Source organism: Panthera uncia, chromosome F2 (assembly GCF_023721935.1).
Source record: "Panthera uncia isolate 11264 chromosome F2, Puncia_PCG_1.0, whole genome shotgun sequence".
Lineage (NCBI taxonomy): Eukaryota > Metazoa > Chordata > Mammalia > Carnivora > Felidae > Panthera > Panthera uncia.
In genome coordinates this window covers 16504290-16575837 of record NC_064812.1, presented here as the reverse complement: position 1 = coordinate 16575837, position 71548 = coordinate 16504290, and the positions used below count along the sequence as shown (strand labels likewise).

Here is a 71548-nt window from a genome sequence, read left to right as displayed (position 1 = left end):
ATGTATTTCTGCCCTTCCTCTGCTGGGAGTTTGGAGAGGCATAAAGGACGTGAGATGCTTTCCATGTCCTCAAGGACCCATGTGTGCTATTTCTTACCATGGCCCCAGAGACCCTTTGTGCCCTCCGTTCTTTGCTAAGGGCTAATACCTGATGAGATGGACACTTCATAGCTTAGAGAATGAAAGGGATGAGGCCTTAAAGACTGAGGGTTATGTCTGGTACCTGAAGGAGTCAGTGTTCCCTCTGAAGCTGCTCTCTGTAGGACTGTTCCTCAGTGCCTCCCCAAGGGCATTCCACTTTGGTTGAAACCAAAGGTTTTGTCCTTTCAGTAACCTGAGTGCTCCATTCAAGAAGCACAGAAAATAGGGTATAAAGAGATACTGTTTTTGCAAGCCACTGAGATATTCAATAGCACCTTCATTTGGGCTGAACAATGGCGATTGTGTAGGAGTGCAGGTAATGCTTTGTTTTGCTATGACTTGCCTGGGTGTTTTACTTCTGCCTGATGGAGTGGGCACACATGTGTGACTGGAGTATCTTTTGCATTGACTGTTCTCTCAGTACTTTCCCAGCTCTGTTTGAAGGCTTTTTAATTATCATTGGCAAGGCTTATCGAATTTGTATAAGAATCCCAGCTTGTAATATTTATTGTTGTAAACAAATTATTTATGCTTACTCAACTGTTCCTTGACCTGCATATAGTTCTCACTTCATGATGTAGGTCTAATCATTTTTTAAAATAAACTTTTTCCTTTTGTGATATTTTGGATTTGCAGAATAGTTGTAGAGTTCCCATATATCTCTTACCCACTTTCAATTTCCCTTGCTGTTAACATCTTATATCATCACATATTTGACTTTTGTCAAAACCAAGAAACCAACATTGGTACATTACCATTAACTAGGTGCCCCTGAAGAGGATTTTAATGAAGGGCCTATAGATCCAGGTGGGACAGTGTTTTAGATTGAGCTACTCTAAAAAAATACCACAGATGGTGGTCTGGGTGGCTCAGTTGGTTAAGCGGCCGACACTTGATTTCAGCTCAGATCATGATCCCAGCGTTGTGGGTTCTAGCCTTGCATTGAGCTCTGTGCTGACAGTATGGAGCCTGCTTGGGATTCATATTCTCTCTCTCTCTCTCTCTCTCTCTCTGTCTCTCTCTGTCTCTCTCTATCTCTCTCTCCGTCCCTCCCTCCCTCCCTCCCTCTCTCTCTCTCTCTTTTTCTCTGTTCCTCCCCTGCTTGTGCTGTCTCTCTTTCTCAAAATAAATAAAAAAAGATTTAAAAAAATTTTTTAAATGAAAAAATACCACAGATTCAGTGGTATAAACAATAGACATTTATTTCTCACAGTTCTGGAGGCTGGTAAGTCCAAGATCAAGGTGTTGGCCAACTGGTTCTTGATGAGGGCTTTCTTCCTGGCTTGTAGATGGCTGTCTTCTCTCTTTGTCCTCAAATGGAGAGAGATAACTCTAGTCTCTCTTCTTTTTTTAACGATTAAAAAAATGTTTATTTATTTTTGAGAGCGAGAGAGCGAGCACAAGTGGGAAAGGAGCAAAGAGAGAGGGGAGACACAGAATCAGAAGCAGGCTCTAGGCTCCGAGCTGTCAGCACAGCCCGATGCGGGGCTTGAACTCATGGACCACGAGATCATGATGTGAGTTGAAGTTGGATGATCAAACGACTGAGTCACCCAGGTTTTCCTAGTCTCTCTTTTTCTTAAATGGGCACTCATTCCATCATGAGGACCTCACCCTCATGACCTTATCTACATCTGTTTACCTCCCAAGTGCTCCACCTCCAAATACCGTCACATTGTGAGTTAGAGCTTCAAAATATGAATTTTGGGGCGATAAAAACATGTATTCCATAGTACGCAGGGATAGGGGGAACCAAAAGGGATGTTGAGGCTCTCAGGGACTGGCAGCAGAGGGAAATTCTTTTACCCCAAGGAATGAAGGAACAAGGGGAAGAAGTTGTGTCATGGAGCTCAGAGAGAGCTAAAGATATGAGGTGACGGTGGGCAGGGGTGCCCAATGGGAGCTGTAGTAGTAGAGAGATGGAGACATTGCCAGAACACCGAGACAGGGAGAGAGCAAGAAATCTCCAACTTTATGCCTTCTATACTGAAATTCCCAGTTGTTGTCTCTCACCGGCCAAACCCAACCAGAAGCTAAGGACAAGGGAGCCTGGATACTGCAGTCCTTGGGAATCAGCCCTGCAGGCCACAGAGAAGGTAGAAAATGGAGGAGGGTATGTGTAAATAGAGAACAGCCATGGGGGACACTTACAGGTCTACTTACGCTGACTGTATCCACTTATATCGTAATGCAAACTTTTGGAGGACAGGGACACCACCTCTTAAAACTTAGCCTTACTAAAGCAATTATATATATTTCCTCGGGCTGCAAAACAAAGTCCACAAACTGGGTCAAAACAACAAAATGTATTCTCATGGTTATGGAACTACAAGTCTGAAATCAAGGTCTCATCAGGGCCATGCTCCCTCTGGTACTGGTGGGAGAGAATCTTCTTGTGTCTTTTCTAGCTTCTGGTGGTTACATTCCTTGGCTTCTAGATATATCACTCCAGTCTCTGTCTCCATGGTCATGTCATTGTCGTCGCCTTGTGTTCTGCCTCTTCTTCGTATAAGGACACCTGCCATTGGGTTAAGGGCCCACCCTACTTCACCATGATCCTGTCTTAAATTAACCATATCTTCAGTGACCCTATTTCCAAATAAGGTCACATTCTGAAGTACCTTCAACCTATTAGGACTTCAGCCTATCTTTAAGGGACTCATGCCCAGAGAACATTTTTAGCTGATGATAGAAGGATCAATTCAAATCTGTATTTACTACTCAGTAGTGTTATTATTTGATAGGGGTCTTTTCCCACTCTCACTCCTGAAATGGATAACAGGGGCTGTTTTCCAGAATTTTAGAGTTCCCGGTAGTTGGGCAGTGACTCAGAGCACTTGTGGGTAGGGACAAGGCAGGAAGTGTGCCAACTAGGGCTAAAATATCCAAAGCTAAGAAACAGTGTAATCAAGCCTGACCTTCCTTCTCCTTCCTCTCGACTAAAGCAGAGCCATGATGTGGCTGAAAGATGATTAATTGCCCTCTGCTAGTCCCTTTACATACATTGTCTCCTGTATTGTTTACTCTGAGTTTCCTAGAGCTGCCAAAATAAATGATCACAAACTCGGTGGCTTAAAACAACAGAAAGTTATTCTCTCACAGTTCTGGAAGCTACAAGTCTGAAATCAAGGTGTCAGCAAGGCCATACTTCCTCTGAAGGCTCTAGGGAAAAATCCTTCTTTGCCTCTTCCTAGCTTTTGGTGACTTCTGGTGGTGCTGTTTGTCTGTCTGTCCTCTCCTCCCCCTCTCCCCCTCCCCCTCCTCCTCCCCCTCCTTTTTCTTTTTTTAAGTTTATTTATTTATTTTGAGAGAGAGAGAGCACAAGCTCAGAGAGGGTCAGAGAAAAGGTGAGACAGAATGCCAAGCAGGATCTGCACCATCAGCAGAGAGCCCAATGTGGGGCTTGAACTCAGTAACTGTGAGATCATGACCTGAGATGAAGAATTGGAGCCTTAACCGACCATGTCACCCAGGTGCCCCTGTCCTCTCTTCTTATAAGGACACCAGTCATAGGAGTTAGGGCCCAGTATAATCCAGTCTGACCTTATCATAATTTATTTACATCTGCAAAAACCCTATTTCCAAAAAAGGTTACATTCTGAAGTTGTGGGTGGACATGACTTTGGGGGTACACTATTCATTTCCACTACACTTATTTAAACTCATTTTGTTCAGTTGAGGAGAACAAGTCAGAGAAAATAAGCCGCCCAGCTCAGTTAGAAATGTGCAGAGCTGAGGGTACGTGCATATTCTTAATTATTAATTAGCCAGATGTCTTTCTTCCCATCTGCCTGCCCCCTTGCTGTCACCGTTACTTTCATTACTTATTTGTGTTTTCATTACTTATTTGCTCATTCAGGGATACTTTGGGTATTGGTTTATCTTTTTTTTTTTTAATTTATTTCTTTATTTTTGAGAGAGAGAGAGAGTGCAACTTGTGTGCAAGTGGCTGGGGAGGGGCAGAGAGAGAGGGGGAGAGAGGGAGAGAGAGAATCCTAAGCAGGCTCCACACTTAGCACAGAGCCTGATGTGGGGCTCGATCTCACGAACTGTGAGATCGTGACCTGACCTGAAATCAAGAGTCGGATGCTCAACTGACTGAGCCACCCAGGCACCCCTGGTATTTTAGTGGAAAAAATGATTGGGATTGTTAGCTGCTGGGCGTGGGGGATGGGAAGACATTACTGTGACGTTTGCTTATTGGGGATTTTCTCTATCCATAATGCCTTCTGCATTTATTAATTATAATTTCTCTGTAAGGAAGAGTTGTTCCTCCTCACTCATTTATATTTTATATTAGGATAGGCTTATGCATATTTATTTTATTTTGTAGGTTACAGTCTCATACTATTATTATTTATTTTGTTGCTCAAGTTGTCCCAGCTTTGCCATTAGGAGCTTAATTAGTTTGGTCCTGTATCCTTTCAACATGCTCCATCCTTTGTTAGTACCTTATTACTTTTTGGCACTTCCTTTTTGTTTTTTCTAGGCTCACCTTGTATTTTCCTTGTCCCAACCCTGGTATCAAACTTTTTCCAAAAAGTATTAGTTACTTTTATCAGAGTATTGGTTTTTAAAAAATTTTTTTTCTTTAATGTTTATTTATTATTTTTTATTTAAAAAAATTTTTTTTAATGTTTATTTATTTTTGAGACAGAGAGAGATCATGAATGGGGGAGGGTCAGAGAGAGAGGGAGACACAGAATCTGAAGCAGGCTCCAGGCTCCGAGCTGTCAGCACAGAGCCCGACGCGGGGCTCGAACCCATGAACCGCGAGATTATGACCTGAGCCGAAGTCGGACGCTTAACCGACTGAGCCACCCAGGCGCCCCAATGTTTATTTATTTTTGAGAGAGATAGAGACAGACTGAGTTCAAGCAAGGGAGGGGCAGAGAGAGAGGGAGACAAAGAATCTGAAGCAGGCTCCAGGCTCCGAGCTGTCAGCACAGAGCCTGACATGGGGCTCGAACTCATGAACTGTGAGATCATGACCTGAGTCGAAGACAGACGCTCAACCGACTGAGCCACCCAGGTGCTCCCAGAGTATAGGTTTTTGTTGTTGTTGTTGTTATTGTTGTTTTGTTTTAGTTTATTAATCTTGAGAGAGCGAGCAAGCAGGGGAGGGGAGAGAGAGAGAGAGAAAAAGAGCGAGAGAGAGAAGAGAATCCCAAGCAGGCTCTGCACTGTCAGCAAGGAGCCCAATGCAGGGCTTGAACTCATGACTGTGAGATCATGACCTGAGCTGAAATCAAGAGTCGGACAGTCAGCCGACTGAGCCACTCAGGTACCCCATTACAGGAGTTAAAAAAATGTGTTTTCCAGAAAAATTATATGTTCAAAACAAAATATTTGTCAGACAACTTTATGGAAGGGGAAGATATAAGAAGAAAAAGTAAACATGTCAAATCCATATGGATTTTCTTTTTTTAAAAAAAAATTTTTTTTTTAACGTTTATTTATTTTTGAGACAGAGACAGAGCATGAACAGGGGAGGGTCAGCGAGAGGGAGACACAGAATCTGAAACAGGCTCCAGGCTCTGAGCTGTCAGCACAGAGCCCGATGCGGGGCTCGAACTCACGGACCGCGAGATCATGACCTGAGCCGAAGTCCGACGCTTAACCGACTGAGCCACCCAGGCGCCCCTCCATATGGATTTTCTATTGCACGAATTTATTTGGGGGTAAATGTCGGTCTGTGCAATAACCTGAAAACTTAAAAAGAATTTTTTTAATGTTTATTTATTTTTGAGAGAGAGAGAGAGAGAGAGACTGAGCGCAAGCAAGGGAGGGGCAGAGAGAGAGGGAGACACAGAATCTGAAGCAGGCTCCAGGCTCCGAGCTGTCAGCATAGAGCCCGATGTGGGGCTCAAACTCACAAACCGTGAAATCATGACCTGAGCTGAAGTCAGATACTTAACTGAGCCACCCAGCGCCCCTAACCTGAAAACTTTTAAGTAAGTGTGACCACATTCCTCATTAAGAGAAACTGCCATAAGTTAGCCTTCAAATGGCTTTTAAAACCTACAGGGAAAAATTGTATTCGCTTTATTGAGGGGCAAGTATATTCTTTAGGGAAAAAAAGGTGTTCTCTACTCCTGCCATTGAAATGCAGCTTTACAGGATTTAGGGAAAAGCTAACAACAAAGACAGAGTCCTGTTCCAAAGTAGTCATTTTGTGGATGAAGGTAAAACCTACAATCTTTCCTCCACCACAGGATTTCATATTTAAACCTTCTATTTTTAACATGATGGTGGGATTCATGGCTAATGCTTATGAGATCTGTGTCTAGACAGTTGAGAAAAACAGGAAATGAGTTACATTGTCATAGCTTAAGAGAATTTAACCTTTTGTCTTCTAGCTCCAAGCTGTCCCTGCTTTAAAAAAACATCCCTTCTGTCCTGAGAATTTCAGGCCATTCAAGGGACTATAATCATCCAGGGCCTCTTCAGGGAGCAGAGGTAGCTATTTTGGTGGAAAAGGAAATGAGAATATGGGTTTACTGTGCTCACACCGTAAAACGAATACAGCCATTTAGAGGAACATGCTTACTGTCTGCTTTTGAATTCTAAGTATGTGCTCACAGCTGTCTCTGACTGTGTGCTCCCGAAGGGCAGGAGCTCAGCCCGGATCACTCATTCTCTCACTGTGCATGCTGCATAGTTAGATGCTGCTAGCCATAACATGTCCTGCAGAAGAGCAAGTTAAGAAGAAGCATCTGGCATTTATGGAACGCTTTCAATGTGCCAGGCACTGAGCTAAGCACATCACACACACTGTATCTCATTTAATCCTCTCAACAACCCTAAGATGTGACTACTATTATCCCCATTTCACCCATGAAGAAATGGAAGCAGAGATGTTAAGGAAATTTGCAAGGTAGCAGAACTGTCATTTGAACCCACATCAATGTGATTCTAGAACCTATGTTCTTTGTTGGTATGCTATACCATTGTGGGGCTGTTGTGAGGATTAATGAGATGATGTGTGTAACAGACTTATCACAATTCCTGGCCCCAAATAAGCATCATAATGAATTCCTGATAGTATTTACATGTATAAGTAACATAATGCTGTATTAGGCAGGTGATGTACTTATCTCTGCTACGTAAGACCCACCATGCCTAGTGTTCTAGGTAGCTATTGAATTGAAATGAATAGTGGTGGCAAGGATTTCTACTCAATGTATATAATGCGAGTGGTGTTGTAGTGAGAGGGTTTGTAATCAAGTAAAGGGAACTCTGCAGCAAAGTCTGCAATCTTGGCCTGATTAGCCATTGCCTCTTAGTCTAAAAAATGACCGTATACCACATACAACAGATATGATATTAAGAGCCTGCTTTGTGAGACTCAACAGCTCTAGGGATACATTTGACAACACATAATCCTTGTGCTCAGGGAATTTGTAATCTAGTAGGGAATATATTAAAACCCAAAGAAACAAATGAAATCGTTACAAATTGTAATAATAAGTGCCACCAAGAAACTAATCAAAGGATTGAGACAGAGGAGAATGGAATTGGGACAAGGTAGGGGAGGTCAGATCTGACTTTGCATGGGGTAGGAAAGAAAAGCTTCCTTGAGTGGGTGGCATTTAAGACCCAATGATACGAAGAGCCTAGGAAGGGGGAACAATCCAGACAAAGGCTTTGAGGTAGGAAAGAGCTTGAAAAGGTAAAGGGGCTCAAAGAGGATGGGGTATAGTGGGGTGAGATGGAACCAGAAGGATGGGCAGGAGCAGACTCTGATGGCCTCATCCATTCTCAGTAAGAAATTGGGTTTTATTTGAAGTATAATGGAAACCCACCAACAGGTCCTAAATAGATGAGTGACGTGATCGGATTTGCTGCTGTGGACCAGACAGGATCAAAATTCTGCTGGGGTGGGCTGGACCAAAGTCCATGGCGGCTGAGACCAAGCAGCCCTATTAAGAGGGAGGGCGGATGGTCAGAGACAGAAAAGGAGATAGGGTGATGGAAGCAGAAGTCAGAGCAGTGTGGGGTCAAGAGCCAAGGAACACAGGCAACCTCTAGACACTGGAAAAGGCAAAGAAATGGATTCCCACCTAAGGCCTCCAGAAGGAATGTACCCCTGCCAACCCATTTTTAACTCCTGACCTGCAAAACTATACTGTAATAAATTTGTTGCTTTAAGCCACTAGGTTGGTGGTAGTTAGTTAAAGCAGCAATAGGAAAACTTGATTCCTAAGCCTAAAGGAATAAGGGGGGGGGGGGGAGGCGTGACCAGATGTAGGGAGAAAGCTACTGGAGAGGGTCACCTGACAGCCCTGTGGCCTTCAGGAAGGGGAGGCAGCTAGCCCATGGCCTGGCGGGGAGGGGCCAGAGAGAATAAGTACTCTGCTTTCACCCTGCCCCACCCCCCAGATCTTTCTGTCTTTCTTTCACTGGGCTTATCTAACCAGAGCTGCAGGCAGGGGACCCACAGATGCAGTTCACATGGGTCAGCCTCTCAGGTGACAAAGAGGATGGAGAAGGGTAGATCTGGAGCAGCAAATGGAAAATACCCAGACTGGTGTGGTTTGAGTGGTTTGCCCCTTATCTGGAGCTTATAACAAAGTGGGAAGTTTGGAGTGGTTCCCTCGCTTACCTGGGCCTCCGCTTTCACGAGCTCTCTCTAACATAGCCTTCTAACTTCTATGGGTTTTCCTCATATTTTTATAGTGCAGATAAGTGATGTCAGTGCACCTGTTTCTAATAATCTAATTCACCCCTCAGTGTCATGCAGCAAGTTCTCGAAGTAAATTATACATTAAAGTTAGTCCATCATTTACTGTAAATACAAGAGCAAAACACAGTACTGATATCACAGTATCATGAATGAATTGACCTAAACTTTTTTGTATTTTTCCCTAAAATAGAGGTCCCCCAACTTCTCTCCTGGGACTGATTACATCAGCATTCCCAGGGATGTTTTAAGATTTTATGGATTTGGGGATTCTATCCTTGGAAATTCTCATTTAGTATGCCTGGGTGAGAACACTGATCTGTTTTCTTTAAAAAAAATTTTTAACGTTTATTTATTATTGAGAGACAGAGACAGAGCATGAGCATGGGAGTGACAGAGAGAGGGGGAGACACAGAATCTGAAGCAGACTCCAGGCTCTGAGCTGTCAGCACAGAGCCTGACGTGGGGTTGAACTCACAAACCACAAGATCATGACCTGATCCAAAGTTGGCCGCTTAACTAGCTGAGCCACCCAGGTGCCCCATCTGTTTTCTTTTTAAAATGTGCTCCCAGGAGCACAAGGTACCTTCGAGTTAGAATATTTTTTAGGGCAAGATGACTAAAGACTTAGTTATAAATTGTGTAAAAGCAAATTTTTTTTAGTTTAACTTGTTTCATTTTTAATTTTTAAAAAGTTACATCCAAATTAGTTAGCATATAAGTGCAACAATGATTTCAAGAGTAGATTCCTTAGTGCCCCTTACCCATTTAGCCCATTCCCCCTCTCACGATCCCTCCCGTGACCCTCAGTTTGTTCTCCATATTTATGAGTCTCTTCTAAACTTTTTCTAGTTTCAAATTACCTTCTTCAAATCTTGCTCAGTTCTACTTCCAGTCATCTGGATTGTGACTGGAATTAAATTCACCAAGCGGTTTTGTGACTAGGAAGTCCGTTTCATTAATTTTAGTCACACTGTATGTATATAAAATGAACCACCAAGATGTGGCAGCCACTGAATTAGACACTATGGATACAAAAACAAATGAATTATAATATGGATTTTCAAGGCTTTAATCTGTTTGGAGGGATAGCTCTGCGGACAAATAATTATAATACAGCAAGATCAGTGTTATGATGGAACCATGAGCATAGTGTCTCAGGAATTGTGTGTATGGGGGGGTGGTGATGCTCAACGAAATCTTTACAGAAGAGGTAGCATTTGAGCTGGGCTTTGTAGGGAGAGTAGGAGTTTACAAGGCAGGGAATGGCATTCTAGAGAGCAGGAACAGTGCATGCAACAGAGGCATGCGGCTGGTGGCTAGTTCCAGGAACCGCATGAGGTTTGGAGGAACTGGAGCAAAGGATGGTTGCCTAAGGCTGTTGATGAGGCTTTGGGGAGGCTTTGTGCTGGCCATGACAGTGAGCTTGAGTGTTAGGCCAGTATTAAAGAGATGCCTTGGGGCACCTGCGTGGCTCCGTCAGTTAAGCATCCGACTCTTTGTTTTGGCTCACGTCATGATCTCACAATTCATGAGTTTGAGCCCCTCATCAGGCTCTGCACTGACAGCGTGGAGCCTCCTTGGGATTCTCTTTATCTCCGTCTGTCTCTGCCCCTTCCCTGCTCATTCTCTCTCTCTCTCTCTCTCTCTCTCTCTCTCTCTCTCTCAAAATAAAGAAACTTAAAAAAAAAAAGAGATGCCTTGAAGTGATTTGAAAAATTGTTATAAAAATGACAAAAGTAACTCTTGCCAAACTTACAAACAACCCAGATTATTTTACAGTTGAAGGGTGAGAGTCCCCAGAGAAAGACAACTATCCTATGATTTCACTCATATGTGGAATTTAAGAAACAAAACAGATGAACATAAGGGAAAGGAAAGAAAAATAAGATCAAACAGAGAGAGAGGCAAACCATAAGAGACTCTTAAATACAGAGAAAAAACTGAGGGTTGCTGGAGGGGAGGTGGGTGGGGGATGGGCTAAATGGGGGATGGGCATTAAGGAGGGCACTTGCTGGGATGAGCACTGGGTGTTACATGTAAGGGATGAATCACTAAATTCTACTCCTGAAACCATTATTATACTACATGTTAACTGATTTGGATTTAAATAAAATTTAAAAAAATAAAATAAAATAAAAATAAATAAATAAATAAAAATAAAAAATAGAATTTATTTTCAAAAATAAAATTTTAACTAATGAATGAAAGGAACCAAAACCAGACAAACAAAACGGATGAAAGTCCCCTTTCATGGCTCTCTTCTATGTCCATCCAAATCAGCCTCCCCACGCTCCCAACACAGAGTTTGCTTTTGTTAATAGCCTGGGGCATCCTCACTGTCGTGTTACAAGTTTTATTATGTATATTTTCAAACCTACTGCTGTGGACTGAATTGTGTCCCGCTGCAGTTTGTATGTCGAAGCCTTAACCCCTCCAGTGCAACCGTATTTGGAGACAGGAGGAAATTCAGATTAAATGAGGTCAGGTGTCTGCCACGTGAGGCCGTGGTGAGAAGACCGCTGTCTGCAAGTCCGGAAGAGAGCTCTCACCAGAAACCAGACACTGCCAGACCTTGATCTTGGACTTTCCAGCCGCCAGACCTGTGGAAAAACGAATTTCTATTGTTTAAGGTCTCTGTCTAGGGTATCGTGTTATGGCAGCCCGAGACCAAGACACCTGCCCAAAATAGAAGAAATAGTGAAAAGGGTCTTCATTTATCTATCACCCAGATCCAACAATTAAGTAGGATTAGATATGCGTTCTAGAAGCAGCAAGATAAATGTGTTGAAGGGGTTCAGGCTGGAGATGGGGAGACAGGTTAAGTACCTCTTACAGACTTCCAGGCAAGCGATGCTGACAGCTCTAGTGAGGGGAGGCAGTGGAGAAGGAGGGGGGCCATCAGGGAGAGATTGAAGAGTAGAATTGATGGGGTACCTGAGGTCCAATCATGAGTCTGTGCTTCATTGACTCTAAGATGCCATGGGTTATATGATGTAGCTTGAATTCAAAGATACTAAGAATGAAAAGGGCGTTCATCTTAGAATTGATGAAATGCCGTAGAATTAAAAGCTGAGACCACCAACTCCACACGGGAACACCGAACAGCAGCTCACAATTTATTAGTGTGTAAAAGAGAAGCAAGATTTTGATATCTGGAATCTTCATACATGGTATGGATTAATGAGCATGTCTTATGCTTCTCAAGTTGAACTCTTGCTGTTCTCGATTAAGGAACAGGTTTAGGGGGAATTTATGGGATTGGGAACTTAAAGGAGCTTTCAGTTTAACAAAATACTACCCAGATGTGATGATGTCATTTGCAAGGCCACAGTCACGCTCAGTTTAGAAGCAGCCAGATTCTGTTTATTTAATAAAAATGGATGTTTTGAATGGCGGTGCTAGGGGATCTGGCCTCCTGTGTCCTTTTCCAGGAGCTTTCTTGGGCTTCTAGAGAGAATTTAGATTCCACAGGCAGATGGAGCTATTATCCCTGTTTTTCTCTCCCCAGCGACAGGATACCCGCCTGTAATTATAGAGTATCAGCATCCCTTGTTTTGGAGCTGGGATGGTTAGATAAACACAAAGAGCAGGCATTGCTTGCCCAGCCTATACTTCGAGGGCCTGAAATTCCCCTTTGGAGGGCCTGGCATCCACATCAATCAGGGCACCCGGCAGAGGGGCAGGATGTAGCTTTCTGCAGGGTTGAAGGATCAACATGCCAGGGTGGGCCCAGTCATACTGGCTGGGGAGCTTGTACCTGCATGCCCGGGACCCCAGAATGAATTATTGCCTTTTGTAACTTGAAACAGGATTGAAGAATCCGTGCAAATGGTGTTCTGTTTTTTTTTTTTGTTTGTTTTTTTTGTTTTTTTTAAGTTCAGGCAGAGCCACAGACTTCTTTGTTGCAAGTTATTTTAGGACTGTGTTTTATCCGTCACTGTTTTGGAAAAACTACTTTAGCCTTTCCGTTCCCGGAAGTACCCAACAAAACTGGCCACCCTAAACCCCTGAGCTACATGGTGAGTGCAGGCCCTGGATGTGGACAGCCTAAGTTTGAATCCCAGCTCTACTGTGTGTCCTCGGGCAACCTGCTTATCCTTCCTGTACCTCAGTTCTGTCTTCTGTAAAATGGGAATAATAAATAGCACCTATTTCATAAGAATTGTTGGGATTATCAAGCATTTAGGGGGCTTGGAACCCTGCCTCGCCTTTCAACATAAAATAACAGTAATAACTACGATATTGGACACTAACGTGTTCGGTTTACTGTGCCAGCTGCTGTTCTACCTATAATGGCTCATTTAATCCACAATCCAACCAACCATCCTATGAGGTGGGTGCTATTGTTATTCCCATTTTATGGATGAGGACATTGAGACATGGAAAAGTCTATTTGATATAAGTATTATTGTGTGTCTGCTGAACCCCATGTATACCTGATCGTAGAATACTAAAATTATTGGTTCATACATTTCAGTCTCCCCCATAAACACGTGGGCTCCTGAAACAGGATGACTCCAGCTGTCTTTTCTGACTTGATAGACCTAGGACCAGGCACACAGTAGGTAAATAATATTGAGTAAATTGGAACTGGCTTCACGGAGGTCTCATTTGAGGGTATCACCATGAAAAGATTTTTTTTTTTTTCAATATTGGCTCCCAACCTCTTCCTGAGGCTTCATGGGAATGTCTCCCTTGGTGACCTTCAAGCCAAGTCCTGCAGCTTTCCAGCTCCTGCTGGTTATTAGCAGTCTCATGCCAGTGTGTGAGCCTCAGTCTGGTTAACTGTATAGTGTCTCTCCCAGATGTGAGTTCTCTTGTCTACCCCGCTAGGGCAGAAGGAGGTGGTGGCTGCCATGGCCGCTGGTTTCCTCGTGGCTGTCCCTCTTCCTGGAGCTTAGGTGTGGTGGGGGGGGGGGGGGGCGTGGGAGGGTGGGAATGGGGAGGGGGCAGAGGCTCTTCCTTACAGAGTCCAAGAAGAGGTATCCACCCTGTCACCATGGGTTGCTGCTTTTCTAGCTAACCAGTTTGTGGTCAGTTCCCTCGGGGACAGGTTCTCAAGCCAGCTCTCCTGTGGGCTGTGGGAGCAAGTCTTTCCAAGGCTCCCTTGGAGACTCTCCCCACACACTTCCCTGCATGGAGACCTGGCTGCAGCAAAACCTCTTTCCCCGACTTTGCTTTGGTCCTCACCCCCTTCAGTGGCTACTGGGGCCACTTGCCTGAGGGGCATGCTCTTAATGAGATGCAGGAAAAGTGGCTCGAGCCTAGTTACCTTCTTAGAGTCCAGTCCACCCAAAGAAAACTTGTACACCCTGGCATGCCCCTGGGTATAGTGCAAGCTGCCTTGATGCCCCTCTGTCTCACAGACCAGTGTCCTCTCCTGGGCCCCTTTCCTTAGCCCCAGGCAACATTTGCAAGCCTGTTGCCCAAGCAGCATCCATAGGGAATGAAATGCCAGTATTCCACATGGCTGGAACTCCTGGGCTTTATGAGTGATTCTCTTAGAGTCCCTGCTATGACTCCCAGGAGGAGACAGGCTCTTTCCATGAACAGTCCTCTCTTCCTGCCTGAACTCCTCCCTCTTACTCCTTGTTTTATATTGATTCAGGGGATGGAGGGTAGATTCTGGCCTTTCCATAAGCCGTGCAGGGAGGTAGCTGGCTCCCACTGTTGGACTTAGAATGTCAGGATACTCAGTGCCACTTCTCCTCTGCATTGGGTTTTATCCAAAGTTCTGGGACGTCATTGCAGCATTGTTCACAGTAGTCAAGACGTGGAAGTAAACTGAACATGCACTGTGGATGAATGGATACAGTAGATGTGTGTGTGTGTGTGTGTGTGTGTGTGTGTGTGTGTGTATGTACATATATATAATGTGGTGTATATATACATGTGATTGAATGTTATTCAGACATGAAAAAGGAGGTCCTGTCATTGGTGACAACATGGTTGAAACTTGAGGGCATTATGCCGAATGAAATACGTCAGGCAGAGAAAGGCAAATACTGTATGATTTCACCTAGATGTGGAATCTGAAAAAGCTGAACTCATATAAACAGAGGCTAGAATGCTGGTTGCCAGAGCCGTGGGGCAAGGGAAATGGGGAGTTATTAGTCAAAGGTACAAATGTCCAGTTATAAGATGAATACGTATGTATGAGACCTAATGTATAGCATGCTGACTGTAGTTAACAATAGTATATTATATATTTGAAAATTGCTAAGAGAATCCTAAAGAGTATCTTAGAATCTTAGAGAATCTTAGAGATCCTAAATATTCTCAACACACACACATACACAGTAATTATGTGAGTTGATAGAAATGTTAAGTAGCCTTAACATTGTGGTACTCATTTTACAGTATATGTGTATATCCAGTCATCAAGTTGTATACCTTAAACTTACACGTTATATGTCCCATTACATCTCAATAAAGCTGGAACAAAACCGAAAACAAAACTAGGGGCATTTCCAAACTTAAAAAATCTTCCAGAGATAACTTAAGAGATGTAACACTTTATTTCGTAAGTGGTTCTATGAAACAGACCATAAAGTCAATGTATGTCATTCTCTTTTCTCTTCATGCCTAAAGCTAAGACTTTGTGAATTATATGTCTTCAGAAATGAAAGAGTAATTGGAAGTTCTTCCAAATTATATACGCAGGCAATTTTTGAGCTTAGGAATGTGGCACGTTAAAAGTATTTCAAAGACACAGATGTCCCCAGAACTAGGAAATGAGGTGATCTATGTTAGTGGAACTAGTTAAAATCAACACATAATGGGAAAAAACAAAAGCAACATTCTGGGGCAAGGGAAACCCCACTCAATATCCTGTTATAGTAATTATCAAATCACAAATTGTTGTTCTGGGGGCAGATACTGAACATTCCTAGGTCTCAGTTGTCTCAGTGAAATGGGGAGTGCTTATAGGAAAATTGATAGAAGCTGGATCAGATCACCTCTTGAGGTCTCTGTCAGGGTTAATGTCTTTAAATCTGTGAAGTTCATGGCTTTAGCTTGCCTGAATTCAAGGTTTCTCCTCTCTGTCCTTTGTTTTGACTCAAGTTAAAATCTCAGTCATGTCAATGCATTTCCTGGTTGTGAAGCCCGACCTAGAAAGGGGGACCGTCCTAAGTAGGAGAGAAGAGAGTATTGTGCTCACACATATGAGGGAATGGAAACAAAGCCGTGCTCTGTGTATAATCTACTCCCATCTACCGGAGTCAGGGCTATTAGCACAAGCCAAAAATTCTTTCAGAGTTATTTGTCGGCAAGTCTTCATCTAATAGAAAGCCCATTTGAGTGGCAAGGCTAATGAAAATTTATTCTGGAGACCTCTGGGTAATCTGGTACAGGAAACATCTGTTTCTTAATGACTTTTCCCAAGTCACTGTATTAGGTGCTGCTCAGGGAAGACAGCTGTAGTGTCGTAAAAAGCACCCTGGGTTTAGGATGAGACAGATTTGAGTTTAAACTGTAGCTCTGTGGTTTCTTAAGCATTTACCATCATACTATGGTCACACAGTACCATAGTATAATGGTAAATGTTTAAGAATCAGCTCTGTAGAAGGAGGAGGGGGAGGTCGAGGAGGAGGAGGGGAGAGGAAGCAGCAGCAGCAGCTCTGATTCGTAGCTCTTTCTGATTTCTGTGGTGTCACTAGGCCGATTTTAAGTTACTAACATGCCAATGAATGTGGAGTTGGAAAGAGACAAACACGTGCAGCTCAGCTCTCATGAGCCAGCACTAGCACACCGCACCGTGTGATCTTGGACAGATCATTTAATTTGTCCGAGCCTCCTCAGTTTCCACATTTATGAAGTGGGAGGATACTAGCATATACCTTACAGGGGTGCCATGACAATGAAAAAAGAATAATGTATTTGAAAACATAGGATTCAATTTATTATTATTAGAAAAATTAAAAAAAAATTTTTTTAATGTTTTGTCTATCTTTGAGAGTAAGAGACAGAGTGTGAGCCGGGGAGGGGCAGAGAGAGAGGGAGACACAGAATCCGAAGCAGGCTCCAGGTTCCAGGCTCCAGGCTCCGAGCTGTCAGCACAGAGTCTGATGCAGGGCTCAAATCCATGAACTGTGAGATCATGACCTGAGCCAAAGTCCGACACTTAACCGACGAGCCACCTAAAAATTTTTTCTTCATGTTTACTTATTTTTGAGAGAGACAGACAGTGCGTGAATGGGGAAGGGACAGAGTGAGAGGGAGACACAGAATCCGAAGCAGGCTCTAGGCTCTGCGCTGTCAGCATAGAGCCCGAGGTAGGGCTCGAACCACAAACTGTGAGATCGTGACCTGAGCTGAAGTGAGATGCTTGACTGACTGAGCCACCCAGGCACCCTGGATTTAATTTATTATTGATAATATGTCTGGGCTTTCTTATTTCTTGTCACTTAGGAGTTTATAAAATTTAAAGGATTTTCACCCAAGAAACACTTTAACCAAAGGAGGGTGTATGTGTGCTGTGGGGATGGTGTTGAAGAAGAAAAACAAAAAAGAAAACAAAAATACCAAATAACATAGTTTCATCTGAACTTCTGTATGACTTCCTAAAATCACAAAAGGACATTTGAGCTAAAAAGGACCTAGAGAGTGGCTGATCCAACATACCTTCATGTTACAGATGAGGAAACTGAGTCAGAGAGCTGGAATGGCTTCCCGCAGTTTCAGCCTGGTAGGACAGCACCCTGAGTAGAAACCAGCAAGGTCTGCAGGGTGGCTATCTATCCAGGGGTCAGTCTGTGAGCCCAGCCCTTTTTGGCAGGCCTTCAGTGGCTCGAGCAAGAACTTTTCCCCAAAGAGCAATGGGAGAAATGGGAAATCTAAGGTTTATACTCACACTGGTCAGGAAAATTATTTGGCTTAATCTTCAGAATAGCTGTTTAAACTGGTGGTCTCTGAAGTGAGGTGCTGGAAGGAAAAAATGAAAAGTTCTGTTGATTTCTTTATTAAAGAGGAAGAAATAAAGCAGTCATCAGTGGTTTTGGACGGGAAATGATCTCCTTATGTAGTTCCAATAAAGGGACATTAGCGAAGGGACTGCTTGGAGAGGTGTGGGTCGGGCTAAAGGAGCACAAAGGTGCTGAGGCCCCCAGAGGTGAGCAACAAGAATTACTTCTCCCAGGCTTGGAGAGGAGGCCCTCAAGAGCCAGAGCCATGGGGAGGCTTTATGTGGAGGAAGGATATCGCCCTTGTGAGAGACTAGTGGGCCAGCCAGGAGGGAGGTGGTAAGAAAGACCCTAAACTCTCCCTCTCTGTGTTCTCTGGCCTCTGTCAGCAGCTCTCATTGGGCAAACCCAAACACACACCAGTCCAACCAGGCAGTAGAATCTGGGGGATGCAGCCCTTTTGTTTAAAAAATTTTTTTTAATGTTTATTTTTGACAGAGAGAGAGAGAGAGAGAGAGAGAGAGAGAGAGAGAGAGAGAGAGAATGAGCGGGGGAGGGGCAGAGAGAGAGAGAGAGAGGGAGACACAGAATCCGAAACAGGCTCCAGGCTCTGAGCTGTCAGCACAGAGCCCGACGCGGGGCTCGAACTCACAGACCGCGAGATCGTGACCTGAGTCGAAGTCGGACGCTCAACTTACTGAGCCGCCCAGGCGCGCAGATGCAACCCTTTTCGTTCAGCCCCCCGGGGCACAGAGCTGGGCATGGATCTCTGGGGACACACAGAGCAACCAGCGTAAAAGCTTTACAAATATTTAATATCCAGATTGATACTGGTTCTCTCTGCCCACCGATCAGACATCAGGTGTCGTGTCCGTACCCAAGGTGCCTTGGCCCCAGTGCAAAGTGGAGGCCAGTCATTCCTTTGTTTTCAGTGTATTGTGACATACTACAACTTCTGACTGCCTGGCTAACTGGATTCGTGGATTATAGTTTCTAGTTTTAAATCAAACCTCACAAAATGGGCACATGCTTTAAGGTGGTTCTTGCAAAGAAACAGCAGAGTGAAGATACTGTGATTACATACATAAAGGAACAAGAAAATGTCAGCATTAACATGGCCCTTCCTAGGAGGGCCTCTTCACTGGCTGCAATATCAGGTGTAAACAATGATAATCGAATGAAATCTGACCAAAAATTGACTAGAACGTTCGAAGTGGTCACAACTATTTGAAATGTGGATTTATATCCATCATTACTAATGATGACTGTCCTCCTAAGAGTTCATTATGCTTGAAATGTTAATGATAACAATGCCTGCCTATAATAAGTACACATATATTGGGTTTGTTTTGGAAATGCTTACTGATGGGAGCCGCTTGAGTGGCTCAGTCAGTAACGTCGGAGCGTCCGACTTTCGCTCGAGTCATGATCTTATGGTTCGTGAGACTGACCCCTGTGTTGGGCTCTGTGCAGACAGCATGGAGCCTGCTTAGGATCTTCTCTCCCCCTCTCTCTCTGCCTCTCCCCTGCTTGCACTCTCACGCACTCTCTTTCTCTCTCTCTCTCAAAATTAATTAATTACTTAACTAAAAAAAACCCTATCACCTCACACCTGTCACAGGAATGGCAAAAATCAACAACACAAGAAACAATAGGTGTTGGTGAGGGTGTGGAGAAAGGGGAACCCTTATGCACTGTTGGTGGGAATGTAGTTGGTGCAGCTACTGTGGAAAACAGTATGAAGCTTTCTCAAAATGTTAAAAATAGAACTACCCTATGATCTAGCAACTGTACTATTAAGTATTTACCTAAAGAACAGAAAAACACTAATTCAGAGGGATATATGCACCCCAATGTTTATAGTAGCATTATCTACAATAGCCAAATTATGGAAACAGCCCAAGTGTCTCCATCAATTGATGAATGGATAAAGAAGATGTGTGTGTGCGTGTGCGTTTTGGGAATATTACCCACCCATGTAAAAGATGAAATCTTGCCATTTGCAACGACATAGAGAGCATTTTATGCTAAGTGCAAAAAGTCAGAAAAAAGACAAATACCATATGACTTCGCTCATGTGGAATTTAAGAAACAAAAACAAACAAGCAAAGGGAAAAAAAGAAATAGGGGAGGCAAACCAAGAAACACACTCTTAATGATAGAGAACAAACTGATGGTTACCAGAGAGGGGTGGGTGGGGGTATTAAATAGGCGATGGGGATTAAGGAGTGCACTTGTGATGAGCACCGGGTGATGTATGGAAGTGTTGAATCACTATATTGTACATCTGAAATTAGTCTTATGCTATATATTAACCAACTGGAATTTAAATAAAAGCTTGAAAAAAAATAAAGTTAGCTGACAGGTCAACTGGGTGCTAGCTGATATGGAAAGGGTCACATTTCTTTCATAAAAAAAATAAAATATAATTAAAACAATTGAACGTTTAAAAAGTACAAAGAAAGGGGAGCCATCCCTTTTATGTAGGGTAAGAGGGACTATTTTGCTGCCCTCTTTGGCATCTGCCAAATAGGATTTCTCAGGATGTGGTAATTGGCTGACAGCCTCTTCAGCCACTAGATTCCGATCTCTGGTTTTTCTCCCTTTCCCTCCTGCCCTCTGAAGCCTTCCTGTAGACTTTCCTCACCCTTGTTCTCTTTCTAGGAGCTTGTATTAGTCAGGGCTCTCCAGAGAAACAGAACCAATAGGATGCATCTCTGTCTCTCTCTGTCTCTCTCTGTCTCTCTAGCTCTATATAGATATACATATATTTTATTCTTTTATTCTATATATTTTATTCTTTAAAATCTATCTATCTATCTATCTATCTATCTATCTATCATTTAGCTAGCTAGCTAGCTAGCTAGCTATCTTTACTTAAAGGAATTGGCTCACACAATTGTGGAGCCGACAAGGTTGTAATTGGTGAGGAAAGCCGACAGACTTTCAGAGAAGAGAAGAGCCTACGTTGCAGTCTTGTGCCTGAAGGCAGTCTGGAGAGAGAATTCCTTCTTTCGGGGATGGGGGACATGAGCCTTTTTCTCTTACGACCTTCACCAACTGGCTAAGGCCCACCTACATCAAGGAGGTTAATCTGTTTTATTCAAGGTCTGCTGATTTAAATGTTAATCATACCCAGAAACTCCCTTCACAGCAACGTCTACATTGGTGTTTGACCTAACAAGTGAGTGCCATGGGTTAGTCAAGTGGACTCAGAGTTGATCATCACTGAGTTCTTTGAAGCAACCTGGAGTTCACTGCGCTCTTGTTAATTTCTGAGAACAACAAGGCTCAGGCGCTGGGACCCTGGGGAACACCAAGAGCTTCTTCAGTTCCCCTCAAAAGGGAAATCTGCCCCCCCTTCAGTGTTTTCTTCAAAAAACCGATTGGCACCACCAAACAGACTGGGGTGGTAAGTCTTGGTCTCTGGCTTTTAAGCCACAGCGTCTGGCTTCCAGATTCAGGAGGAGTGTGTTCTGGGCTTTTGTCTTCTCCCACATTGTTCCTTTTCAGAAGCATGAACTCACTTCCTCCCCTCTGAATTCCTCTGGTGCTTTGTACCTCACTCGGGGCACCTGCAACTTTGGATCTTGCGTTGTAGTCGATGTACATTCTCTTGCCCCACCTAGGCCCCCGACCAGATCTGTAACAGTTCTTGAAGGCAAGGGTGGGGCTCATACTTATGAATGACTGCTCTAGTGCCGGGACACTGCTGCTTCATAAACATTGCTTATTGGAGAGACTTTGAAAGGCTGATCGTCTGTGATGTTTCTTGGGCAGGAATGTGATTGGTGTTAACCTCAATTAAGCCTGTTTAAGAAGGGCAGGAGACAACTTTACGCCTACTACACTGACAGGCAGAACTCTCCTGTTTGGCTTTGAAGGTCATATACCTGGGCAGTCAACATAACTCTTGTTGCTGAATTAGGCTATAAAGACAGCTGTGCCTTTCATTTGCAGAAAGACCTTCACTCAGCTTGGGATGGGGGACATGCCACAGAAGGGTCAGAACTGATAGCTTTTTTTTATTTTATAAAGTTAAAAAAAATTTTTTTTAATGTTTATTTTTTTATTTATTTATTTTTTTTAATTTTTTTTTTTAACATTTATTTATTTTTGAGACAGAGAGAGACAGAGCATGAACGGGGGAGGGGCAGAGAGAGAGGGAGACACAGAATTGGAAGCAGGCTCCAGGCTCTGAGCTGTCAGCCCAGAGCCCGACGCGGGGCTCGAACTCACGGACCGCGAGATCGTGACCTGAGCTGAAGTCGGACGCTTAACCGACTGAGCCACCCAGGCGCCCCTTTAATGTTTATTTTTGAGAGAGAGAGAGAGAGAGAGAGTGCGCACAGAGGATGGGCAGAGAGAGGGAGACAGAGAATCAGAAGCAAGGTCCACGCTTTTAGTGCAAAGCACGACGGGGTGGGGTGGGGGGTGGCTCAAACCCACAAACCATGAAATCATGACCTGAGCCGAAGTTGGATGCTTAACTGACTGAGCCTCCCAGGCGCCCTGTAACCGATAGCTTTGTAGGGCGGGCTGCTGGACGTGCTGGCAAATCTGTCAGATTAACTATGTTAGTTCCTGTTAGTGCTGTCACAAATCACCAGTGGTTAAAACAATGCAGATCCATCAGAATTTTAGAAGTGTGACACAGATCTCACTGGGCTAAGTTCAAGGTGTTGGTAAGGCTGTGTTCCTTTCTGCAAGCTCTGGGGGAGAATAATTTCCTTGCCTTTCCTTGATGATATACAGTGCTCTCATTCCTTGGCTCATGGCCCCCATTCTCCATCTTCAAAGCCAGTAATGGTGGGAGGGCCCTTTGTACATCACATCACTCTGTCCTCTAGTGCTCTTCTCTTTTTTCCACTTTTAAGGACCCTTGTGACTGGGCCCACCCAGGTAGTCCTGGAGAATCTCCATCTCAAAGCACTTACCTTAATCACACCTGCAAATTCTCCCTTGCCATGTAACATAGTCACAGGTTCTGGGGATTAGGATGTGGACATCTTTGGGGATCCATTATTCTGCCTACCTTAGTAGTCCTATGATTTCCATTTAAAATAAGTAACTAGTGGGGCGCCTGGATGGCGCAGTCGGTTAAGCGTCCGACTTCAGCCAGGTCACGATCTCGCGGTCCGTGAGTTCGAGCCCCGCATCAGGCTCTGGGCTGATGGCTCGGAGCCTGGAGCCTGTTTCCGATTCTGTGTCTCCCTCTCTCTCTGCCCCTCCCCCGTTCATGCTCTGTCTCTCTCTGTCCCAAAAATAAAAAAAACAAAACAAAAAAAAAAAAAACGATGAAAATAAAATAAGTAACTAGTATAAGATATGATTTTAAATGGAAAGGTATAATGATTTCACTAGTTTTAACAATGCTAGGGTTTTTGAGATATATTTATGCTTAATTTATTAAATGTAATAACTTATTAATTTACCTGGGAGTGTTTTACTTATTAGGGCTGATGCCTACCTGAGCAAAAATGTGAAGTGCATATATATATATACATATATATCACATGTGCTAGATTTACAATTGTAGCTTTAACATGTTTAAAGGAATTTTCATTAAGTGTATGAAAGGAACTGGTTTTTTAAAAAAATTTTTTTAATGTTTATTTTTTGAGAGACAGAGAGAGACAGAGCATGAGTTGGGGAGGGGCAGAGAGAGAGGGAGACACAGAATCTGAAGCAGGCTCCAGGCTCTGAGTGCTCAGCACAGAGCCCGATGCAGGGCTCGAACTCATGAACCGCGAAATCATGACCTGAGCTGAAGTCAGCCACTCAGCCAACTGAGCCACCCAGGCACCCTGGGACTTGTTTTGTAAAAGGACTTTGGTCTGTTCAACTTGAGTTTATCAAACAGTAATAAAAGCCCCTCTTCTTTTGTATGAAAATTTACTAGACTTGTAAAGATTTAGTTGAACTTAAAAAAAAACCTTAATGAAAACTAGGACTCTACATTTGTTATTTTTTCAACTACCATTATTTGTAACTGAGAAGCTGTAAATAGTTCTATGTCCATCAACTCACACTGATTCTTATTCGAGTGGAGGGTAAGTATGTGGTCAGTGAGACTTCCAAAAGCATTTTGTGAATGTATGTGTGTGTTAATTCATTCAGCCCCTGCACTGTGCTGGGGACTAGGATATAGCCCCCACGTTAGACTACAGTGTAGCAAAGTCTAGATGCAGGGAAGGGTTATGGGAGGTGAGATTTACGCAGTTGGGGAGGCTTTAGGGAGGAGGTGGCCCTAAGGGGTAATAGATGCTTATCTGTCAGAGGCAGGGGAAGAGTATTCCAGGTGGATGGAATAGTCTGAGCAAAGAGTGCATGGGATATTTTGCGAATGGTGAGCTTTTGTGATCCTGGTGGAAATTAGGAAAAAAAAAAATCTCTTGGGGCGCGCCTGGGTGGCTCAGTCTGTTGAGCCTCCGACTTGGGCTCAGGTCACGATCTCCCGGTTGGTTCATGAGTTTGAGCCCCACATCCGGCTCTCTGCTGTCAGCGTGGAGCCCGCTTTGGATCCTCTGTCTCCCTGTGTCTCTGCCCCTCCCCTACTCGCTCTCTCTCAAAAATAAATACACATTAAAAAAAAATCTCTGATTACTCTCATGCGCCTTTTACGTCGTTTTCCGATGGAGAGTTAGTGGCAGGCAGGATCAGTGTGTGTTCCAGAGTAAACGTGTTATTCAGTCAGTCGCCATGTCGGTCACCCGAGCATATCACACCTGACTAGAGAGAGACGCAGAGCAATTCCCAACCTAATTCTCAGACCCTTGTCGCTCAGGGACTGTTAACTGTTAACATTTAATGAGCATTTATTGAATGTATGTGTGGCTCCACACATTTTACTTGTAGTGGTTCACATAACCCTCCCAACCCCAGTCATAGATTTATTTTCACCATTTTGGAGTCTAGGACGTTGGGACCTAGAGGAGTCGAGGTGGCCAAGGTCACACTGCAGGTAAGTGGCAGGACCATGATCTGAACGCTGCACAAGCCATTCCCTCTTTCTGAAGTGCTCATGACCTCACTCTTCTGGAGGAGGCTCTTTCTCACATTCTGGGCCTCAGCTTCAGTATCTCTTGTTGGAGAGACCCCCCCCCCCCCCGCACAGCTGGTCCAAAGCAGGTCCCCTTGACATTCTGCATCTCAGCCCCTTGTTTATTCTCTTTATAGCACTTATTATGAATTGAATATTTTCCCACTTGCTTTGTGTGTGTCTGTCTTTGTTTTTCCTGCTAGAATCTAAATTCCATGAAGGCAGGGACTGTATCTGTCTTGTTCACCATGCTATTCCCAGTGCCTCGCACAGGGTCCAGCGTATTGTAGCTGTTCGATAAATGTTGATGAAAAAGTTGATACTGATTTCACATCTCACTAGTCCCCCATCATTCTATTATACACAAGTAAGTGGAGATATCCCATTTAAGCACAGTTCTGTGTTATTGACTGAGGCTGGTACTCAGCAGCGCGGTCATTTTTCTACATATCCCTAGACATTTTACAACAACAGTAACAAGTTCCTGGGACAAGGCATATAAGCCTTACGAGGCAAAAGGTAAATGCAGTCCGTGTGCTCAGAAAGCCAACTTGAATTGGCACGCACCAAAATGCACCAGCGTGTTGTTGGAAAAACATTTATTGCAATTCAGTGTCAAAAAAATCTTTACAAAAATATGCCACCGTCTGGTACAAACAACTATAAAAAAATCAATTCATCATGCAAGAAAAGTGTGCAAATAATTTATACAGGAGGGCTTAGCTCACACAATATTAAATAAACATTTTTTGTATGTAATTAGTCTAACCTCATACTTTTAGTTACAACGTTCAACCCCTTATAGCATTTTTTTATTGAAAGGAGTAAAGCTTCTCGACTTAGGACGTGGACTTGAATATACACCCCCTTTAGCCAGGGTTATTGGCACTTGGTAGAATAAAGATAGTGCCAAGAGTTCGCAAGCATAGACTAGTAGTTGGAGCCTTCTGTTTAACAGACTTGTACATCGTTAATTAAACAAACATTGCTATACTCAAAGACAGAAAAAGTCATGTTCAGACTCCAGAAGTAGTGTTGTAGCAGATTGAGTTTTAAGAAGTTCAGAGATTTGGAGCAGCTATCCATTTTTGGACAAATGGAGCAGGACCTGAGTTTTGAGAGATTTCTCAGGAGGCTTTGTTTGCTGAGTTCAGAGACACTTTGAAAAATGTCCAGCAGACAAAGTCAGAAGTATCTGTGGTCCCTCGCTCTTTGCTGCCTCTTGGAATAGTCCCTCTTTGCTTAGCGAAGATGAGGTTTAGCAGAGAGTGGGAGGGTCTGCACTGGGACAGAAGCTCACTGGATCTCATGCCAGGTGCCGGAAGATGGGGAGATGAGGGAATGGATTAAATGTACCTCTTAGTCTAAGAGAGGAAATATCTGCTTGGTTCCCAAGCTTGGTTTCAGAACCTCAGTTTCTAGAAAGCAAGCTGGCCGCTCAGCCGTTTTCTGTCTTAAGGGCCACTTTTGGAATTAAAATGCAAGTACCCAGGGAAAAGTAAATTTGTCAAAACATGCTGCTTGCTTTATGGCGAGCAGGTTGTACTCACTAGAATGCTGTCCTCACAGTAGAGTCAGAGGTTTGTAAAAATGTTAAGTGGCTCCAGGGAGAAATGTGAATTTCTCCATAGAGAACCAGGGGCTTAAAATATTTGGAAAAGATAATGGCCACATGCCTAACACTGGACTCTCATGCTTGCCTTCCATGGCGAAGGTGTTGAGAAGATTCAGGTCAGGTATCACATGTCTCCAGACATAGCAAAAGATGCTGGGTAGGGGGCACAATGTCAAGAGCTCAGAAAGTCCCAGGTTTATACTCGGGTCTACCACTGAGTACCACATGGGCTCAGACTTGTCCCCTGAATATTGTGGACCCACTACCTCATGCTGAAAGGCAGAAGGAATGCCAGACTCCACCATCTTTCACTTCCCTTCTAGCATTAAAGTCTGGGATAGGAGTTTCCTTCCTTTGGAAAATCACAGAGGGTTTACTCTTCTTAAAAATAAAAAAACAAAAAAATAAAATTAAAAAAAAGAGAAGAAAACCTCTAGAGAAAACGTGGAGTTTAAAGGAGTTACGATCTTGTTTACTGAAGACATCAAGAGCCCAAGATACATCAAAGAGCCACGGCTTTGCGTTTGTCTAGAGGTTCAGGGTGTTTCTGAGGTCTGTTTAAACACTAATAGGATTTTAGGCCAGCATCCAGTCAGAAGGATGGTTCGCAGACTCAGATAGTTGGAAACAGATAAAAACAAAAAACAAAAAAAAACCCCAGATGTCCACATAGAATATGTTTGATATAGTTTAGTTAAAAAAAATTCACACATAAAATTACAGTTTAAAAAAATTCACACAAAATAGAGTGCATAGCAAAACATTATTGCCCTATAGCCTGGCAGAAAAATATAAACTCAGGTGCATATTTTATGATAAACATTGTATTGAGTGCTACAAATGATACATTGTTGAACATGTCTTGAAATGATTGACCTTGTGAATCACTCCACTTGCTTAGACAAATGATACTCTAAGCCCCCTCCCTTCTCCCACATAGAAAACAACAGAAAAACAGAGCCTCTGTTAATCGTGGGCTCCTTATGAGCAAAGTTTTTGAATCCACGGAGAGTCATGGTGGTAACACAGTACACAACTTGTTACCAAGTCATGTCCCCAAGGAAGGCCCACTGTTGCTGAGTGTTCTGCAATGTCAACCCAGCGCATCTCAAGTATCTCCTCCCAGCCACTTCAATATAAAATTGATCATTACTGAACAAATGTCATCTCATACCCGATGCCCTGGGGATGTTTTTCACTTTGTATTTTATGCCACTTACCCTCCCACGCCACTGATCTGTCTCCTCAGAGTAATAGCATTAATAATGCAACCTGGCTTAAGATGTCATTGGACCTTCTTCTGGATCTTGCTATGAAGTGAGCACTCACATATTCTTTCCCCAAACGTTGTGCCTTACTCTTAAGAGACTCTAGGCTCACTGCTCATACACCTTTATGTTGGACCAGCTCATCATACAGAACATCCCTGTGGACTTCCTCACACTGCCCTGGACACACTCCTTCTTTCTCTGGAAGTCCGCATTACTTCATAGTCGACATCAATTTCAAATTCTACATCACAGGGTTGGGGTCGGGGGTAGTAGGTAGGTACAGCAAAGAGAGGAGAGCTTTCTATTTCTTCCAGCAATTTCCATCGTCCTGTCCCTCTGGCTTTTAGACCAGTAGTTTGGAAGACAGGGATTCTTTGTGTGTTTTGTTTTGTTTTGTTTTGAGGTTAGGTTGTCCCGAGAGGGTTTGCCAATAGAAATTCTATAGATGATTGGTACCCAGGGAACAAGTATTTTCTTTTTCACTCACTCTACTTACATGGGAGGCTCTGACCATGCTTAACAGCTGCCATGTGGTGCCAACACAGATGCCCTGCACCTACTATGTTCTTCTCCAATGCCTTCATACAAACCACAGCATCAAAGATAGGCCATTTCTATTCCTTCCCCCGTCCCTCTCCACCTGCCATTTCCTTTCTTATTCTCCTCTCCCAATGAAAGAGAACCAAGAGCGTTGGTTTCTTCTCTTTTCTTCCTTAAAATTTTTCCTTGACTCTGCTTCACACCACCTCCAAAAATGCCAACAGAGATGGGGAGAGCCCAGAGGCACCATCAAGGTAAACATCTCAGAAAACCATAACCCCACCGCTGGGTAGTAGGAGTCATCCTGCACAGATGTGCCTTGCTGCCTGGCATATGATGTGCAATCGTGGGCATTGCACAAAGTCCAGATGAGACTGGTTTGGCAGTTTTGTGCTGACAGTCAAAAGCAGGCAACATTTCCGGGACTGTAAACCTGAGGGTACCCAGGAGTTTCCACCTCCCCGATCAGCACGAAGGGGCAGAGGTCATGAGTTGATGGGCAGATGTGGAAGGCCATGGATGCCTAAACCTAAAAATGTCAGAGCTAAAGGTTCCAGCATCTAGAGCAACAATTAACCCAGCTCTGCCCCACATCTTTAAGGAAGCTGAGACATTTGAGGGCACGTCTCTGAATTATAGAAGTGCCAGCTTTTTATTCCCCACTTAGGCCTTGCATCCTCAATGTGACTCTGACTCAGGGGGGAAGGGGAAGCAAAAATCCCATCAGGTCATACAGGGTTTCCTAAAGCTCAACCTTACCCAACAAAATCTTATTCTTTAATATTTGTCACAGTGGGGAGAATTTAAATTCAATTTAATTTTTTCTTCTGTCAGGGGTGATGAGGAAAAGAAATGTGGAGACACCCTGGGGTGTAGACACAGGCATTGCAAAGTGAGGGGACTAATGGTTGACTTCTCTTTGGGATGCTGAGTCGTGGACTGTGCACTGGCGGATGGGCATGAAGGGACTTCGCATCACTGGCCGGTCCCTTGCCTCATTTCTGTACGTGCTTAACCATCTCTCCCCTCATCTGGTCACCCCAAGGTTCAACCCCTAAGGATACCCTGTTCTTCAGCGTGAACGTGAGCAAGTTTCCTATCTCTGCTTCACCTATGTGCCAAGGCCATGCAGAGTGGCAACTTTATTTGCGTGAGAGAAAAAAAAAAAAAAAGCATGAAGCAGATACAACTGCCAAGATATGTACATTGTTGTAGAAAAGCAAAGTTCTATAAAAAGTAAAAAAAACACCAAACATCCCCTACCCCATCCCAGGAATATTTGACAATGAACTCATTAAGTCCTGAGATTCCCTTTCCTCTACACAGCTACCTGTTGATAATTTGCCTCGCAAGATCCCCAGGGGTATGTAGCAAGTGTAGGATGAACTCACAGTACTTCTGTTCCCTGTGATTGGAACTCCAGGCTTTCTCTTGTCATCCTTGCAAGAAGTGCTAGCTTAGGTTGACTGAATTTTGATGTTGGGCAAAAAGAAAACAAAGCCCCTCAACTCCTCCCCTGTCATGAGGAACAGCAGCTGGAAACACGTTTAACTGATATGTAAAACCTGTTTTACAAGCTTTTATCGGCACTCTGGCTCCGACCAGTCCACAGATATGCTTATCCGTGAAGATATTCCAGGAAGCCCAGACAAACCAAGAAGTTAAACAGGAATAGAAAGTCTTCACAGCTATTGGGTGACTGATTCTATCTTTTCTGCGGCAGGACTTCCTCTGGGACTGTTTTGAATTGGCCTTATGTTGCCCTGAATGAGCTACAGCACGAAAGGGAAAGAGGCATACGCGCTGTGGGGCCGTTCTAGAAAAGAGGCAACTCTGAAGAAGTGCTTATTCGCCTAAAAGGGAAGTCTCAAGCATGATGAGGATTGCCTCCAGTATCCCTTTCCTATTTAAACCACTTTCGGGTGATGAAAAACCAAGAAAAACAGACACTGCCTACTGGACAATGCGCTTTGTCAGAGAGGGCATTGCATACTTTCCGAGGTAGACTATTGTGTGATATATTTGCAAGATAAGGCCTTGTGCCCACACGGGTTAAGATGGGTGGTGCTTCCTTTGCCTTTTTAAAACAAACCCCCCAAAATCGAAACCAAAGTGCGGGGACTTCTCATATATAATGAAGTTTTCTTCTTCTCTTCCTTTCTTTAAGCAAATTTTCACATTGTAAACAGAGAGTGTTCTATCTTGTATTCGAGTTCTGCCCTTTTCTTCCACATCCCTAGGGAACTACAAAGGCGTTTCAGTGAACGTCAAGGAAATTCCATTTTCACCGATGAAACTGAATTCCTGCCCTTATAGTCTTGCCGGCAAATAGTTAGGGAAAAAATTTATTTACAGTATTTCTGATTTTCCATACCAATTCTAATGAGAAGTCCATAGTCTTAAATTCCCAGCCAGCAACTGCATCTCTCCCCTTCCAACATCCTCTCAGGGACTTATCTCAGAAGTTTTGAGCCAGCATTTCAAATGTACACTATTTACAAATGAAGTGTCCAAACTCTGTATTCCCAAGAATCCAATCAGCCGGGGAACCCGTCTGAAGTGTCGTCATGTGCTGGCATTCAGAACTTGAACAAGTTGATAAAGTCCTGGGGTGAAAGGGAAACGGAGCAGCTCTCTGGGTTATTGGCTGTGCACGGGTGGTCAGTGCCCTGGAAAGGAACATCATGGGTAGGTTTAGGTTCTCAGAAGCATCCTGCTGGCTTGTTAGCACCGTGAGTCATTTCCCAACCTCAAAGCAACATTCCTCTGTCAAGAATGCCGTGAGTTATGCAAAACTAGAGAGCTGTGTGTATGTGTATGCCTATGCCCAAAGAGATGGGAGAATTTGCAGGTGGGTGGGATGCATAAAAAATATATATATACACATAAAATATACATACATAAATATAAAAAAAATATATATGTAAGGGGGTGGAGGAAATGAATGTCTTTGAAAGGTTTTTTTCCCCAGGCACTGACTCAGTTTCCCTACACCTTCAGCTGGGGGCTGCAGAGGGGAAGAGCAGGAAAGGAGTAGGAAAGGCTTTGGCAGTGCTGCTGGCTCCCAGGGGCTGGGCTGGGGGTCTGTGGCAGCCACTGGAGACACATACCTTCCAGGAGAGAATGTGACAGTGTCTGCAAAGCTGAAGGGTGTCTCCATACTGCTCTTTCCGTGGGTAACATCGCACAAGTTTAAAATACATCTTCTTCCAATCCAGCTGTCCTTTGTCTGACAAAATTAATCGCTTGCGGATCTAAATTGCAAACAAATACAGATAGTTGCAGAAGAGTTCATCAAGAACATGGCTTGTGGTTTTCTGGTTCTGAAAAGTTCTGTTCCCACCCTCCTTCCCCCTTTTTCATCTGTGTCCTGCAATTTCCAGGGAAAAAAATAGCCAAGATATAAAGACAGACCTTCTGAGCTCTACCCAGTTAAACGGTAGCTTTTACCAGTCTTTAAAAGAAACAGGTGGATGGTGACATCTTACTAGTGACCTCTACTAAATTATATTTGGATGGTCCTTTAAAGTTTAGGTAATCTCCATAAACACCTTCAATCTTTTCTTAGCCGTAGACTTGAGTGATTATTTCCCGGGAGATGCGGTGACTCCTTGGCATAGTGCCTCTAATCTAGATCTAAATATTAGTGGCTTCATGAACAGAACTTGTTGAACTCACACGTCTATATAAAGAAGTTGGGAAAAAAAATCTGAGGCAGCACGAGGAGGGGAAACAGGACTCCTCGGGTGTCAGAAGGCCCCACTTCAAATTCAGATTCAAGGCCGGTTTCTTCACCTCGAGAGCCACTCCCCTAGTTTGGACAGTCACTTAGCCACCTGTGGTCTGAGCCCCCTCATCTGTTTAAAGTGAGTATAATGATACCTACTCCACCCTGGGTCATTAGACTAAAATGAAATAATATCTGTAAAAGTACATCAGCTGTAAAATATCATGAAAATAAGTGACTTTTGTAAGTTACTTTGTTATAGAAAAGGAGGATTGATGCCACTTTAGGAACTTTTAAAAAATGTTTCTTTTTGAGAGAGAGAGAGAGAGAGACAGAGAGAGAGAGAATGAATGCAGGGGAGGGGCAGAGAGAGAGGGAGAGAGAGAATCCTAAGCAATACAGAGCCTGAAGCCGGGCTCTATCCCACGAACTGTGACATCAGGACACGAGCCCAAATCAAGAGTCAGATGCTTAACTGACTGAGCCACCCAGGCGCCCCCTTTATGAACTTTTTAAAGCAAATTGCAAAGTGTGCATATAGGTTAAAAATGTAAGTTGGTGGGGGAGCCTGAGTGGCTCAGTCGGTTCAGCATCGGTCTTTGGTTCAGGTCATGATCTCGCGGTTCGTGGGTTCGAGCCCTGCATTGGGCTCTGTGCTGACAGCCCAGAGCCTAGAGCCTGCTTCAGATTCTGTGTCTCTCTCTCACTCTGCCCCTCCTCTGCTCGCATGTTGTCTCCGTCTCAAAAATAAACATTAAAAAAAAAGGTAAGTTTTTTTTTTTTTTTTTCTCATCAAAATCACCTTAAGGGAAACCCTCACGTACATTATTTAGAAACTCCCTGTACTGTTGCTTTCCAGTCGGCCAGGAAGCCCTGGAGGGTGGGCACCCATGCCTAAAGTGCGAGAAGAATGCCAAGGACATCTGAGGGTGGGGGACAGAGAAGGGAGAGAAGGAAGGACTGCCCGCTGGGCCCCCTGACCTGCCGCTCAGAGAAGTGGTATTGGCAGAGCTTTTTCCACAGCAGACGGTCCTCACTGAGCACGTGCAGGTCAGGAGCCACCTGGCCCAGGCTGACCAGGTCCCGCCCATCACTCAGCCTGTGCATGATGTTCAGTTGTAAGCATAAAGGCAGGTCGGTGAAGGTGAGGCCCTTGAAGGCAGGCTGTGGGGAGAAGGATGATGTTAAGTTGTGGGTTGCAGGGCGGAAGGGCAGCGGATCACCAGGTGACACCCTCCAGGGATGCAGCTGTCCCCTCGTCCTCTACCCTCAAGTTGGTTTTTTGACCAGAGATTAGAAGCAGCAATTCTCCCCACTTTAAATGCAGAAATGCCCTAAATGCAGGACCCGTGGCCGAGACCCAGAGGAACAGCCCTGAACAGCTCGAGCTGAATGGTGCCAGAGGGATTTTCCTGAGATTGACAAAGCTTTATACTTTTAACGATCCTCTGAACGGCACAGCACATGTTCGATTCTGGTGCTCCACTCAATTCACTCCGCGACGAGATTCGCTACCTTCTTAAAGGGCGGGGTGCCTGGGACAGGGCGCCACCCGCCCCTGCCGCCTCAGTTGGCTCTGTCACTGCCCCTCCTGACAACCCATCTCTAAGCGGGCTTTCTCACCTGTGCCCAAACATGCTGCCCGTGGGCCCTGCTCTCCCCAGGCCTCTCTGCCCATCCCAATTACTTTCCCTCAGATCCAGCGTCTACTTGTTTCCTCCGAAAGGCCTTTTCTGCGTTTGTGACTACCCCAGCCCTCTTTCACTGCATCTTCCTGGAACTCCCGTGGTCTCTCTCGGGTACTTTTGGAACCAGCGCCTTTTTGTTATGTGAGGCATTTTCCCAAAGAAAGCTTAATGGAACGTTCCTGCTGAAGGTAAGCTCCACGGGGGCCGGACTTTTTGTCTTTTGTCATTGCTGTCTCCTTTGTGCCTAGCATAGAGTGGCACCCAATAAGTACCTGGGGGATGAACAAAATCTTAATAATTAAGGAGGTAAAAAAAACAGCAACAAAAAGACCCTGTGCCTGGGTGTATGTGCACATGCATGTGCGCTTTGGGACTAACTTGTCCAGAACCTTCTGACCTAAGTGACACCATCCGTTCCATCCATTAGAGCATCTCTCTTCAAACCTAGGGCTCCATGGGACATTTAAAAAACTCTTTGTGGATAATAATACACAGGCGATTAATCAGAAACCTCTACTACAAGCCTGAACTTTAATTTTGTATTTACTGTTTAATTTTACATTTATTGTTTAAATTTTGATGGGCTTATGTTATCCCATCTACACTTTGAACCTTGAAGGGGGGGGCGGGGTCTAATTTCATATCCCTTGCAGACTAGCCCAGCACAAACCACCTCTTTTGAGGGCCTGCTGTGGCCTGGTACTGGAGTCGGAATGGGTTCCTTAGGCTGGCAAGATACTCAGAAACATAAGCAAATAATTATAGAGCAGTATGTTAAGTGTTGACCAGGAAGTAAGCACAGAGTGCTCTGGGAACAGTCTGTACGGAGGAGGTCCTCAGTAGTATTTGCTGATATGTCTTGAACAGCATCTGGATGCTGCCATTTGGATATAGAGTCAGCACAAATCATCCAAAATTGTGGTTCTTTGTCCTTCTCACGCTAGACCTGGGTGTGCTCTTGATTTTGGACTATGGACATTTTTAGCTCAGTGCTCTGTCACATCTGGTGGGGGGGGGGCGTTCAAGGGAAAAAAATAGAGGATGAAGAAGCCCTTCCTTAGCTCAGGGAAAGCTATCTTGTCAAAGGGTACTGAGTCCCCTCCTCAAATTTTTAGGGAACTACTCTGTTCGAGGGACATCAAAGCCCCCCCCGCCGCCCAGGATTCCAGGGGGTATGCAGTCGTATTGACTCCCACCTGTGTCCCTTGCCAAGCAGGAGAGGTGTGTAGAGGGAAGGTGGGAAGTGGCAGGGGGCCTTGGGAAGTTGGACTGTGGAGAAGAATGGCAGGTGACATGGGAGATACACCGAATGGACAAGCAGATCTGGATCCCAGGTGTCCTTGGGAACTCTGGGTCTCAGTTTCCCCATGTCCAAAATGAATGAGCTTAGAAGACTCTGAAGATCCCTTCTAGCTCCGACAATCTCCGATATGGATCGGCTTCAGCCTCTTAACTCATCAGAAAGGCCTATGACTTGACAATTCAAATTGTTCAGGCTGCTGGGCTGAACTTTCAATTGTTTGCAAAATTCAGGACACTGCCGGGCTGCTGAAGGCTCTAGACCTATTTGTCGTTTATCATCTGCTGGTGATCATGTGAGCTAATGAAACTGCCATGAAATGTTCTTTTTGTTTCCAGCACTTCAAAGCATCTACTTTTTTGGTTAAAACTCCCAGGCCAATTATTACATGAACTCCTATTAAAGTCCACTTGGCAGAGTTCACTCTCAAATTTTCAAACCTGAACTTTTCCAAAATATTTGCCCAGACCCCATGCTGAGCCCTTACTCCTGATAAATGGTTAACTGCTTATATGCCTTCTTCTTTTTGAACGTAAATATATAAGAAAAATAAGTCACTCTTGCTCTTCCAGTCAAGCGTTTGGCTAAAATCCTTTTAGGGGTGCCTGGGTGGTTCAGTCGGTTAAGCATTTGACTTCGGCTCAGGTCATGATCTCGCGGTTGGTGGGTTTGAGCCCCGCATAGGGTTCTGTGCTGACAGCTCAGAGCCTGGAGCCTGCTTCAGATTCTGTCTCCCTCTCTCTCTGCCCCTCCCCCACCCATGCTTGCTCATGCACACCCTCTCTCTCTCTCTCTCTGAAAAATAAACAAACATTGGGAGAAAAAAATCCTTTTATGGATTCTCTATATCCTCTACATGCTCCCAAACCCTGCCTTGCCCACAGCACTCTGTGGTTCTATTTGATTTTTCTCCCCTCCAAACCAGTTCTCTTTTTTTTTTCCCCCTTCATCCTTTATCCTATTAATTATTTTTTGCCAAACAACATTGGCTCCATGTAATTAGAGATGAAATTTTGAAGGGAAACGAGATTATATGCCGGGAAGATAGTGCTAGGACTTTGGCAAATAGAAAGCAATTAGTGTGAATGTCACCTTAACATTTTTGTGTGATAGCATACTTCTCTTTGGTCCAAACTGTTAAAAAGTTGGCTTTAAAATACAGTCCACACTGAAGTAACGAAGTACCTTCTCTCTTTCTTCCCTCCAGAGAGTTGGGCATTTGTGTGACAAGCTCTTTAGGGCTCCATGGGTTCCCATCACTGCTCTCAAAATCACTGGCTCAGAGCAAGGAGGGCTGGGAAGGAGGGCAGAGGGGAGCAGAGAGTATGGGTAGAGGCGCGGTCTCTGTAGCCAGGCCTGAGGTTCAGTCCCCATACTGCTACATCTGATCTGTATCAAGGCACCAGCCAGCTATTCTTACCTACGCAGTCTAATTTTTCTCATTTATAAAATGAGGAAAAGCATATCTTATAGTGTTGCCAGGCAGGGTGGAAGAGATAATGCACAGAAGTACTTAGCCCAGTGCCCAGTGAAAATGAGCTATCGTAAAGACCCCTACTTACAATTATTAATTAATACAATATGAAAGACTTGGAAGAAAGCCGGCCGCAGAGTGAGCCGTTAGTAATAATAAGAGCTGACACATTTAAAGACTTACTACATGTCAGGCACTGTTCCAAGTACTTTCTATAGGTTATTAAATCCTACACTAGTGCTAGGAGATCAGTATTACTGCCTTTATTTTCCAAATGGGGCCCGGAGATGCTGACTAACTCACCCCAAATTCTGCAATTGGTAAATGTTTATCATCATCCCTAACCCAGGGCAGTATTTTCCATCTATATTCCCCCAAACACTGCACGAGTTATTTCAGGCAGGTGGTGGGGGACTTCCCTTCAATCGTTCATCCATTTGTCTCAGATTTACTGACTGCCTTCTGCTCTGAGCAAGAAAGAGGGAACAGAGAGGGAGCAAGATGGTGGGGTCTTTCCCTGCAGTGCTCAGAAGCCAGTGGATGGAGGCAGGGAAGTGGAACCAGGCAGGAGATAATTTCACAATAGCAATAACCCCTCTGAAGAAGGTGAGGGGAGAGTGGTTTCCGTGGATCGGATGGTCTGGGGAGGTGGGACCAAGCTTGGAAGGGGCAGGGAATAGCTTGGCCTGGCTGTAGTGCCAGGAGCAGAGGGGCGAGTGAGATGAACTTCCGTGTCTGATCTGTTCTGCACAGGATTGCGCTGGATTTAAAAGGTTGCGAAAAGCTGGATCATGGAATAAATAGTTGGAAGAAAGCTGGATTGAAAAGAAGTTTGGAAATCTCTGACGTTAAGAAAGCTTTGCCGTGTGAGGAATAGAGAGTCCCGGTTTTGGCCTAAGTCATTGGGCTTCTCTGGTCCCCACTCCCCTCTCACTCCATGAAGGGTTAGAGTAACTACAGTGGCTATCTTCTGGTGTCCATGGGTCAATTAAGGGGGTGGTTCTAGGTAAGTAAGCCCATGGGGCTCCTGTGGTGTGGACAGAGGGAACAGAGGCAAGCTCTAGGCAAGTGTGATCATCTAAACAGTGTCCCAAATTCCCCTGGGAGAAGATGCCCTTGAGACAAATGGGACTTGCTCATTTAGATCACTGGCTGGGTAATTCTCTCCTGGGCTTAGACCAAAAAAAACAAAAAAACAAAAAAACAAACGTATTAAGTCCAGGCTACACAGAATACCAGAAATCAGGTAGAAGGTGTGAGTGAATTTTCTGGGAGAGATAAGCTGGGAATCTGGGTCACAAGTTCACGTTGTCAAACTATGCCCATACCTGAGAGAAGGGATTGGGGTAAATTATTAGAATAAACTAGGTAAAGGTTCAGAATGTACTCTCTTAAGATAGTCAAATAATTGAGATAGCTTTTGAAAGATTATCTGGGCTTGAGCTCTGCTGTGTGTGTGTGTGTGTGTGTGTGTGTGTGTGGTTATGTGTGTGTAAGTGTGGGAGTTGTAGCCTACGTGACTAAGGAAGTCACATAATTCTGAGGCTTCTAATTATTCCCCTTGTTTCAGGGTTTGAGAAACTAAGTCTTAGAGAGGGTGTTAACAGCAAAGTCAAGGATGCTAGATTTTGAAAACTATGTTAGTAAAGTAATTATTTAAAAGAGGTCAAACAGGTTTTTTTCACGCTACTGTCTCGAGAGATGGGGCAGACCCAAACTTTATCAGCTTGGGTCCCGGAACCACTTAGAACAGTGCGGTGGGTGATTAGATATGGGAGTCGAGCGCTATGTGAGCGGTCTAAGTATGCCTGTCCATTAGCGAGCCTTAGAGATTACAGCAGTGTCTTTCTCACATTTTTGTGTGCCTTAGTCCTGCTGCTCACTATTAAGAAGGCAAGAGCTGGGGGCCAAATTATGTTGTAAAAGTCAAAAGACACTACTTATAGTTTTGTTGTAATATAGGGCTTTTTTTTTTTTTTCTTTGAGTGAGAATTACTCTTCTCTTTCCTACATGTATGTTCACAGTCTTTAACCAAAGGCTTCCTTGTCATAATTATTCATTGGAACTAGAATTTTCAAAGGTTGGCACCAGTTTTCCAAGCCACTGCCATTGTAGCTCTATCCTATCCAAGGCAGCATTCCTAGAGCTATAAGGGACAGGTTCTTTAGGAGGAAATGGACAAAGAGGAGAGATTCCCCCCGCCCCCCACCCCAGATGGAAGTCTCCAGTTCTCCTACCATGTTTCAGTTCCCACACTTTGATCCTGTTTTGCCAAGTTCTGCTTCCCTCTCCTGGGAAGTTCTAGCCCACTCCCAGCACCCAAGTAGAAAGCATCAGATCAGAATAGCTGAGACTCTTCCACCACCACGGTGGATTTAAAGTCCTGCCTCGCCGTGGAGGACCTGACTAACGTCTTTACTGCCAGAAGGAAGCCGGGGCGCTGCTGCTTACCCTGGTGATTTGGATATTGTTCAGCTGCTGCTGCCAGTGGAGAATGGTCTCCATCCGGTACACCCACATGTTGATGTTCCCGACCAGCACAGACTTGCCGACTCTCTGGACCAGCGTACATAAGGACGTGTAGAGGGTCTGGAGTAGTTCCCTTATTAGCCTGATGTTTTGCTGGTCTTCGAGGACTGGAGTGGGGGCGGGGGGGGGGGGGGGGAGAAAAAAGTATTAACAGTCGTGATACTGGAAACACTGTATATTTTATAAGTGGGCCTTTCTTCTCGATTCTGCTCATGTTACGTGGGTACTGCCTCCGGGGATGTGGTTTTCTTTCTCACTGTTATTTATTCTACACTTGGCCAAGCTTCTACACTTGAGGTTACTGGGTAGAGTTTCCATTATCTAGGTCCCTCTTTGTTCTCTTCTCCCTAGTTTTCGACAAAGACTCTTTCTCCCTTCACAGTTTTGCCAGCACCAATGGCTCACCTGATTTGAAGGCAGTTTCTTTTGCCCAGCAGTGACATCCTGCCCAGCAAGTGGTCACTCGTCAGGAATGTGAGTTCCGATCCTGTCTGGCTGAGTCTTTGTGATTATGGATAAATTACTCTTTCTTACGGGCCTCAGTTTCCCTCTGTGTACAACGACTCAGATGAGCCAAAGATCTAAAGTTTCTTTTAGATCAAATAGTCTATGAGTCTATTCTGCTTCGTATATAGCTCAATTTTCTAGGAATTTAGAATCCGGAGGGCTTGGTTAGCCAAGGTTGGGATGTGTGCCCACATTGAGAAGTCTGAGAGGCTTATAGCAGGGCAAATGGATACTCCTAATAAAAGGATGGGAGGGTGATGGTGTCTCCCCTTTTCACAAGTGACCCTCCTTTCTGAACTGGAATTTGGCAGAAGTGCATCTGGAGTCATTCACTTCCATCCATTCACTCTTCCTTAAATCTAATGACAGGTCCACTCTATCAGAAAACCCATCTGCCCATCCCCATCTCTATAAAAAGGGGTGAGGGTGAGAAAGAGAGAGAGAGAGAGAGAGAGAGAGAGAGAGAGACAGAGCGTGCTCACCTTTCAGTACCACTTTTTCCAAAATGTTCATGAAGTTCTTTTGGGCGATGCCACTCAAGGATGTGAGCTGTGACTTTGCTATCAGTTCCAACAGCTGTGGATAAAAATAGAAGTTGCCAGGCTTAGAACACAGAGACATTTTTCTCCTCTAATCTTTGCTTTCGGGTCACATGACACATAGAGACAGATCGACAGGGAGAGATAGATGGCAGGCGGGCCCACAGTGCAATAAAAAGCAGATGCTCAAAGTGAAAGACAAATGGGGGGTAATTCAAAACCCAGGAATCAGGCTGAATATTTAATTGCTTTTGTTTTCTTTTCAATATAAAGAGTCTTGCTTCAGCCAGGGTGAATTCATTCTGCCTGTCCTACTTCAGCAAGTGAAGCTGAGGAACTCTAAAGGGAACAAAACTTCCAATGACCTGCAAATGTTGGAGTCATACACAATCACTCCCAGCAAGAATTTTTCTACCCCTACTTGAACTTCTTCCCCACCAGCACCAATTACTCTCAAGGCACATTAAACCTCATGGTCAGTAAGATGCACACTTTCCAAGGAAGGGGAAATTCTTATCCAGAAGTCTCCTGCTCCTGCAGCATTCAGTAAAAATGTCTGTTAATTAGAATCTTCCATTGCACTTAAATTCCTGTGGAAAGAGGCCAATCACAGGAAAAGAGAGGAATTCAGGGTTGTCTCGTATATCTACATATTTCTGCTTAGAGGCTAGGATCCTTATAGCTCCTAACCTTGGGTTCAATTTTTGATTTGACCACCTATTAGCCCTGTGGCTATGGGCAAGTTACTAAATTTCTTGGTGCCCTGGTTTCATCATCTGTACTAATAATACTCAGAGTCGTCAAGATTGTTGAGAGCTTTGAATGAGGGAATGCCCATAAAGCACAGTGCCTGGCACAAATTAGGTGGAAAATAGAGGTTGGTGTTTATTGAAAGACTGTGTCCCAATCCCACGACCCCCATTATTGCCAAACACAAAGAAATGAAGGTAATAATTTAAGTTGGTGCATCCCTAGTCTGGTCTTTCTTTGGTAGCAAAATTCTTTATAGATGTGGCAATATTTTTAAAAAATCTATTAAAAATTCTATTGTTAAAAAACAAAACTTAAGACTGGAAGGGCATCTTAGAGATCATGTAGTTCAACCAACTTAACAGATGAACAAAGTGAGGCTCAAGAGACTATCAATTTACTGAGAGCAAGGAGAGGACTCAGCAGAGACCTCAACACACTTGATGCTTTCACCGAGTTATTGAACAAAAGAAGTTGATGTAAAATGAAAATAATCTCCCCAGAGCCCAGCAGGCCCCCAACGCACTCACCTTAGACTTAGAACCAAGACCCCTCTTTGACATTAAAGCTTGAATTTCTGCTCCTAGGAAACTTTTCAAGAGCGTTTCATCTCCTGGCTAGGCCCCAGCCCAACTTCACCTTGGGTCAATAAACATCGAGTGTGACACTGTTGGAAGCGTTGGAATCAAGGCTGAGGGAACTAGCAAAGTGACATTCTAAGAAGTAGGCTGCAGAGGAGAACCGAAACTTCTGGATCAAAGCCCTAGGCAATTGAAAGAACCTCTGCTTCCAAGACATTTGTTTAAAACTTCTGTCCTCCCGGAGCCCTTTTGGAGCCTGTCAAACCACATACAGACTTTTAATTTCCTGAACATAATTTTACTTTTAAGTAAAACAAAGCAAAACAAAAAAACCACCCCAAAACCTTTTCCTGCCCGGCTTCTGTATCTCTCACACATGCAGGGAGAAGGAGGTGAGGCAAGGCGGAGGCTGGTTTGTTAAGATTAGTGCTGCTGATCCAAAGATGGAAGTAGGAGCTGATCCAGTGCCCACTGAGAGAGGCGAGAAGTCAGTACATCCGTAGAGGCCACATCCATGGGTGGTGACCACACCCGATGACCTCTGCTTGTCTGGTTCAGCTCTGTCACCAACCAGCACGTGATAGTCAAGAGAGGAGTGACAAATGGCACCAAGGGACCGGCCAGACCTTGCATTTATCTCCCTGACCAACAACAACCAGATTGAGAAGGCCAGCCCGATGGTCTATTAATACACTGTGCCTCACATGACCAGCATAAAGCAAGATGAAAGAAAACAAAAGCCTTGAGTGGCTCTCGGAACGGCAGTTGGCTGTGCACTGTGACTCATCGTGTGGTGGAATGGGGGAGGGCGGGCAGAGCTCTGCCTGAAATCCGTCCAAAACCCAGATTCCACGTGACTACCCTCTCTTGAGGGTGTCAGTTTTAATCTTGTCTAAAAACACACCAATCACATGGAGAAGGCAACTCGCAAGGCTATGACTGCATCTGAGGGAAAACAAAAAGCCCTTTGGCCAGATTGAGACGATGTTTGACTAAGGAAGAAGAGTAATACGGCAGCGAAAATTTCTCAATCGACATCAGGATGACATGTCAACTACCCTATGTTTAACCTGATCTCAAGAAAAAGTCCCTCTTTTCACTGCCAAGCAGTTGTGGGGTCAGGAGAAAAAACCCTGCAATAGGAGCACACCCAGCTTCTCTAGCTGGGTGACCTCTACAACTGTCTTTCGTTAGCAAATATTTTCTGAGTGCCCGCTCTGTCCTAGCATTGTGGCAGGTGACGTGGATATGACAGTAGGGTCACATGATAGCTAGATGCATGGAGTTTACTGTCTAGCCTGTGGCATAGGTCATTTAACCTCTCAGAGCCCCATTTTCTTCATTTCTGAAATGGAAATGAAAAGACTACCTACTTTACAGGGTTGTTATAAGAGTTAAAGAGATAAATGTGTAAAAACCCATTCTAAATACCAAATTCAAGGCATTATTACTATTATAAAATATTATTTCTTCCTATTCCAGACCCCAATCTTTTAGTGAAGTTTACAGCTGATATCAGCGTTTAGCAAACTTTCTGTAAGGGGCCAGAGAGTAAATATTTTGGGCTTTGTGGGCTATAGGCTCTTTGTCACAACTACTCAGTTTAGCAGTTATAGTGCAAAAGCAGCCTTAGGCAACATGTAAATGAATAGATGTGGCTGTGTTCCAATAAAACTTTATTTACCAAAACAGGTGGGAGGCCAGATTTGGTCCTTGGGCCATAGTTTACCAACTTTACTTCGTGCCTCAGTTTCCCCGTCTGTAAACTATGCATAATAATAGTACCAACTTCGGAGTTGCAATGAAGATTGTGTTCATAAAGCATTCAGAATAGTGTCTGATACAAAGAATATACTCATATTATTATTAGTTTTTATCATAATACAGAGAATATCACTAGGTAAAATTAATGCCAGGGAGGGCATAGTGAATTAGTAAAGTACAGATGGTTTAAAGATCTTTAGAATCCTTGTATTTCAATTTTATGTATTGTCAACCAAATGCTTAAATGGTTTCAAATTTTAATATCACTTTCTGTCATTTTTATTATGTTTGTGATACATTTTAATAGCTCCCTATCTGTTGATGAATGTTAACGTTGATACGTTTTACGACTTACATAGTTGCATCTACCGTGAGGTCTTATTTTGCTAACAATAAATGGGGGTTTACTACACATCAGTGACAGCACTAAGCACTTCACATGTATGATCTCGCTTAGTCCTCAATGGTAACCTGAGGAGTTAGGCTCTCCATTTGAAAAAGAGGACACTGGCTCAGAGAAGTTAAGTCAAATACCTAAAGTCACACCAGCAGTAGTTAAGTGGTGGACTCTAACCAGATGTGTCTTAACAGAAAACATGTTAAGGACTTCAGCTTTTCAGGGTCGATCAAATTTGCATCTATGGCCAAACTTTAAAACTAGTAGCAAAAAAAAAAAAAAAAGAAAAACAAAAAAAAAAAAGAGGTTAGAGTGGGAGAGAGCCAAAGCATAAGAGACTCTTAAAAACTGAGAACTGAGGGTTGATGGGGGGTCGGGGAGAGAGGAAAGTGGGTGATGGGCATTGAGGAGGGCACCTGTTGGGATGAGCACTGGGTGTTGTATGGAAACCAATTTGACAATAAATTTCGTATATTGAAAAAAAAAAACTAGTAGCAATATCACGTATTGCTATACTCTGGGAGACAGGGTCTGGAAATGCCATATCAATATTACATTGTGACAGGTAATCAGCTTTTACTACTAAGGGAGAAATAATCCGCAGAAAGTGTTAACGACATGACTGGGCTGGGGCTATTGCTTTGGGTAAACCACTTAGGTCTACTTTCCACATCAGCATAACACTGCAGGCCCCAAACCAGTAGGTAGTATGGTGTGGAACTAGTGGTAAAGAGGACTTAAATTGATTAATTTTACTTCTGTGTTAAGAGAGCTGTGTGCCGAGGGGAGCAGGACTACATGTGGCAATTTCTTTACCAAGATGACTTAGCTGGCTGGATTCTTTGCCCCCAGCCACAAGAGAGCAAAGGAAAATGTTCTGTTGGGAAATGGCTCTTTCTTTTCGGCCGGGCAAATTTTAGCCCAGGTGCCAGTAATCTGTGCTGTGTTTAAGGAGAGGCAGGAGGGTAAGGAGGAGGAGGAAAAGGAGGAGCAAGACGGCTCTCAGGCCCCTCCTGAACTCCATGGTGTCATTGCCGCGTGGGCAGTCTGGGTATCCGGAGTGATTTGCAGTGACTGGTTGTGCAGTGACAGGAATGGTTCTGGGCTACCAGAGGAAGGGATGGTGGTCACCGCACGCCGAAACCACATCCTGCCCTTCAACTTTGGCTCGTGCTCATTTTGGAGACGTCGAGTAGGGGAAAAATCTAGTTGCAAGCAATATCGTATAGCAAATCTTGGAGCGGTTACAACCACAGTTTGAAGTGGCGTGTGGAACATGACTGGGCAGAAGAGATATTCCCCTCCTATCTCACTTAACCGAAGAAAGGACAGGTTTCTTCTCTCACCTTCGGTTCCTCATAGCATTCATACTTAAAAAAATCAGCTTATGTCACTTCTCTGCTTGAAACCCTCAAACAGCTTCCCTTAGAAGAGGATCTAACCTCCTTTCCGTGACTGGCAAGGTCCTCCCTGATCTGGCCTGTGCCCCTCCTCCAACTTCATTCTGTTCTAGCCACAAGGGCCGTCTTTGGTTTCCTGAACAGGCTCAGCTCAGTCCCACCTCCCAGCCTTTGCCCTTGTCACGGCTTCGCATGCTGGCTCTGACCCACCCCTCAGGTCTCATTCAAATATCACCTGCTCAGGGAGGCCTTCTGTGACCATCCTCTATGGAAACCTCCCAGTCGCCATTTTTATCTTACTGTGGTTTCATTGTTCCATTTACACATCTCTGAAATGATCTTGTTTCCTTATTTGTTGACTGTCTAATTGGGATATGAACCTCAAGACTGCAGGGGTTGTTTTGTTTACCAATCACTCTACCCCCAGCCTGGCACGTTGTAGGCAGTCAACCAATATTTATTTTCTAACACATTTGTCTTTTAGAATCAATGAGCATTGTAGCTGCAAGGGACCTGGGAAAGAGTATACCCAAATTCCTCCTCTTTAGATCAGGAGGCTCATGATGGTCAAATGACACAATCACGGTCAGTGCTAGATCGTCTCGACTGTTAGGCTGGAACTCATATGGGGTCTGGTTCCAGACGAATTCTTCAGGAGTAAATTACTTATAGCGCAAACAGATCACCCTTTCCAGGAAGGCAAGCAGCTGACATCTAGAGGAACGGTAAATAAATTGGGCTTCGGAAGCATCAACAGAAAGCAGTAGCTTCCCCGTGTGTTTGTTTCAGACCAAACCACACAGGGGTTAACAATAAGGCTGCTGCTGGAGCATACTCTGTCTTGCATAGGATATTGTTAAGAACATAACTTATCTCTAAATTCTTCCATCTCCTGTGACTATGGGCTCTGAAGTTTGAATTATAGGTGTGATGGAAAACATGCCTCAGGGTTATCAAAGGCAGGAAAGAAGCTTCAAGAAGCCCCTGCCATTTCTCACGTGTTCAATACCCAAGCTGGGTACCTATAGGAACATTATGTCTTTTGCAAGAAACCTTTGGTTACATCAGGCAGTGCCTCTGCTTGTACCGAGTGCCATGTACTTTCAAGACCCTTATTTATTCAGTGGATAACACAGATTAAAAACCTGGAAAGTTTTGTCCTGACTTTGAGCTTGAACACTGACAGGTTGGAAGAGAGAACATTGCAGCTACATTAATAATCTTCAGGCATGTCAAGATTGGGTAAATATTATTTGCAAGTGAAACATCTCTCTCTAACGGAGTGTTAAAATCCTAAGAAGGAGGGCCAAGTTTACACAAATTAATTGTATTCTCATCTGAGAGAAACTTGCCTGTCTTCTATCCATCCCAGATATTTTTGAACTTGTAATGGTGTCCCGCTCCCTGTTTGCATCAATTTGAGCAGCTCTGTTTGCTTCAGTCATCCTGCTTTTAGATTGGGCTTCTCGTCTACCCTAGCACTCCTAACCTCTACCCTCTGATTTCATGAGGCTGGATGTCACATTGCCTGGGCCTCTGGTTGACCAGCACTCCCCTCCCATTCTTTCTCATCTCCCGGTTTCTGCTCACGGCATTTGTCCCTGCAAAGCCTTCTTCCTGCCTCACCACCTAGCCAGCTCCTGGAAGGACTGGTTCTTCAGTCCTTCTTCAGAGATTCTACCTCTTCCAACAGGCTGTCTCTGGTGCCCGCCCCTCCTCCAGTCTCCTAGACAAGACCAAAACCCAGTCTGCCACTTCAGTAGTTGTACCTTGTCCCCCAAGTAGCCCAGAAGATCCTGATAAGCAGGGACCAGGTCTTCGTTGATTCTCAAGTGGTTATGGCAACACTAGGTAAATGTTATGGATTTCATTCAGAAATACCTATTTAGGAATTTGAAAGCATTCACCGGAAGCAGTCTTTGATCTATGGGGACCTAGCAGGGGGATGCTGTCACCTCCTTGCCTTTGGAGCTCCTCTGTCTGTGGACTGGAGGGGCCTTTGGGTCCTAGCTCACAGTTCCTGAAAACAAACCTTACCCTCAACCAGAGCACTTGGAGTACAGTGTCCAATGCTCTCAGGAGCTTACCTCCTTGCATGGGAGAAAAGTCTGCTGAACTGGCATTTTAAACTCAGCTCACCTGTCCATTTTAGCATATCCCTCTGCATAATAAGCACCTGATAATGTAGAAACTAGACAGAATTTTTGTATATTTATGGCCCATGGTGGGATAGGCTTAGATTCTGAGTTCTCAAAACAAATTTGATCTTGAGGTCTTCAAAGTGGGATAGGAAAGGAAATCTGGCAGAAAAAGTATAAAACATCATTCTCTCCATTTTATTTCATCTTTAATATCTATTGTCTATTTCTATAATCTATTTGTGTGTTTTCTAATGCCTGTAATTAGGACCCTAAAGATGAGGATATTAATGGCAACAACTGATTCTCATCGAGTGCTTGCCACATACCAGGTCCTGTTGGAAAGCACTTAAATTTAGTTTTAATTCCTTGAGCAACATGATGGGACAGATACCATTATTAGCACCTTTTATAGGGATGTGATTCACAGATGAATTTATGAATATACGTAAATTGAGAGTACGTGCTTATGTTATTTGTTTAGGAGTCCATGGTCAAAAACACCACTGTTTTGGTCTCTTGGCAGTTCCTCATTTTTTCAGGTGCCCCCCCCCCCTTTGATGGGTACCTTTCTACTTTTGAATGTATCCCATTACTTCTGTGGGTTATGTAGGCACCCCTATTTCTTCAGGTAGGTCCCCACTTTTGTGTGTTTTGTTTGTAAGTGTTCCCTCTTCTGTGGGTACTCAGACATTACAGTATCTGCTTGCCTCAATGCTTGCTAGGACTGAAAACCAGGATTTCTATGCGGCACAGACTTTCTCCTGTAAGATCCCTGGCAGCCTAATCAGCATTCACTGAAGGACCCACCCTGTGCCCTCAAATGTTAATGCCCCACAGTAGATTCTCACAATTCCATCCATTTCTGTGAGTCATTTTCAAATAGGCTCACGGCTCTGTTCTTTTGACTCTGTGGCCATTGGGGTGGCTGGCCTTCCTCCCTCCAACCCAGCTTCTCTCTCCCAACAGAAAAAGATACCACTGGTTTTAAGACCCAGGTGGCAGGGGCCACCCTCCATCAGAGGAAGGTGCCAAGTATGTGCAGTGCTAAATTAATCCAAGGTCACTGCGGCAGAGGAACCTAGCAAAGGGGCCAGGCTTCTCCTGCACATCACGACCCACCAACAGCATGCCCTTAATTGAAGGCATTGGGTTTGAATTTGAGTCATAGTGCCATATTTCAGTCTTTTGTTTGCCAAGCCGCCAGTCAACTTAAACTAAAACATGTTTTTGGAAAAGACTTTTAGGGGTTGTAGGAATGCAGTAACTTGCTGGAAACATTCAAATGGACTTAGGGTGGTAACGGAGAAAAAAATAATGTGCATTGGTTTAGGCTGTGATTTTCTTTTGGGCTGCAGAGGGATAGAGAGTGGGGTTGCAAGCTTTTGCTTGTCCTTTCTGATCTGCTAGCACAGATGGGCCAGTTCTCTCCAGTCGGGAGGTGGTCCTCAAGGTTCTCCAGAACCTTTCTGGTCTAGAGGTGGCATCTACATTCCACAAAGAGAGCTGGAAGACCCGGTCAAAGGGCATCCTGGCATTAAAGCATGAAAACCCTTTCCTGCATTTGTGCCCTACTGTGTCTTGTTTAAAAACACAATGTGTAAAATCCAGCATTTGGGCTTCCAATAGTTTTTTGAGCTGGTTCCCGAACTTAAAAACACAGGGGTCCCCCGAAGGGCAGATTTAAGTAGCAATGCATGGACACCACCTTCAGTTAATTAAATCATATGCCCGAGAAGTGGCCTTCTGTAGAGAAACAAGCTTTGCAGGTGATTCTAATGTGCAGCCAGTTCAAATGAGAACCAGTGGGCCACAGCAGGCTTAGTTCAGACAGCTGTGAGTTGATGTGTGGTCTCCAAAACCCTCTCCCAGCTTACTGGAGACCCACTTTCTCCATTGGCCTTTCTGTGCCCTAGCTGAGTTAGTCAGCACTCACCTCCTCATGGGGACCAAATTCCAGCCCTACCACCAGCCCAGCCCCTGGAATGCTCACCGGCTTCCCAAGGGAGTTTCCAAAATGTGTTGGTCTTCAGGCATGGTGTAAACCAATTTTTAAAATGACCTTTCATAAATGGGTAAGTTGTTGCCTCTAAAGATTTTAGATCATCCTTAAAAACCACAGTTAAAATTGTACTTAAGCCATTGGGTGTGTGTGTGTAGAGAAGGGAATGAAGGCAGCGAGTATAATCTGAAGCCTATTAAAATAAGGTACAGATACTATATGAAAACCTTTCCTTCCCAGCTTCTATTAAAAACTTTTGACTCCATAAATTCCACAGAACTTTTGTACTTACAGATAAAAATTAGACAATTTTGAGATAGTGGTGTTGGCCACCTCTTTTATTCCCTCTGTGTTGTCTGTCTCTGAAGAGGGAAGCCAGCATGAACACATTTTGTAAAAAATGTATTTGGCTTTAGGGGCGCCTGGGTGGCTCAGTCGGTTAAGCGTCCGACTTTAGCCCAGGTCATGATCTTGTGGTTCGTGAATTCGAGCCCCACATTGGGCTCTGTGCTGACGTCTCAGAGCAGACCCTGGGGCCTGCTTCAGATTCTGTGTCTCCCTCTCGCTCTCTGCCCCTCCACACTTGCACTTTGTCTCTCTCTCTCAAAAATAAACATAAAAAAAAAATTTTTTTTTTTAATGTACTTGGCTTTAAAGAGATTAAAAAACATTTTTTAAAGGCCTTCAAAGTTGGTTAAGTTGTTCACTGGAACTAAGGAATCACTATGGTACTATATTAGACCATTATGTCTAAGTGGTAAGATGGGGAGGACATATTGGCAAGCTACTTTGCAAAGTTGGCTTAAGGGTAAGAATATATGAGATGTGCATTGACTTCCTTAGAAGAAAACCCTCAAAGCGCAGTGCCTATCATTAAAATGTTTTAAGCTCTTTATAAAAATAACATTATTTCTCAAATTATAGAGGACTCTTAACAGTGAAAGGGGAAAAAAAAAAAAAGATTGTTCTTTCCAAAATAGAAACACTTTTCCACTATTGCTGAACCTGACAGCTCTGAGAGCATTCAGCAGTTTCTCTAACTTCAAGATTATTTGAGGGAAAGTGCTCACATTTTATAATTAGATACTATCAGATACAAGTCCTCTATGCTGAGTCTTAATCAAGTGGCAGATTTCCCATTAATCTTTTTTTTTGGAAGTAGAAAAACATTTATCAACTGAATTGAAAAGGCATATTAGGGAGAATCAATGATAATTTAGGTGAGTAGGCAATAATAAATATTAGTAGCTGACTCTGAATAATTGATTCCGATTTGCAGGGTATCTTCATATATAACATTACTGAGTTCACAGCTACCCTGTGAAGTTGGGGTTGTTCTGAATCCTTCTTATGGAAGGGGCGGTTGAGCCTTAGGCTGTAATAGTATGAAAGTTGCGGGGCTGGGACCTGACCTCAGACTATTGTACCTTCAGTCCTCTGCTTGCAGAGAACTTACTGTAGCAGTGAAGAGTGTGGACTCTAAGACTGACCAGGTTTCAGATCCCGATTTTGTCGCTTATGTAGCTTTGTGACCTTGGACAAGCCATTTTACTTTGCTGTATTTCTGTTTATTGAAACAGATAATAAAAGTACCCACACTTCATAGGGTTAATGAACGAATAAAGGTGAAGGCACATAATTGCACGAAGATAGAGTTTTGCTATTACGACCTTGTTCCTTTGCTGTATTTCTTGTGAAACGGAAAACAAGTAGGAAGACCCATCTACAAACTGACTGTTTTGCTGATCAGTTTGTAATTAAGACATCAGAACTGGGTGTCCTCCTCTGACACCTAGAAGATGGAAAGTATTCATATTCTTAGCAACAGAGTTTCCAGCTCTTGCTGGGCCTGTCTCCAACCAGCCTGGGCTGGGTTGCAGGCCACAGTGACCTCCCTGAAATGGCAGAGTCACACTGAATGACGTGAACATTTCATCAAGAAGGTCTCTTATTTTCATCCCTTTTGGATTGGAATAAGGGCTCAGCTGAAAGCTGACAGATTTACTCATGTGGTCACAGGCTCAGCTCAGAGCTTCTAACCTACAAGGAGGCTTGAGTTTTTATCAGGTCAGCTGGGACGGCCAGGCCAGCATCTGCCCTGATGACAGGTGAATGATCCAGGCCTCAAGGGGCCTTGAATGTCATTGCTCTGGCTGAGCCGTGGCAATCATGTGACTCAGTGACAGGGCACTGAGAAGCACAACAACCCAGGAAAAAGAAGATAAAAACCCAGCTACCCAACACCCACAAGGGGTAAATTCCCTCCTACGTTTTTTAAAAATTTGTTTTTAATGTTTTATTTTGGTTTTTGAGAGACAAAGAGAGACAGAGTGAAAGCAGGGGAGGGGCAGAGAGAGGGGGAGACACAGAATCTGAAGCAGGCTCCAGGCTCTGAGCTGTCTGCATGGAGCCTGATGCAGGGCCTGAGCCCGTGAATGCAAGATCATGACCTGAGCTGAAGTCAGCCGCTTAACTGACTGAGCCACCCAGGAGCCCCTAGTCCCTCCTACTTCTGAGACTAAAACCCAAACAGCTGCTACCTCTCAGGTTGAACCACTGACAGAAATGCACAACAGAGCTAAGGGGGGGGGGGGAACAACAACAATAAACCAATTAAAAAGAATCACTGATTTGGAGGGCAGGTTTAGACTTATTTGCTTTACTACCTTCATCATTAATATCTTGCCAAAGCTCCTTAAAATTTTTTTTTCCCAACATGGGGTTTCAAATGTAAAGCAACGGACCTGAACAGGTAGTTTCACGCTTTAGGTGAACAAGAGACTGAACGTGGGGTGGGAGGGAGTCACAGGAAAGATGCACTGAGGTGCTTTGAACTTGTCTGGTGTTGTAGCCTAAACCAAGAATGCCGTGGGGTCACCTAGAGTCTGCTAACGCAGGACAAGGAGGAGGACAGTGAGAACAATCAGAGGTACAGAAGGTTTTAAAATAAGCCATGGTGTTTTTTGGCTTTCTTACTACTGAATTCTCTCTTGCTAATGTGGCTGCCAGAGCCCTTGCTGCCTGCAGTGTGTTCCCATTTATGGTGGGGGGAGGGAAGTGGCTCACATGAGGACTATGGCCGTTCCTGTCTGTCACAGTCAATCTCAGGGACATCCTCACGAGATCCACATAAGCACTCGAAGTAGATCTGGACAGAAGGGAGTTGAGAAGTCTGTTTTCTGCTTTCCTCAAAATTCCCAGTGTCCTACAGAGTTATTCTTTGGGGGGGAACTATCTCAAGAGAACCTGAAAAAGATAATTCAACTGAGACCCTGGGAACCTATAGAGACTTACCCGTACGACGTAGTTAAATCTTCTGGAGTCCAGAATGGCAGTTGAGAAGTCCAGCCTGTTGAAAGCTTCCCCCAGAGTGCAATATCCATGGCGCTGAATGTGAAAACGGGGGGGCACAGAGGTCATTCTCCAGAACGGTCCACCTGGACTCTACTGGCAAGCTGGATGCCTGTCTTAGGTAACCTGTGGCCATATGCTGTTTTCCTGGGCCATGATAAGCTCTTTCTGGGAGCCCCCTGCGAGCCACAAAGATGGACAGTGCAGCTAGCAGCTGCTTTAGTCTGTGACTCACATGTTAAACACCCCTCTTCGTGACTTGCACCATTTGGGCCCTTGTTCTCCGCATGAACTTGAATGGGAAAATCCTAAGTAGTTCCTTATCCGGGAAAGGGCAGGAGTTGGACATAGGATGGGAGACGAAGATAGCTGGTCACTGTAGCATCTCCTGGGAGGAGAATTAGACTTCCTTGTGTCAACCCTGCCTGCTACCTTGCCTCGCATCTTTACTGCTTTTCTCATTGGGATCATCAGAAACATTTTTTTTTTTTTTTAAGGCTTCATGAGGAGGCAAAAGAACTTTTGGTTTTTTTTACCTATGAACGCACAAGCACTGGGAGCAGAGAGCCCTGACTCACAGTCTCAGCTCTGCTCTGAGTATCTGGATAATGGCGGGTGTGCCCTTGACCTCCGTGGGGCCCCAAACCACAGAGGGATTTATGTATTCACCAAGGTCCCTGACAGTGGTAGAAATTCCATCGTTCTACCACACTGCCTGATAACCTAGATATCTGAGCAGATGCCTGTGCAGGGAGAAGATGTACATAAAAGGGTTTTATAAAGTGCCAGGCAAATGTAGTTGTAACAGTGCCTTGTCCCCTTCTAGGTCTAGCTCAGTGTCTCATACTGAGCAGACGTGAAAACTTCTGCTGTGTTTAGTGATTAGCCCCTCCAGGGCTAAAACTTAACAAAGTTGGAGTCTGAACAGATCTCAGAACAAGAAAGAGGCACTGTTCTCGGGGCAAGGCCAAGGCTTTATAACAATACATTTGAGATGGGTATACTAATCTTTATAAAGCACTTTTACATACGTGATCTCACTGAATGACTAGGGAGTCCACCTAGTGACTTTGGCTTCTCACTCTCTCTGATGGTTGGGTAGGTGGTGAGCTGCTAGCCACTACCCCCCACACCCAGCCATGATTTGAAGTCATATTCTTGCCCACTTTCCCTCCCTTTCCTGTTGGGAGAGGCATAAAGCTAAGCATATGCTTTAAGGAACAGATGGATGCTCACCTCTTTAGTACTTCCTTTGTGAACATAAATCCATTTTTCTTGGTGGAAATCTACAGAGGAAAAAAAAAAAATTAAAAACAAAAAACCCCACAGCTTTAAAATTTGCAACATGCCCCAAATTTTAAACTTGTTTCTTTTTCATATACTCCAAAGTGTTAAAAAAGTTTTAACAAAAAAAGACAGAGACTCTACTGACAATCTAAGAAACGCAAATGCCTAATTTCTGCAGTGTATACATATCGGAGTTATGCTTACCGGGTCTGAAGCTCTCCAAATCTTTGATCATCAGATTTAGTATACCAAAGCTCCAAATTGAAAAAAATCAAATACCCAAGTACAAGTTTGTTTTAAATGTCAAACCTACAACTTATACAAGGCCATAAAAAGTAGAAATAAAGCAGATAACATGAAGAGATCATGTAGTATGGGTGGATTAAACTAAAGATCTGTGATTCTGGCTTATTTCTAGAACTTTATACTCTTACACCCAGCATCTAGAAATGTAGTAGTATTTAGACAAGGAAAGAGGGAGAAACAAATCTATTTTCAAAGCCTCACAACACAGTACCAAATAAAAGCACATGCTGGAACTGATTCAGCTGACCATATCACTGTATAATAACTAAATTAACTACGTCAAATATTAGTGACAAGTGGGGGGAAAAACCCACTCTGACTAGCAACTGACTTATAAATAAGACTATAACGAACACATTGATCTTGCTTGTAAAATGCACGGCCGGGTTTCTGAGTGCAAAGTTCCCAATGACCTCTGTCAATGACACAGTAAACATTAAAGCAGATGTCTAACACTCGAGGTCTGATTTTCTCCCCTCCCCCGCAAAGAACCAATCCTAGCGATCTTCAAACAGCTTTCTTTTAAGTTCAAAACAAATGGCTTACACTGGGTTTTGGTTTTGCTATTCAGCATGTCCTTCTTTCTCTTCTTGGCTGCAACATCATAGTTCAGGCTGTTGAAAAGATTCTCCTTATCGTATACTTCCTTGTTGCAATAACTAGGAATAACAGGAGAGGGGATGAGCTATAACAGCTATACTTTAATAAGAGCTGTTTCTATAAATAACTTACCAGGTTCTAAAACACAAACATACATCTTCTCAAACAAAACAATAACCCTGTCAAAAGAAGTCTGTTCAGGCACAGACCTCCCTCTTTGGGGATGAAATATTGTCACATCTCTGTGGAAGGCAGGGATGGGGGCTTCTACTGCTTTTGAATTCCCAACAGTGCCTGCCATTGTGTCTGACACACAGCCCTTTACCCTTTAACTAAAGGCAATGCCGGGCACTACATTATTACTTTAAGCAAAAATGACGACTGCAGGGGGGAGGGAGAGGGATGATTACTGCTATCACTGTGGTACACAATGCCTTCATTTTGCAAAAGCATCCACCCTAAGCTGCTTTCTAAGAAAAAAAAAAAAAAGTCTTTATGGAGATATTATTCACATACCATACAATCCACCCATTTAAAGTGTACCCAAGCTTCTTTTAACTAGCATGCTTCCATCATGCCTTTGAAACATGATCACATTAACAAAAATCTGACTTACATACTCCATTTCTAGGAGACGTTGAGCATACAGTGCTAATTGTTTAGATTTCATGGAATTCTGTGACTAACACTCAGCATCATGCTGCGAGGTGAAGACCTTGGGTCCTAAATGAAACCAGCTGATTTCACAATTCATAAATTTATAAGGGCTGAAAAAACAGAACTGCCCAGTTCACAGGTCCCTGAAGGATGCACACATTCAACTTGGGTCAGGTGCATATTTCTGCCAGTAGGCTGAGCTATCATTTTGGGGACCTGAGTTCTATTCTGTGATACCACATAACTTCACAGTAAATCTCTGAAGAGTTTTCATTGAAAGGATGCTGGAGAAATATTGAAGTATAGTGAGTAGATCCCCCGAGCCCCATGGGGATGTATGTACAAGGCAGGATTTAGAATTCCCACTAGTAAAGCATAAATCAGGGGCTTTTTCTTGTATCACTGATATATCAGAGCTCTTTAATTTTCTGAGTTCCTTTGCTGAATTTAAAATATGGTTTGCTTTACATCTTCTTTGGACATACATCTGTTGGATAAAATGAGGTACACCTGCACTTCTCTATTCCACAGACATTATGCAAATGGCAAAAGAGAAAAGGGGGTTTGAAACAATTTCCAGTATCCTGTTGCTACAATCGTCTCAAGTAGCACTTCAATAAGTACAATAAGTATCTTGCTACATAAATGCTTACACATGATATCACCAACAACGTGCTCAGTGTTTCTGGACCCAGAGGAATAAGCTTGATGGATAATCTATCATTTGTTAATCTGCCCTTGTAAGGCCATGTTTAATACCACTTATTGAGATTTCTAACATCTCTAGCCTTCTTTTCATTTGGGGAAACTGGATATTTTTAGGTTTCATAGAGATTACTGCAGAAATGTCTTCTCTTAGAGACAGTTTCTTTTTTTTTTTTTTTTTTTTAATTTTTTTTTTTCAACGTTTTTTATTTATTTTTGGGACAGAGAGAGACAGAGCATGAACGGGGGAGGGGCAGAGAGAGAGGGAGACACAGAATCGGAAACAGGCTCCAGGCTCCGAGCCATCAGCCCAGAGCCTGACGCGGGGCTCGAACTCACGGACCGCGAGATCGTGACCTGGCTGAAGTCGGACGCTTAACCGACTGCGCCACCCAGGCGCCCCAGAGACAGTTTCTTAAACGAGCCAAGGGTGAATGTTTGGGGCCAGGCTCTGTGTCACGCGTGAGTGTGTGTTTGTCTACTTGCATGACAGTAGTGTACAAAACCACCGACTGGTCAGTGATCTGCTCCAAGGTCAGCAAGAAAAGAGAGAACAAGGGAGCGCTGGACTCTGAGTCCTTAAAGCCAACTTAAGAATTTCAATCAAAGTTGAGAAGGGGAAAACATGGAAGGTTACTTGACTGGTCCATGGTGTACCAAAGCTGAGAACAGCTTTAGAAAGCAAAGTTAAGAACGTTTTTCATGTAAAAACACCACGCGAAGGCTTATTTTTAAAGAAAACACACTCCTACACCATGAACGAAAACCTAGAGCTTAAATTCCACCTGTAGAGAGCCATAAAATGAAGCGGTCTTATTCTCAGTCACACTTCTGAGGTTTGGCAGAAAGTTTTCAGAGCCTGGACCTTAGATTGTGGCCATTCCCCAGAGATTTTAAATATTTACAGTTCATCTTACTCTCTTCTAATTGAGAACATTACTCAAAGGAATTTGAGCACCTGCTTTCCTCATAGAAATGACAATAATCTGCTTTAAGCCTGAGCGACTCATTTCCAAAGTTAGTTGAAGAAGAATTTGACATCATTGATGATGTTCTTCCACTGTAGAATGTAGAAACGCTTCAACCAAAGACAAACCCTGCATTTTTCTCTTGATTATTAGGTTTTGGACTTCAGAGGTAGGGCCTGGAAGGAAGGGCTAGGAGGTTTATTTGTGTTGTCTGCTTGTAGCTTTTCTTTCAAGCAATAACATACTCAGTTAGAGGTTATTCTGAGAGTTCAATTATGTCCATCCATTTCAAGGAAATGCAAGGCCAAGAGAAAATTACAACTGAAATTTTTAACAAGAAAAGCCACCACCATTTAGGAACCATGACATTTAACTTTTTTTTTTTTTTTAAGTAGAACTATTTAAGGATGCTAATTACCTCATTAAATTCAAGAATAGCCACTGAAGTTGCCATTTGGTGGTTAGTTTTTACTAATCTTGATTTTTATAGGCACAGGCACAGAATAAGAAAAAAGACCTTGCCCAGCCTTATACTATCAATATACACGTACCTAGATATTTAAAGACAACTTTAGAAATGATGGAAAGATTTCAAAATAAGACCATTTGGGCAGAGGAGATAAGGGCACCGGTGGGGGGAAAGGCCTATTTCTCATTTTGTTCTGCAATCACAGGCCATTTAAGAAAGCTACAGAGGGCCTAAAGGGTTTGGTTGTGGATTAAAGCTGGTGAGATTTCTATGCTAATTTGCTCCAATACGGATGCAAATCGTCAGACTCCCTACCCAGATTGTTCTGGTGAAACAAACAGCCTACTATATGAAGCTTGTAGAACAGTGCCTTGCACACAGTAAGCACTCATAAAAATTTGACCTATTATTTTTGTCTTCTGCACTACTCGTCCAGGGCACCAAGCTTCCTGCTTCCTGGTTCAGCCTCAGCTATGTGCAAAGCAACATTGGAGTTTTCAGCTGCAGGCCTGTAGACTTGGAGAAGAGTGGCCTGAGGTTCAGATCGCTGAGATGACTCATTCTGGGGGTGGGGGAAGCTGGAGCGTTGTTGGTGAGGCTTGGAGGTACCTCAACTACCACTTCCTTGAAGCATTCTTGGACCACCCCCAATTCATGCCAAGCGCTTTCCCTGAACTTTTCATCTGCCCACCCACGTTTAAACTGGTCATTCCTCTGCTGTCTTATGCAAGTACCCCTTTTAAATGAGGGGTACTGCTTTAAACTTATCCTAAAGCCTGCCATGATCTCTGTTCATGGCTGGGATGGGCTTTGTAAGGTTCTGCTGTTGGAAGGGGACAGGGCCCAGAACACAGAATGGCCAGCAGAGTCCAGAGAAGGCGTGCCGTCCAGACGGGCTGGGGTCAACTGTAAACACTCTCCCCAGGTCGGAACACACCAAATGTACCCTTCATTCCCGACTCTTGTTCAGGCAGCTCACAGAATTGAACGTGGAATCAGAGAAGTGTAGCAGGCCTCTGTTGTCCTGTTTCATTACCTCCCCTCCCCCTTTGGAAAGGGCCGTGGGCCTTTTGTTTTCTCCTAACAGGAGAGGCATTCACCTGTGTAGGCAGGCGGTCAGCCCAAACCTTACATCACAGAGAAACATGACCAAGACTAAAAACAGTGGGGATATTTGAGACTCCAGACCTAGGTCCAAGAAGGCCAACTGCTTTTAAGAAGTTGGCAGACTTCTCATGCTAAGTAGGGAAGGGATTGTTTACAATTGGTGGAGGAAAAAAATACTCCGCAAACAAACAGCCAGCTGCTTTGCCAGGAGCTACCAAACGATTCCTAAACTCTGACTCCTCCAAGAGCCACAGGTGGCCACTGTATTGATCACCACTTGTGGTAACTATGGCGGTGCTACGGCACTGGCTCAGAAGGCACGAAATGGGAGGAAAGAAGGAGGCTCATGGAGGGGTCTGAGGGGTGTGAAGCTACGTGATCCCAGCCTAGGTTAAACTCTTGTGGTAAGTTAAAACCATCTTCAAGGTCTCCCACTCTGTGGCGAGAGGCACCACTATCTACTATCTGCTTCTAAAGGGGAGTGATACCAGCTTATCTCTTGGAGCAGATACAGTGTGAATATTTATGTGAACCAGAGGCTCAGTATCTTGAATCCTCTATTGCTGAACGACTGCATCCTACTGACGAGCAACCTATAATCATATTTGGGTGAGCCGCTGGGACATCATTCAGCAGATCCTTGCTGTATTTCCCCAGAAAGAATCTGGACTGTTGTACAGAAATAAAAGTAACAAACTATCAAGATCATCATTCCTTAGGAATGAGGAGGCAGGAAGGAAGCTTCTATTCTACTAGAAGCAAGCTTCTAGTCAAGGGAGAATAATTTAGGCATAATTGGTAACTCGCATCCCTAAAAGGTTAAGAGTCTAGTGACAGCAGTTGGTCTGTTTTTCTATTAAGTAAATTATCTGATTTGCAATAAGACTTCTTATTTGCTCTCCAAACTCTACAGTTTGCCTCAAAATATCTTTAACATAAGGGTTATATATGCTTTTGTCTCTCCTGACAGACCCCCCAGGATTAAATGCTTTTTTTTTTTTCCCATTGGAAGACTAAAGGAGTTTGATGTTTTACAAATAACAATCAGATGGGGGGGGGGGGCGCGCTCTGGAGGTCAAGCTGTCAAAATAACCACACTTTCTTGACAGTTTTCTTAAAATTGAGTGCCAGGGGGCTCAGCCACAAAAACCACTGGTAAATCTCAGTAAGTGGGAACCTGGTCCGGTTACAGAACTCATCACCGGAATCAATTTAAGGGTTCTGGTGCCAGTGGTTTCAACCAAAGGCTGCACGAACAGGCATCCAAGGGTGACTGGGCTGCACTGATCGCCTCTGGACCCGCTTTCATTGCCCTTCCCACCTGTTCCAAATGTCAGGGATCTGGAAGTCAACTGTTGCGATCCGGGACTGACAGATTCCAGACCACTTCACTTACTAGACAGCGCTTCTATGTTATAACCAAACGGAGCGGACCTCGGGTTTTCAACCAGACTGACGGGGCTCAGGGGGTGGGGGGTGGGGTACTTTTTGCAACTGACGGGCATCACTTGAAATTATTTCGCCCAGAAAACTGACCGAAAGGGCCACTAAAGAAACAGGTGCAAGCGCTTCGTCCTTTCAGAAGCAGAAGGCTTGTGGGTGGCCTTCCCGCCTCCCTTCCCTCCTCCGCAGCTCCGCAGTCGCGAGTCTTCACCCTGGTTCCGCCAGTCCGCCCCGCAAGCGCCGGTGCCCCAGGGACCATCTGGCCGCCCCTTCCTGGTTACTCATCCTCCCTGCCCACTCTGCGGTCGCCCGTGCGTGGGAAGAGCCTGGAGGTGCTGCACCCATGTCCGATCGCGTCACCCGACTTGTGCCCACGGCGCTAGGGTGCTCCGAGCCCCGCCACCCCCATCGGTTGAAAGGTGCGAAGCCCACTCGCCCGCGCCCCCGCCCAGGCGGACGGCGCGACTCCAGTGTCCTTAAGGCAGGGGTCCCCTGAAGTTGTATGCTTGAGTTTGAACGTTTGCGGACAAGATCTGCGTCTGTCGTCAGATTCCCAGAGGGACCCGGGGTTCTGTAAAGAGTTGTGCCCACTTGGAGACGCAGACCCTGAACAATAAGAGAAACCAAATTCCCCGAATCCCGTGCTCTAGCGACCTCTGCAGAAACCCGGTCAACTTCTCTCTCGTCCCCTGCACTCCGCCGCCCCCACTCCCGCCGCCCTCGTCCAGGGGCTTCCTCCTCACCCCGTTCCAGCCCTGCGTGCCCCCCACTCTCCCGCCCCTGCGCCCCCGAAACCAGCCCAGGTCTGTTTCGCGGGGCTGCAAGTTGGTGGCGGATCCACTCACCTGCTGAGGTCGCTCACGAAGCTGCCGCTCTTCTCATCCAGGAAGCGCTTCCAGCCATCGGCCGTCTTCACCCAGCTCTGCCCGGGGGACCGCCAGTCCTGCCCGAGGAATGGCATGGCTCCGGGGGCGACGCGACGGTCGGACTCGGCGGACTGACGGACAGGACCGGCCGGGCGGCCTCGGGGACGCGCTGCCCTGGGCGGACGCTCAGGGGTGCTGGGGCCGACGCGGGGGCGGCTGCAGGGAGGCGGTGTGGAGGGCTGCGGGTTCGGGGGCCGCGGAGCCGAGCGCCTGGGCTCGGAGAGGGCGCGGCGCCGGGGAGGGCCGCAGGGCGCGCGGGGCTGGCCAGTGTGCCGCGCCGCCGTCCCGGCCGCAGTATTTATCGCGGGCCGCCGGCCCCGGCCCTTTGTTGCCGGAAGAGCCGCCTGCTCTTAGCCCGGCCCCCCCGCCGGAGCCCACGTGGCTTTGTTTATGGGCTCGGCTTGTTTTCCGAGGCGCCCGCGGCTCCCGCTCCCGAGGCTGTTGCACAACCGCGCGCCGGTGGAAACTTGAAGCCGCGCTGCCAGGCCGGGGCTCCCGCCGCCCCTCCGCCCCTGGCCCCCCGGCGCCCGCTCCCCGCCCCCCAGGGCGCAGCTGCCGCCGCCGCCGGGAGAGCGGGGCCCGGCGCTCGGGAAGCCGCGCCCCGTCCTCCCGCGGCTCCCGGGCTGGCGCGGCGCAGAAAGGAGGCCCGAGCGGCGTCTGGGTCACTGCTGGGCGGGGGTGGGGAGGAGGGAGAGCTCCCCTCCCATCCCCGAGCTGTCACTGAGCCCCGCGATCAGAGCAGCTCTTCCGAAACTGGGGGAGCACGGCGCGGCCGGGAGCAGAGCGGGGGAGGAGACCACAGCCTCCGAGCCTCTCTCGCAGCCCCAGCCCCGGCTCTTGGACGGAAGAGGGCAACCCCCACCCCACCCTGCCCCCGAGCCGCCGTCAACGTGTCCTCTGCCAGGCCTGTCTCCGAGGGTGCCAAAGAGAGGACAAGGACAGGGAGGCCGGGCGCTTCTGGTGCCTGCGGGGTGGGAGTGGAGAGCAGGGACAGTCCCCCACCCTACTCTCTCTCTCAGCACGCTAAGCGAGCAGCGCCGACCTCTGGGGCACCAGGCCGCACGTTAAAGGTGTCCGAGCCTCGCTCCAGCTCAGGGGCTGTGCCCGCCTCTCCTCCCCGCTGTTCAACATCCTCAGGGCTGTTAATTTCTCTCCGGGAAATACTAGGCCAGGAGTTACGTTTTAGTTTTGGTGTGCGTTGAGGGCGAGGGACGCAGAAGCCCATCCACCCGACCGATGGGGGTTAAAGGAAGTGCGGTGAGCTGGCGGTGCCCCAGTGCAGGTGCCGAGACCCTCAGGGACTAGCTTGTTAACCCGGTCTTCATAACCTCGGGCAAGCAGCCAGTGTGGGAGCGACACGGGTTTTCCAGATGAGGGCACTAAGGGCCCCAGAGGAAAGTTAAGCCGGTGACTTACCCAGGATGGCAAGGCTAACTTCTTCACAAGCCTTAGTACCATCTGAAATCACCCTGTTCAGTTTTAGTTTTAGTTTGTTTGTAATAATCCATTCCTCTCCATCCCTCTCTGCGAACGTAAACTCCTTGAGAGCTCCTAGGTCTTGTTGGAGGGATATCCCAGCACCTTGCCAGGCCAAGAGTAGACTTTCAATAACTATTTGTTGTAGGAATAGGCGATCGGATGTGGGAGGCTGCTGGCTCGGGGTAGCTCAGGAAACCCTTCGTGACTTCTAGTTATGATGCTTCACAGTCTGATCTGTTTGGCAATGAGAAGGCACATAGCAGTTGTAGCAAGTAAAAATTCCACACTCAAGAATTAGTTTCAAACTTGACCCCTCAATATTTCTTCCTCTGCAGCCATCTACAAGTATTTTCTGTTCCACAGACTGTGCAATCTTTAAGGCTTAAAGTAGGCAAAATGATCGTGTGAGCCTTGGGAGGGGTGCATGGTGGAGGGGGAAGGAGATGTTTTTAATAAAGTCTGTTTTCAAGTAGCCAGAGTTTTCTGATTCAGGTTTCCCACCATAAATAATTTATTAGTGTGGTAATAGTAAAAATAGCTTGTAAAAACAGCGCAGAAGATCCTAAACAAATGATAAACACAGTGATCATGCTAACAGATGAGACAATGTTGAGTCTGGCCTTTGCTGGACAGAACTGATATCTGCAAGGGAGCGTAATTGAGGGATGCCTGCTAGTTACATGTCCCTAAGCTACATCACTGTAGAAACCAAAGAAGGCAGAAGATTGGAATTCCAATTCTGCTAGGGCAACACACTGCTGTCTGATGTGGATGAATGGCTTAAATTCTGGAGGCTCAGTTTTTTGAACAATCAAGAAAAAAATAGAGCCTCTAATGCGTCCCTCTCTGGATTGAAATCATTGTAAATGGGATTATCCGTACTAGTTCTTTCATCCTCTTTGATGACGTTACACATCCACGGGGCCCATGGCCTCCTAGTGATGTGTACTTCTCTGATTCTTGATGTTGGGCTTGGCTAGGTGACTTGCTTTGGTCGGTGGGATGCCGGTGGATATGACATGAGGAGATATGGTGTGCATGCTTGTCTGGTTGATTTTGTGTTCTTGTGTTTCCGTGGCAAGGGTATACCCTGGGTAGCCACTGCTAGAACCTTGGTCCCAGGATGGCACACAGGGAGCAGACACCTCAGTTGCCCTACAGATATATTAGCAAGAAATAAATGTTTATTCTTGAATGCCGCTGACATTATTGTGGTCTTTGTTACACAGCCAGTAGCGACAAAGGATTGAGTGGCTGAAAGTTTGTCAAAGTTTTTTTCACTTCTAAAATTCAAGCATAGGAAGGAAATCACTTTTTTTTTTTTTTTTTTTCTAAAAAATAATTTAAAGAAGCCCCAGTTTTTTTTTTTTTTTTTTCAGTTTTATTTTCCTTTAAAAAAAAAAAAAAAAGAAAGAAAGAAAAAAGAAAGAAAAGAAAAGAAAAAAAAGTTGTGGTTATCCTATCTAACCCAGCCTTCTTCTGAAGTGTCAGTGACTGCTTTAGATTTCCCACACCATTAAACATCTAACTCGACACTTCTTCAAACATATGGTTTCTGCTAGGAAGCCTTTCAATGCTGAGCCCCTCAGGATAAAGAAAGTGCTAGACTATCTTTAGAACAGTTAGCTTCATATCAGATACTGGCTGGACTTTGCAAAGTCTTGTGATTGGAGGCCATATCGAGACTGAGCATTTGAGAACCACAAAGACAAGGTATCAGCTAAGGTGTCTTAGCTTCCGACTGAAGATGCAGAGGCAGACGGATGCTCCGAGAATTTCACAAGGCACAGGCCGGGGAGGACCCGCATGGCCTGGTTTGAGCAGGGCACGCAATGCGAGTACGTTTGCATGGACACTGGGCCACTGCCTCTCCTGACCAGCTTCCTACAACAGATTGCCCATGTGACATGCTGGTATTTGATTTTTTAAAAAATATTTATTTTTGAGAGAGAGAGGGCGTGTGAGAGTGGGGGAGAGGCAGAGAGAGAAGGGAACAGAGGATCCGAAGCAGGATCTGCACTGACAGCAGTGAGCCTGACACGGGGCTCGAACTCACAAACCGTGAGATCATGACCTGAGTGGAAGTCGAATGCTTAACCAACTGAGCCACCCAGGCACCCCTGGGTATTTGATTTTTTTTAAAAAAATGTGTGCTTCTCCTCTATGGGGCTGTGAACTCCTTGTTGGTAGGGCCGTGTCTTCGTGTTTTAGTCACCACAGTGCTTGTCATGGTGTTTGGTACGTGACTCTCGCAATCAGTAAATGACTCAATAAGTGTTGAACTACTCAGGATGCTGTTATTCCCCTGTCTTCTCCTGTTGACCCCTAATTCCTCCGAAGGACACAGCAGGGTAGAGAGGAGGGAGGGTGGGCAGCCCCGAATCCTAGCCCGCATAGCTGAATCCTCCACAAGTCGGGCCTTACCAGCTAGTGAGGCAAACAGGAAAGGAGGTCAAAAGGTGACATCTTAGAAAAAAACGTTTTAAGTGTTTAGACACTTGTTCCCCCATGGCAGAGGCTAGCCATGCTGAAGACACTGTGTCAAGCACTTTGCAAACGTGATCCGGTTTAATACTCCTCACAAAAGCCTGTGAAATGGGTGTGCTCGTTCCCTGTTTTACAGATGAGGAAGCCGAGGCTCTGAAAAGTTATGTAGCCCATCTTGAAGATCAGCCAGCCAGGAGGGTGAAACCCAGGCTCGTCCCCAGGTCTGTCTCCAACCCCGACGGGAGCCAGATTGGGTTCGAATCATAGTTCCTCACTTAAATAGCTGTGTGGCCTTGGACAAGTTACTTATCCTCTCAGTTTCCTCATTTGCCAAATGGGAATCATGATAGTACCCACCTCAAAGGGTGTAGTGAGGATTTATTGAGTTAATGTGTATACAATATCCATAAAGGTGCCAGCACCAATGGTAAAGAGTATTATTATCTTTATGCAAAATTTGCACCTCCATCTTTTATTTGCTTAAGTCTATGTCTACCACCAAATTTTAACTTTCGAGGGCATGGAGCATAGCTCACCCAGCTAATTTCCAGATGTGGGAAAAACTGTCTATACTGGAGCAAATTGTACAATGAAATGATAGCTTGCCTATTACTAGCTGCAATTTCTTGCACTTAAACTATGGAAATGGGTCTTATTCTGCTCAGAAGACTACATTTCCAAAGGCAAACACAGCATAATTTTAGCCTGCCCACTGCCTCATAAGGCTGTTTATAGAAATTGTTTGTAGAAAGGATTGATAAATACTAAGTGCTCTGTTGTTTCTAGCCCCAAATGACATTCGTTTATGGTTTTGGCTGAGGGACTGACTACTTCTCACTAAATGCAATGCTGTTTTGTTTTTTCATAGTTTCTCTTTCTGAAAGGTTGTGGTTTTTTTTTTTTTTTGTTTTTTGTTTTTTGTTTTTTGTTTTTTTTTAATACTTATCAGCAGTAGTTGTAAGTTAAAAATAGCTTGTTGGGTGGGGCGGGGGCTGGGATCAACCAAATCTGTTGGCTCGCTCTGTCCGAGTTAGAGTGCATTTTGTAAAGGGGGAGCTAGAGGAACTCAGGATATTAAATTCAACCTGTCAGTGCTGTCGCAGGACCGTGTGTTTAATGCCACAACAATCTGCGTATGACCCTACACCCTGTCTGTCTAGGGTGGGGCATCCTTGAAACAGTGTGAAATATGTCTGTTAGGTGTGTTTGAGCAGGAACTGCTGGCTGTGTGGTATTTTTGGGTCTCTGGATGCCATGAGTCCTGCCAACTAAATTAAAGTCGGTCAGACACATGTCACTGAAAATATTCTCATTACTTTAATGAGAATCATTTGGCATTCCTCAAATGTGGGCCTGGTTCTGTTTTTGAGAGAGGGTCAAGGGCATTTTGCTATAATCCTCCTTCTTTCATAGCCCAGTTGTTCAATTTTAATGAAAATTCTTTTTCTTTCTTTTAATAAGTAGTAAATAGGATTTGGAGGCAAGGCTGCTAACTTTTGTACAATATAGAGAAATGAATGAAACGACACTTACGAATAGTCCAGACTTCTAGTGTCTTTTTATAAAAACACATTTTATTTTTATTTATCATTATTATTTTTAAATGTTTATATTTTTAATGTTCTTGTTTATTTTTGAGACTGAGAGAGACAGAGCATGAGCAGGGGAGGGGCAGAGAGAGAGGGAGACACAGAATCCGAAGCAGACTCCAGCTCTGTCAGCACAGACTCCAATGCGGGGCTCGAACTCACAGACTGTGAGATCATGACCTGAGCCGAAGCCGGACTCTCAACCAACTGAGCCACCCAGGTGCCCCAAATGTTTATTTACTTTTGAGAGAGAAAGAGAGATAGAGACAGAGACAGAGAGTGAGTGGGGGAGGGTCAGAGAGACAGAGAGAGGGAGACAGAATCCCAGGTAGGTTCTGCACTGTCAGCACAGAGCCCCACACGGGGCTTGAACCTGTGAACTGAGAGATCTTGGCCTGAGCCGAAATGAAGAGTCAGATGCTTAACTGACTGAGCCACCCAGATGCCCCTAAAAACACATTTTAAAATGAGGATCTTAAATTTGTTATGGATGTCAAGTTTTAAATACACTATTAGTGCCTGAAATTGGTTAAAATCATCCTATCTATAACCTTTCAGATGGTATCTTGAATAGTTGAGTAACAAATTTTAGTTCTGAGATTTCTCATATACAAAAATAGCTTGGACTGAAATTCATCTAGACATTGTATCTCATGGTTACTTATTATTATCACTAATGTTCATATAATTTTGCAAGGTAAGTATTTTTATCCCCATTTAATAGATGAAGAGACTAAGGCTTAGACATGTTAAACATTTACTCAAAGGTCTGCTTAAAAATCAGAACAAACTTTTAGAGAGTTTACCTAATCCAATTCCCTTCTTTTACCCTTGAAAAAGCTAAGTCTCAAAGAAGAGAAACTCTCTTCTTTGGGCACCATGAGACCAAACCCACAGTGTTTGAATGTTCCAGTAATCTTGCTGATCAATGTCCCTGAGAAATGTACACTTTGAAGTAAAATTCAAATCCTCTGTGATTTGATCCAGTGATCAGATCTTATTAGGGCTTCTCATCAGTGAGTTTGTTCCAGAAGGTACAAGAAAAACAATTTGATCCCCTAGAGATGCTACTCTTCAAAGTCAACCAGGATCCTAGAGAAACGACAGAATTGAAAAATCAGCATTTACCTGGCCACCAGATTGAATGTGGATTTACTGCTTGTTACCTTTTGACAGATTGTGGTAATCACTGCAGGTTTTGACTGGTCAGCCCTGGGGATTAGAATGGTTGGTGAGTCATGAGGTGTGTTTCCTCATGTGAGTTAACTACTGACTTGTCAAATCCTGGAGAAGTCACTTAACCTGTTTGGTGTTCAGTTTTCACATTTATATACACACGTTATAAAGATGGTTGTATGATTCTATGGCATCCTTGATTGAAGGGTGATCATTAACATGATTACAGATTTTCTTTGGGAAATAGAAAAATACAACTCTCTCCTGTCTTTCTTGTTGGGTGGCTGCCTGTCACCTCCATTAGAAAGGAAAAGTCTAGGGGCCCCTGGGTGGCTCAGTCAGTTGAGCGTCCGACTTTGGCTCAGGTCATGATCTCACAGTTTGTGAGTTTGAGCCCCGCGTCAGACTCTGTGCGGGCAGCTCAGAGCCTGGAGCCTGCTTCCGATTCTGTCTCTTTCTCTCTCTGCCCCTCCCCTGCTCATGCTCTCTCTCTCTCTCTCTTTCTCTCTCTCTCTCTGTCAAAAAAGGAGTAAACAATAAAAAAAAAATTAAAAAAAAAAGAAAGCAAAAGTCTCTAGAAGTGTTCTGCTCACTGTTGTATGCCTGATGCCTGGTGCATATCAAAGATCAAAGTGCCGGGGCGCCTGGGTGGCGCAGTCGGTTGAGCGTCCGACTTCAGCCAGGTCACGATCTCGCGGTCCGTGAGTTCGAGCCCCGCGTCGGGCTCTGGGCTGATGGCTCAGAGCCTGGAGCCTGTCTCCGATTCTGTGTCTCCCTCTCTCTCTGCCCCTCCCCCGTTCATGCTCTGTCTCTCTCTGTCCCAAAAATAAATAAAAAACGTTGAAAAAAAATTTAAAAAAAAAAAAAAAAAGAAAAAGATCAAAGTGCCAAGGAGGTTTCAGTGTAGGTGGGACTGAATTTCTAAGTCGTCACCTAGAAATTGTGGTCCATGAACTGAAAACCATTTTACTGTTTGTCTCAGATGATTCAATAAAAATAAAAATAAAATGAGCCTGTGATTTTTTTTTTTTTTAAAACAGCAGTACATTCATTTCAGGAAGAAGAATGTAATTTAAAAATAAGTACAGAATGTTCATCTTCTTTCCCATTCTGACTACAGCCTGAGAAATCCAGTCCCTTAAGGGACATAATATTTTCAACCAGGGTTTACTGTTGATAGTAATTTAAGAAATAATTTAGTCTTTTAAACATCTGCTTTGCTAAAAATGGTATTGCATAAAAGCTTTTGCTAAATGTCTTCAAATTGTGTATCTGTTGAAGAGATGGGGCATAAATTAGATTTTTCTCTCCTCTGTCAACTAAGCAAAAGGAGTGGTTATCTTCAGTTCTGATTTTGATCATTTTACAGGCTGTAAAATCTGTTGTCGAATATCATTCATTCACTGTCTCAAAAGGGGTATATCATGCCTCTGCTATGTTCTGGTGCTCTTCTGAAGCAACTTTGGGAACACAAAAATGAGCATTTACTCTCAGGGGGTGTATAGGCCGTAGGGAGAGAGACATATACAAATATGTATTCCTAATACTATGTGCCATGTATAGTGATTGGGATTTGCACAGGGTTTGTTGGGACTTTACCCACAAGGGTAAATCACATGACTCAACCTGGCCTGGTCAGGCAAGGCTGCCAGGAGTTGCTCCTGAGCTGGATCTTAAAGGATGAGTAGGAACTGATGAAGTGAATGGAGATAAAGCATCCAGGTAGAGGAGATGGCAGGAACAGTGACAAAAGGGGCGGAAGAGCCTGGGGTGCCTCGAAGGACAGAGTGTGAGCAGATAGTGAGAAAGGCTGGGATGGAGGGGGTGGAGGCAGATTGCAGAGGGTTCTGTGAGGTCTGGTAGAAAGCTTGGGCTTTATCTGAAGCAGTAGGAGCCGCAGAGAGCTGTAAACAGGGAATGACGCAGGTAGGCTGTGCTGTAATAGATAGCTCTTGGGGGGGGGGGGGGAAGGGCAGAGGGAAGGACGGAAGAAGCACACAGAACGGACAGGAGTCAGGAGGATGTCACTGTTTGCAGGCAGCAGCTGATGAGCATCACAGCCAGGAGGGTAGTAGCTGGGGCGGTGAGGAGGAGACGAACTTGAGACTCCTGTAGGAGGCAAACACCCAGGACTCGGTGATTGATCAGGGATGAAGAAAGGACAGCACCAAGGAAGAAGGAAGGCTTTCCAGATTCTTCTTCCTTCCTTCCTTCCTTCCTTCCTTCCTTCCTTCCTTCCTTCCTTCCTTCTTTCCTCCCTCCCTCTCCCTCCCTTCCTTCTTTTTCTTTTCTTTCCCTCTCTTTCTTTCTCCCTCCCTTCTTTCCTTCTTTTTAAATTAAAAAATTTTTTTTCTCTTGTTTTTTTGAGAGAGACAGAATGCAAGCGGGGGAGGGCAGAGAGAGGGAGACACAGAATCTGAAGCAGGCTCCAGGCTTCGAGCTGTCAGCACAGAGCCTGATGCGACCTCGAACCCATGAACTGTGAGATCATGACCTGAGTTGAAGTCAGATGCTCAACTGACTGAGCCACCCAGGAACCCCCCTTCCTTCTTTTTAAGTAAGCTCTATTATGCTCAACATGGGGTTTGAACTCACAACTTCAATATCAAGACAGATTCTACGTTAGGTGAACGAATAAACCAACGGTTGGGTGAGGGTCTGAGGACTGTCTCACTGTTCTGAGTGAGACCTCACTTTCACTCATTTTAGGGCCGGGAACAGGACAAACTCTACATTTCCTCTTCCCTGGGGACGTTGCCTGTGTTGTGGAAGGGACTTATTTCTAATTGCCAAGGCCTGCCCAGGGAAGAGGAAGGAGCTCCATTTGGAACAACATTCAAAAGGGATCTTCTTTTTTGTCCTCCATTATCTGATCCATCTTGAATAAGATTGTTTTTTCTACCAGTGGTGATAGCCCTGTCCCATGACAGTCCTGTCCCATGAAATGAAATGTTCCATTTTCACCTGTCTTTAAAAATGTTATGAATATATAGTGCCATTCTCACTACAAATAAGAATGAAATTGCCTAAAACCAACAAGTGAATGGGTGGGTGCTGAAAATCTGTTTTATGTAAATATTTTTACCATCCAGTTTGTACCGCCTGTGAGCGCCCTGATGTGGGGGACAGGGGATGCCTCAAGTATGGTGGGAGGTTGTGCCGACTTCTAAATCCGGGATCCAAAGGGACTTCTCTCCCTGCTGTGGTTCAGTCAGGGGCAGGATGTGACTTGGGCTGCACCAATCACACACACTCTCCTGGAGAAGTGCTGGAAGGAGGTTGGCATTTCCTCATTGGAGGGATGCTGACCCTGGCTGGCCCCTGCTGTAGCAACTTTGCTATGATCCTTGCTATCTGGCCCTCTGGGGGCCCTCTCAGTTCTTGCCTCAGTTTTCCATGCCTGTTTCTTCAGCCTTTATGAACCGATAGTCTTCCAGTAAAATCTTTGTGCTTAGAAGAGTTGGGGTCGATTTCTGTTCCTTGCAAACAGTGACTGCGACAGTATGGAAGCTCCATGTAGGAGGCATTTGGGGCCTGGGTCACATACGAACACACTGTCTCCTCTGCCCATCACCCCTCCAAGCACCTGTGGTCTCATGTGCTTATGTGTGCACTTGGGCCAACAGTTGAATTAGACCAGAGAGGATGATCTGTAAGTATTAGGACTTACCTAAAGAAATCATCCACTGAGAAAACTGGACTCAAGCCCAGACAGGGGATTTTGGCTCGCACAAAGCTGGCGGATTTAGAAATGTGGAGACCGGGAAGACTGCTGAACTGCCCATGTGTGAAAGTGAAACAAGAGGAATTCAAAAGCTCAGAGCTGTAGATTTTTCTTATAAATCCATGGCATGAACCTCATCAGGGCAGCATGGCTGAACCCAGAGAATATCTTCTAAATTTCCCTAAGGTACACTTTCTGTTACAAACCATTTCCTAAATTGATGCTTCAGATGTGGAATTTAGCTTGAAGGCAGGAGGAAGGAAGTGATATTTATTGAAT

At 44.6% G+C, this 71548-nt stretch overlaps 1 protein-coding gene across 2 annotated transcripts; it reads right to left on the bottom strand.

The window, feature by feature from the left end:
- Positions 1-25367: 25367 nt before the first annotated feature.
- Positions 25368-61094, bottom strand: FBXO32 (F-box protein 32). Of its 2 annotated transcripts, XM_049632933.1 has the most exons (9): positions 60734-61094; positions 54486-54598; positions 53583-53632; positions 52290-52382; positions 39907-40000; positions 38840-39024; positions 32907-33089; positions 31309-31452; positions 25368-30867 (listed from the first exon to the last, which is right to left on the bottom strand). In XM_049632933.1, exons 1-9 carry the CDS (start codon positions 60847-60849, stop codon positions 30778-30780), a joined length of 1068 nt encoding a protein of 355 aa, XP_049488890.1. In that variant the 5' UTR covers positions 60850-61094; the 3' UTR covers positions 25368-30777. The 2 variants fall into 2 exon arrangements, with proteins under 2 accessions (XP_049488890.1, XP_049488891.1); XM_049632934.1 differs by lacking the exons at positions 52290-52382; positions 53583-53632; positions 54486-54598; positions 60734-61094 and adding an exon at positions 41244-41397.
- Positions 61095-71548: the final 10454 nt, after the last annotated feature.

Coding starts and splice junctions, on each gene's coding strand:
- FBXO32 (XM_049632933.1), bottom strand. CDS start 60,849: ATGCCATTCCTCGGGCAGGACTGGCGGTCCCCCGGGCAGAGCTGGGTG. Junction 52,383..53,582: donor ACAAAGGAAGTACTAAAGAG/GTGAGCATCCAT, acceptor TTTCACATTCAG/CGCCATGGATATTGCACTCT. Junction 40,001..52,289: donor GATTTAACTACGTCGTACGG/GTAAGTCTCTAT, acceptor TTTTATCCACAG/CTGTTGGAACTGATAGCAAA.